This window comes from Melampsora larici-populina, assembly GCF_000204055.1.
Source record: "Melampsora larici-populina 98AG31 unplaced genomic scaffold MELLAscaffold_3, whole genome shotgun sequence".
Classification (NCBI taxonomy): Eukaryota; Fungi; Basidiomycota; class Pucciniomycetes; order Pucciniales; family Melampsoraceae; genus Melampsora; species Melampsora laricis-populina.
The window spans coordinates 377,587-449,006 of record NW_006768767.1 but is presented as its reverse complement, the minus strand read 5'-3'; the positions used below and the strand labels follow the sequence as shown (position 1 = coordinate 449,006).

The following is a 71,420-nucleotide window of genomic DNA, read 5'->3' as shown; positions in this document are numbered from 1 at the left end:
TTGTTCTTACAAGATCTTTGACTTACAACATTTTTTGGCTTATTTGGACGCTTAGGTACTTGGAAATGGCTGGAAACATTGTAAGAATTTCTTTAAAATCCTATCATCATTTGGTCTAATTTTATAATTACTTATTCTCGTGTTCAATACTTTTACACAAAAATAAATTGCAGCAATAGCCACAACAAACTCAGCAATCTCGGCACTTATAATTTCTCAAGCTAAACAAATCTTAACCAAAAATTCAAATTTAAATAAGTCAAGTAGACCATGGTATACAAAAACGTCAGATCAATCATTTAATTATCAGGTTCAATAGATGAGCCTAATCCAAAATGTGAAGTTTGTTCTTATATTTATGTAAGATTTAAAGTTTTATAAACATGTACTTTAATTATTTTTTTTGGAAGTAGTGCTTGAACGGATCGAAGATGGAATTCCAATTGAAAATCTGATGATTCAAGAATGTGATAGATTAATTTTACATCCAGATTTAATTCTTGGTGGTTACTGATTGAGATGAAGAATTTGCACCAATTTCATTTATTTCAGAAAGGTCAGATATAAGTTATTCAAATTTTACAAAAAACAACCAAGGTTGAACTGAAATTTGTTTATTTTGTGTTTTCTCGTAGTGTGAATGAGGAAGAAGCATAATAAATGAAAAAAGAATCCAGGGAAATCCACTTATATAATTTGGTTTCTTTGACCTTTTTTTGTATAAAAAGTTGATTTCTACCTTTCCTTCACTCTTTATTTCCTACTATATCAAAAGAAAAAATAGAAAAAATAGCAGTAAATATCAAATTACAAGTACCAAGTTGTGTTCTTTGTGAGAAAACCATTTAGCATTCCCCTCCTTCATTGGATAAATAACAAAATAATTGAATGATTTTTTCTAAAGTAATCAAATTTGCCATTCTGACCAACCAACCTTGAGTTTCAACAGAGACATGAAGATGTAGTACATCAGGACAAGATTGAAGTTGAACTGGATTTATAAACCACATGAAATATTCATTACCCAACCAACAATTCTCAATGAACTTGATAATCTCTATAGGTTTGAATGATGATCAATATTATCATTATAATCTGAATAGTTTGACTTGTTTAATACATTAATTCTATAAATTCTTTGCTTCATCCCTTCTGATAAATTTGAAAAACCTGATAAACCGTTATCAGGTGCAAGATGCTATTGTCACTCAATTCCCAATCTCCAAAATTATATAACCATGAAACATTGCAAGGTGATGATTTTGCAAGCTTTCATCAATATTATTTCATCGACATTGACATTGAAGAATCAATAGTGTGATCAAAAAGAATTTGTAGCAAAAGTTGAAACAACTGCCAATCTGATGATTTTACTTCCTACGTTTAACCACAATCTTCTCCTTGTTAATTGATGCTTGTTTCAAGTAAGCCCTAGAAGCAGGACAAACCTTTCCAAATCTACTGACAACATGACCATTCCCCTCCCAAGTTGTAAGTCATTTAAGAAGGCACAGAAGTCGGATTGGATCAAAGAATTATTCCAAATAAGTTGATTTATCAGACAGAATGTAAATTTAATTTTTATGAAGATTTCTTTTCAAATCCAACTCATCCATCTTGCTCAAAATTGGTTGTGCAATCACATATCACCTAATTTGTGTTTAGGCCCTCGTGACCTGTGTTGTGCCAAGTTTGTTCTGTTCTTGGATGCACGCTGTAATGATTGATTAAATGTCATTTTGCCAAGTGTTCAAGTCATGCTTTTGTCTGTTCTAAAAGGGATGTGTTCAGTTTTGTTTTAACAACAGCGGCGCCTGCCGCTAAGATGCTAGTATTGTTCTATATCTGACAAAAGTGGAACTGAGTGTATGCATCATTATATCTGTTACTTGAGTTAAATTATAAAATGTATGTTTGTTAAGAGTGACAGCTGAAGCACCTCTGATGATAGGAAATCCAGGTAGGAGATATAAATCATTGATCGAATGAAAACTGACAGCTCTGTTTGTAAATAAGATGATTGATAATGAGAAAAAGAACAGTTGAGATTAGAGGTTGCATTCAAGAATGAATGAGAGTTTGGAGTTTGGAGTTGAAAAGATGAACACCTGATAGAATGACCACCATTGAGGTGATAGGAATCAAAATCAACTTCTCCACTGGTTTTGATTTGGTGGTCTCAGTTGAAGGAAAGCCATGATGATATTGGAAACAATTTGCTTCAAGGTCTCCAATGATTAGATCTGAAGATTCAGAATGTTTAGTTCCAGTTGGTGATTTTGATGAAATTGGAATACCTAGCAACGTAGAAGTAGTAAGTGAGATCAATTGAGAGTTTAAACACTTTATTGGAGAACTTGGATTTGATCGATTGATCTGCTTTGAGGGTCCCTTGATTAATTTCCCCATCATTCAGGATTTTTGATCAAAGAAGCATCATAGAAAGATAAACAAACGTACCTCATGTTTAATTCCCAGATGTCCTTACCCAGCTTTCTCGCCAATCAGTACCAAGTTAACATCGTCATAAGGGGTTCAAACAACACGGTCTAATATTGGCAAACATTTGAGCGTTCAACACCTCATAAAAGAGAAAAAAAGGAAATCGTGTTAACGAATGTGAATGGGGTTACAGAGAGATAGATCAAGCTGTCTGAATCGAATCAGAAATACTCATAAACAAAGAAAGAACTCACCTAGGGTCAACAAGGAGAAGCGAAGAGGGTCCAAAATCGAAATCGAAATCATGATCATGATGATGGTTGCTAGGTGAAGAAAGCAATCAAGATGAATCAGTCAAAATGGCTAAAGATTTTCAAAGGCTGGGATCGATTTGTATAGTCCCATCGATGTAAAAGTTTGTTCATCGATTCTGAGTTGTAACTTGTTCACATTCATGATGTACAATCTTTAAATGCTTGAATGAGAAATATGGAGTTGATCGATGGCAAATTCTTCTGACTATTTGACCATTGCAGTTGGTAATGTGGAAAAGATCAAATATGCAAGATAGAGACCAAATCAAGCAATGAAACCCCATCAACATGACTTAGAGGAAAAGCGAATCTGTGCACTGGTTTCGAAAATGTGGTTTGTTTAATTGGGTTTTCCTATGTCCTATTGGCAATTGTAGGAAGCGATGCAGTACAAAGTAGAGATTGCATTGTTCCAACTCAGAATTCCCAAACCTGAACGAGCGCTGAATTCCGAAGCAACCGATCAGAGATAGGGTCTGAATTGGTCGGTGATAGAAATTCCGGGTTAGTCGTATCTGCCAAAATCGCCTTGGATGACGCAACCAAAGATTTTGATGCAGCTAGAAGATCAGAAGAGTCCGCGGGAGACAAAGAATCGTCTGTGGAGTATCCTTCCTCCTCAATTTCTTTCAAGTTGTCAATGACCCGTTCTATATAGGCTTACTTCTCCAAGTACGGTCTTCTCTTCTGGCTTGTCTTGCGGGAGCCTGTGAGGATGTATCAAGTTCAACAGGTGAACTTGGAACCTGTTGAAGAAAAATGAATTATACAAAAGTTAACCAAATGATCAACTTTGATGTATTGATGCTGAAGTAACCGTTACCTGTGTAGAACAAGTTTGAGGACTATAGATGACAACAATTCAAAATGGATAAGAAAGTGATCGGATTAGTTTGATTAAAGATAATCCAAGTTTGAAAGAAAAGACTTACGTTGGTTGAGGTTTAGGTTGAGATTGAGAATGAGGAGTGGATTGAGTTTGTTTTGAAAGAGAAGAAGATTGATGAAGTAAATACTATAAAAAATCTTCAATCAGGTGGTATTCGGAAAATGAGTTATGACTGGCAAGCCAAGTCAAAGCTGTCATTGGGACTATGTACCATCATAAAGAGTCAGAAACATTAAGTAATCAAAACTATCAAATTTTCATGCTGGTAAGGAGTTTTGTCCAGTTTTGTTCAAATTGATAGTCCTCCTTTAATGTTTATGGTCATACAACATATGTTTTTTACAAAAGGTGTGGTGATCAATTTATGGGATCAATCAAAGAAAAATAATCATAGGTTATTTACCTAGTTATTGGAAAAGTTCAGCATAAAGGAAAACTCAAAATTGATGGAACCTGATCAATAGAAGATCCTTTAGGCTTATACATTGCACATTGTATAATTATGAGGAAATTCATTTCAAACAACTTATTGAGATCAGTATGAATTATTGAACGAAAGATTCTAAAGAGAAAAGAAACAAAAAAACATGAGAGGATTTGAAAATATTGGTATACAGACTTGGAATTGTTTTTTAGGGTAGTAATATTAGGTTTATGGGTTTTGTGAGGTTATAACATGAAACAAAAGCATTATATTATACATCAACGACTTTAATATTGATGGGTGATAAGGAGTAGTAAAAGTTATTGAGAAAACTGGACTTTTTCAAAGTTGGTAAACATGGGTTTTACAGGTAGTTTACATATGTAATGGTGGTGTTGGTAATATTTAAGGTTGCCAAGAGGATTTTCCGGAAGTTTTAAGGCTATACATAATGATTTAACATTGCAGGATCAAGAGAGTAGGAGCAATAGCTGTGTAAAGTGGTGAAAATGGGTGAATTTTGTCAAAAATAGAGGTTTTCAGCTTATTACATATATCAAATGACATAAGGATTGGATCTTGGATAGCTGATTCATTGTGAAAGGGGGGATTACATAATGTACAACCTTTAAACCATTAGTAACAGACGTGTGTGAAAGAATTGATAAGGGAAATAAGAAACTGGTGTGGATTTTGAACGTTACACTTACATCCATACATGTAACAACATTTACATATAAAACCTTAACTTCATAGCTCAATAACTCATCCATTACTTATAAAAAGTACCTGATATGGCGCCAATTATTGATCAGTATCACCAGCTCTACAAGATGCACTTTAGTAATCCAAAATTGGACATCATTTGGAAAAACCCGTCACTTCACAAAGAAGTTTTCAGCCAGTTTACAAGGAAAAAATCACCTGTATTCATCATAAGAAGTGCTGTACATCATTCAACTACGTCATTGATCACTTTTGGCTGTGTAAAGTACATCATATATTATAACAAGATTGTTACATTGTGTCATTACATGGTTTGTAGGTTTTTTTGTTTGAAATGGATTGGTTTTTGGGGCTGTTGACCATTGTAGGAGTTTTTACACATTAATATATATAATGTCGGATGATTTTGGGATTGTTGTTCCCTTTTCTGCATCTTATACCTTTGTTTTAGTGTTATAAATCATCATTTTTTACTACATTTGTACCGAGTTCACTTAAATCAGCCCCTTCAAAGCAAGGAGAAATTTATTTACGTGTCTTTAAGACTATAAGTCTCTTCGGGAATAATACTTACAATGGTATTGCTAGTAATTGATATTTTTTTGTGACTTCTTTGCTCTTAAAACTGGAATAATACTTATCACAAGTATTGAGAACATCTCTCTAGTCCCTATTATCTTATTATCTGCTATCACAAAGTGGTTAGCAAGTGCCCTTGTGCTGGTTTCTTTGAAAAAGGCAGTCTTTAGGCAACTTCTACTATTCTCACATTAGTAGATTATCCCTTCTTAGGTGTTGTAAAGCTCTTGTTGAGATTTCAATACTACAACAGTCAAATTTAACATTTTACAGTGTTGTATAAAACCTTACTGAATTTTTAAAAAATCATATGAAAATTTTGAACTTGAAACCCACCAATTGGTATTTGTCAGGGTGGCTATAGCTAAGGAAGGTGAGCAGTCTAGATTACTCACTTTCAAGTCCTGACAAGTATCTTACTGGATCCGTAAGATAGTAGATTAATTTATGTTCCTGCAATGATAAACAGTAATCACTATGTTAATATTCAAAATGCCGTTAACAATGATATTATAACAAATAGCCACGGCCCACTGTAGGAATACAGAGTAGAGTAGGTCAATCTCTGAGCCGGGAGTTCTTTCAAAGGAATTATTCCAACAAATGCCTGTGTTACAAGACACAGGGATTCTGTCAACTTTGAGCTGCAGAACCAATGGTGCGTGTCCAAGGATGTCTACCCTATGGCTAGGAGTAGTAGAGGAACTTTCAAAGTTATACTAGAAGGAACTTCAAGAAGAGGATAGTTGATAGAAGAAGGGAAAGGTAAGGGTTTGCCTACTAGAGATCTCTTTGAGTAACTATTTTGAGGAGTGGTTTTTCAATGATGATAGTGACTAAAAATTGACTCTTCTTTAAATCTGTTCTAGATTTTTGTTGTAGTGAAAGAAGGTGAGTCCTTTCTTTCTCAGGGGGATAACTCTCTATTTATATGTTTCTCGTATTATGCTTAACTTGTGGTTGTGTTAGGTTACCTTTGGTTCTCAAATGGTCCGCTTGTGGTTCTGCTTCTGCGAGGTTTCCATTTAGTTGTCTGTGGCCTATTTGTGGTCTGGACGCATTTGGTCAAGTATTTTGATTGCTTCGTAGAGGGTTCTCGTTTCATAATGTTTATTGTTGCTGTGATTTATTAATCTTATTGAATGATTCCTTTTGGGAATCTGGGCTTGGGTTGATGTTTCAATTGAATTACTTGTGTAGTAATGTATTATTTTCTAATCTTTTACTTTCCAAAGATAAACAACTTTATGAGGTGGTTTTTGTCTTTGATACTTAGACGCAAGATTTATAAGTTTTTCCTTATTGTTTTAATGTTTTTTAGAAGTAAAAAATGTTTATTATTTTTGTCTTTGAAACTAGACGCAAGGTGTGTTTTGGTAATATGAAATTGTAATGCTATATATACATTATTTATAGTGCAGTTCTATTGGCTTTTGCTCTGCAAAAGCTCAAGGGCTGACAGTATTTTACAGTCCAACAAGTTGTCTGATGTTGCAAAGTATACCGTAAATTGAAAAAAATCAGGACACCTAAAAAGGTGTCCCCAATGCTGTTGAGCATATATTTACAGAAAAAAAAACACCGTAAAATTGAAAAAAATTGTCCGTTTTTTGAAAAGGTTCACAAGATATTTCTGACTTGAAACTCCCTACTGTGCTGTGAACCGTCAGCCCAAAGCTTGACAAATTGATCACATGAAGCCCAAGCTTTCCAGATCCAAAGGACTGGACTCGGGTACAAAGTTCTGTTTCCCAATTGAGCTCTTTTTACGTTCATAGAAGACATTTCATAAATCTGATAAAGGTCCTAGGAATGTGCCTATAGAGGTATGTGAAGAAGCCTGTTTTCCAGTTTTTCGGCTCTACACAACCCACCACTCTTTGTCTCAAGGTCCAGAGCACTTCAAAAGATGTGCATGGACTAGGGCGATAAAATGGGTCTAATTTGAGGCTCTAAACTTCTCTCACTTTGGTGGAAAATTGATTGGTGCAAAAAAAATTCGTGTCTCAAGGCCAGATTCCAACATTCAATTTTAAGGCTGTTTTTGACCGTTACATCCAATTGTCTCAGGAAGTATAGGTGCTGAAAGTTTGAAACCTAGCTTGAATGAAATTATTCAATCTCACGCACATTTTGCACTACTGTAGGTGCTGTAAATGTGTTGTTTAGTGCCCGAAAACCTCGCCAACAAAATGTCGGAATTTACATCTCATACCTTTATAGGCGCATTCCTGGGTCCTTCTGTAACCGCTGTGGAAACTATCACACGACTTGTTCAGGAAAAACAGGGCACGCATGATCGTATCTGCGCTCGTCAATTCGGAAAGTATGTTGGTCCTTCATGTACTACGGTGTACGTATAGACTCATACTGACATATAAACATGACATGGATAAAACATGTAATTTTTCCATGTCATGTTTGGTCGAAATTCACCCCCGAGCCAAATACCGTACGACACGACTCATACTGACACACATCGACATGGATTTTTATTTTCCAAATCCCATGTCGTAACATGAGTCATCTCGTACATCGTACCGTCCGGGAAGTGTCATACCGACACAACATGACACCAAATGTAAACTTCTCCAAAATATTGCATTCGGATCGGACTATCCGATTTTTGATGTATTTTTCTCTGCAAACAAGAGTTTTAAAAAAAATTAAACACTCAATCCTAGCTCTACAGTCAACTATCTTTATTCAATAATCCATCTACATTATTATTACTCTGTCTTGCTCTTCCACAAATAATGCCAAAACAAAACAGCATAGCTATCATCAACACAGTACTGGAAAATGGTTTCAATGACGGACTCACCATACGAGAAATACAAGATAACCTTGTGAAAGAAGGAATCACAATGACTGAGAGAACAATCTATTGACATTGTAAACGTTTGGATCACAACAACACCAAGCCACCTGTTTGCAAGGATCACCTTGAAAGACGTAATGCCATCAGCAAACACTTCCATGATGGCAAATCAATTGAAGAGATGCTCATATGTGTACTCTAACATATGGGTTGCATTTTGTTTTATGTGTAATGCTTTGTTGGATCACAACTGGGATGGCATTCTCTTTGAAGGAAAAGATCTCAATGTTTTTGGTACTTTACCATCAATATCTTACACATTTTTATTTGAAAACTCATATTTTGTATGCATCTCAACCACAAGTATACCTTGAAGTATATGAAAAAAACAATACTGATTCATAATTTGAAAAAAGGAGCCAAATTTTTATAAAGCTCAGAAAATACATGAATTAAGTCAAATGACAAAGATTTTAATCTTGCTTTGAATGCTTCCATCCCATCCTTCTGCTTCTCACTTTTTATCATATCACATTTCCTTTTGAACACATTTCTGTGATGGAGATCTATACTTCTTCTTACCACTAATACCAAACCAATTAAAAGAATATCAGTTAAAGATTCCTTTGGTCAGACAGCAACCCACTTTCAGCGTCCATCCCACACTTGGATAATGATGACTAGGCTTGCATAAGGTCTGCGTCAAACCCTACCCACAAGAATCTGGTGCGTGAAGCCAACCCAGCCTTGGGGAGGACAAGTACAGTTGAACCTCAGCAGTGACCATAGATCATCATGATCCAAAACCAATTTGATAGAGGAATAGCATTGGTGACATCAAGTAGTTCCGCATTCACATAGTGAAGAATGAACATGCAAGATACAATTCTATCCCCTATCAAATTGGCCTGTGAGACTTCTGTGTAGACTGCTATCTGACCATCATGGAAAAAAAAGTAAGTTTCATCTCACATCATTACCATGTTTTAAATAGACAAATCTAAAAATCAGCAAGTTGAATTACTTTCAAGAAGTTGAAATGGTTTGTTTTGAGTTGACTTAGATGAGATTGCTTGTTTTGATTACAAATGAAAGATTCAATGATGAACTGTTGATATGATTGATTTCAGGTGAATCAGATGAAGAAGATTGATCTTGATTGAATCAGATGGAGATGATCGATCTTGATTGAATCAGATGGAGATGATTGATCTTGATTGAATCAGATGGAGATGATCAATCTTGATGATTGAAACGATCGATTTTGATTGAATTGGAGGGGGAAAATGATTGATTATGATTCAATCAAATGAAAAGGATCGATTGAATATAAGATCAATTTTGTGCCTAATCACTAAAAAACATTAAACCAATGTCAAAGTAATCATTAGTAAAATGTTGAAGACTTGTTTCTTAGGAAATAACAAATGGATTGAAAGGGGGTGGGACTGAGAAGAGGAATGGAATCTAAACCTGAGCAAGAGAACAGTTCATTAATTGAACAGAAAAGAAAGGTACTTTTGATGGCAAATCAATAAGTTCCAAGTTGAATATTGTGAGTACTGCAAAGATAGAAGGAGTTGAAATACTTACCCAAAGAAACAAAAGTGAAAGATGGAATGTTGGAGTTGGTAGGTGGGAAGGGTTGATGATTTAAAAGGTACTTTAGACCAGAGCTCGGTTTAAGAACTTTCTTTCGGATTTCAAATTTCAAATATGAACTACAGTTTGGCTGAATGCTGTTTAGCACAATGTGATTTAACACTCCGGTGGTGAATCGGGCAAAGCTATTACAGTCAACTCCCTCTAATTACATACAGTTTGGCGGGTGGTTTTTTCATGCACTTAAAGGAATATGCACTTATAGACCTCATTTTGGCTTGAAAACCCCTTTTTGGCGGCAAAAAATCCTATGCACATAGAGAATTATGCACTTATAGGGATATCAACTTAGAGGGAGTTGACTGTAGATGTGATATGGTGTCATGTTGTTTGTCGGTATGACACTTGTCGACCGTCAGACCATCCGCCATGACTCACGTTACGACACGGGATTTGGAAAACAAAAATCCATGTCGATGTGTGTCAGTATGAGTCGTGTCGTACGGTATTTGGCTCGGGGATGAATTTTGACCAAACATGACATGGAAAAATTACATGTTTTATCCATGTCATGTTTATATGTCAGTATGAGTCTATACGTACACCGTAATGTACAGTCGTTTTCAAAAAGCTTGCCGAAATTTGCCCGCAAAACTCGAGCGATTTGGCGGTGAATTAGCGGCAAGCTTTTTGAAAACGACTGTAACTCCAGGGCTAGCATGTACCTATCATTCCCGATATTCCAATCAGCAAAGTGATCTACAACAGCCTACCATATTCCCACTTGAAAAAAGCTTGCCTAGCTTGCTCCAAATCTCTCTTGTTGTCGTGAGTCGATATGAATTCTATGGATATATAGAATCGGGCAGCTTTCTGGAAATTCAATCAACTCAACGAAAACGATGTGTTTGAGTTTGTGTAGGCTTGTGAAGTTGTGTGGCTCAATTTGGCGGCACGAAAATCAGACATCCCATCGCACTCCGAGTCTCCACAATGATTTCTTTGTATGCAAAGCACGCTATTTGAGCGCTGTGTACTCTTGTGTACATGACTATGCGGATCGATTTTTGATAAACACATTTTTAATAAACAGATGTCGATTTAGCAGCGTCGTTCGCACGGGGAGTCGAAACTACATAGAATCTACTATATAGTGTGACTCATCCTATGTCGTATCTGCCGTTGTTCCCTTCACTCAAGTCCGTCTAACATAAAAATCACACTAGGTCTACAGATATTTTCTCAACTTCCTGACTCGCCTTTTGAAAATGTCTACCCCGATTTTCGAAGTTTGTCCTAATCCTTCTCATAGGGTCTCGGCTTTGTTGGCAGAGGCTCGCAAGCTTTTGTCGGATATAAGCTCTACAAGTTGTAGCGATGGTGGCAATGGAGGAACTGGTCATGATCCCGAAACTGCGAAAAAGGCTTTGGATTCTATCTTGGCTGATGCTCAGGCGGTGGTGGACGGACAAGAAGACTTCGTGCAACGCAGGTAGGAATGTCTCACAACAAGATCCTTTTGACTACGTGGTTTTTTTTCTGAACCTCATAACTTCCTTCACTATCTTCCAGCTCGAATGTACCCGATCCCAAGGCTCAATGGACCAAAATCTTGGAAGAGATGTTAGCCTCTACTCAATCGACTGATTGGGGAGGTCTCTTTGCTTCTGGTCAAATCAGTTACAGATTACTCCCTGCCATGTCCTCAAACAATTACGAAGCGGGGATCATTACGTTTCTATCTGGGCTTCTCAAGCCTCGCCGCGTCCTAGAACTCGGAATGTTCACTGGAACAATCACTCTTACATTTGCGGCAGCCAAGTCTGTGGAACAAGTCGTTACGCTCGAGGTTGAGCCTTTCCTTGAAGGCTGGTGTCGTCCCTTCTGGAAGCGTGCGGGGGAAGGGTTAAATGAGAAGATTGACGTGCGAGTGGGGGATGCAAGAAAGACTATAGACGAGATGGCTCAAAATGGCGAAGCTCCGTTTGACATGGTGAGTGTTTATTGAGGTCGTGCATCCAAGGATCTGATCTAACTCCCGATCTCTCTTTCCCCGTGTAGATCCTCATCGACGCCGACAAACCCTCATATTTAGCATACTTCCGCAAAATCGTCGAGCACAAATTACTGTCCAAAAACGGCGTCATGATCATCGATAATGTCTTATTCGCAGGTACCGCTTACGCACCTTACCCCGTTCCACTCATCAATCCTCCCAACATCGATCAAGCTTCAGTTCAACGTAGTAATGGTTATGGAGTCCATTTGAAAGAATTAAATGCAGAGATTTGTAATCATCCTGAAGTCGAAGTCATGATGCTGGGAGTTGAAGATGGTTTGAGTTTAGTCAAATGGAAAGATCAATAAAGAAATCATGAGGTTCAGGCTCAGGATCTTCTTCCTCTTTCTTATGAATCAGTTGCATGTTTTCCTTGATAACCCAATCCGAAGCCGTCGATTTCAGTCTGGTCAGCTCATAGAGAATATCACAATTGTTTATATATGCCAGTCAAATCTGCCCGCGTGAATGTACTCTCTAGGTGAATTCTTATTGTCATGAGTTGATCTTGTATTTATGTCGTGCTTTTGCGCAAGAATGAATGATATGTCTTCTACGTTACATCAAAAGTTGACCCACTTATGTGCCTGTTTGGCTAGAGATGTTTGTATGGTTAGCATGTATCTATTCATTGTGATCAAGAAGCTTTGTGGAGTTGTGCCACTTGAACAATGAGACCGCCAATGATAAAGACATTGGATGTATACATGCCTCACCGGAACAATCACATTTAAACGGGTTTCAAAAGAGAATACACATTCAGGTTAAATTAAATATGATTATGACAAAAGACTGAAAGGAAGTCTAGTTAGTATAACTAGAGAAATTACTATGACCATAAGGAGCAGAGCAAACCTGATTGAAGTGACAGATAGGCAACATCGAGTTTGATATTATTGACACAAGAGCAAATGCAAGGGAAAACACAAACCTGAAGGGGATTCTAGTTAGTATAACTATGTAGAGTGATATAAATCACTATGACTGTAAGAAGCAGAGCAAATCTGCTTGAAGTGACAAGTAGGAAACAGCAAGGAAAAAGAGAAAAGTTACAAAAAGGCTAAGAGAGCTTTATCTTTTATACGCTATGGTGAATGTTGCTCTTTTACATTTGACAAGTCTCAGCAGGATTGATTTAATTGAGATCCTGATGTATGACTAATAGTACTATATGGGTTATATATATCTTACTCATACCATATCATTTCTAATATCATATGTTATCAATCTTTTAGGGCGCGCTCACTTAAGCAATTTCTGGTGAGAAATCACATTCTGCAAGATTCAAAGCGTCTATTTCGTGGCGCAGTTTCATTTTTGTATTAAAAAATTCACAGAATGTGATTTCTGGTCAGAAATTCTTTAAGTGAATGTGCCCTTACTGATGTCATCAAATGTTAGCAATCTTTTCTATAGATCTTCTTATGATCAGTTTGTAGTGTCATTACAAACTAATCATGACTGCTTAGTATAATCTACACATCTAACAAGAATGTTTGGAAGCCAGTCAGGTAATTTATGGTCAGAACATCTTGGGAATTGAGTCTCAAGTAAAAATGTCAAAAATCAACTTTCCACAAATAATAAATCCAAAAGATTAGCCCAAGCTCTAGCAAAACTTCGTCATTTTCAAGAAACTTCTTTCCAGCGTAAGACATTTTTAGCATGTGTTTAGAAATGTCTATCAAAAAGCTAAATTGAACTGCTCACATCAAACAGGCCTTGAAAACCTCACCGCCACCTCATTGAACAATGTTGTACTGGTATCAGATATTCTAGCCGGCGTTCTTGATTTCCAAAAAGACAATTTGAGTTGGTATTGGTGCGAGTCAAAGAATGGTGAATGGTGATTCGAGAAAAAGTGCATATTAATATGAGCTCAGTTGGTGAGAATTCAAGAAAATTTCTCACTCGTCCTCATTGGAATCAGGGGAAGCACTGACACCGCGGGAATTAACTCGTTTGAAACCCAAATGAGTGAAATTTCGGTGTCCGGGTTCGAAATTTCCCCGAATCAAGAAACTCGTTCACAACTCGTTTGCAATAGGTTTGCCAATTTCCCTTGGGCTGTACTCTGTACTCTGCTGGCCCCGTGTATGTACAGTCACATGATACAACAACAAACCCTTTCACCATTCCTCACCTTCACCTTCATTTGTCAAGCCTTGATCAACCATGAAAAAAGAAAGGAGTTGGGTGGGGACATGATGAGGGGTGAGATACTCTTTCTCTAAACTCGGCATCTCATCGCTTGGATGTTCCATACCGTTGTCAGAATCTGATTTCGAAGCAATAGTACTACCATCATCTGAACCATTGAGCGGAACAGGAACCGGAGTGATTGTTTCAGTTTCAGGCTTACCGACCAATAACCGATGGCGAATCAAGCGCCATAAGAAATCAAATCCAAGTCTGATCTTGCCTGCACGTTCTGAAGAGTTCTTCACACTAAAGAATGAAGGCTTCATCTCCCTAACAGGGACATGAGCTGGGAAGTGCTTTGCTCGCCAACCACGAGAGGCCTCTGCGGCGACTATATTCTTTGCCTGTGAAGGTTTCAAACAATGAATCAGATTTGAATCAACACAACAGATTAACACAATCAGATCCGCATAACTCACCTCTGCAAGTATGAATTCTTTCCAATACTGCTTTCCTAGAGTCTTTCTGCAAACCACCTTTTTGATAGAATTCAAAAGTATCAAAGTAGAAGGCCATCCACGTTTTGAACCCCAGTACCTGCGAGCGTACTGCAAAACGCTTTCATCATCATCTGCAACTAAGAAAGTTTGAAAGATATCCTTTGCTTTCCACTCGGAGGGATGTGATTTCAAGTTTTTGATTATGGAAACTGTGTAGGCGACCATTCCCGAGGGGGGTTCCGTTCCATCGGTTGGAATTGAAGGCATGTTGGGAAAATTTCGATGGAAAACAGAATTTATAATATTCTATAAGAGTGATAGCTTGATAATAATTTCTAGTACGCTATAAGTAAGAGTGAAAGTTTGATAATAATTTCTAGTACGCTATAAGTAAGAGTGAAAGTTTGATAATAATTTATATTAAGTTATGAGTAAGAGTGAAAGTATGATGAGAATTTAAAGTGAGCTTTAAGTAAGAGTGAAAATACGATAAACAGTTGAAGTAAGCTAGAAGCAAGAGTAAGAGTACAATAATAATTGAAAGTGAGCTACAAGTAAGAGTGAAAGCACGAAAAAAATTGTAGCAAGTAAGTAAGAGTGAAAGTACAATAAAAATTCAAAGTAAGCTAGTAAGAGTAAAACAGTGAAAGTTTGATAATGATTTTGATTAAGCTATAAGTGAGAGTGAGAGTAAAATTGAGATGGAAAGCAAGCTATAAGTAAGAGTGAAAGCACAAGAAGAATCTAAAGTAAGATGTAAGCTAAAGTGAAAGTACAATAAGGATTTAAAGTAAGCTGTAAGCTAGAGTAAAAGTGCAATAAAAATTTAAAGTGAGCTATAAGTAAAAGTGAAATCACGATGAAATTTTCTAGTAAGTAAGTCAGAGTGAAAGTATGAGCAAAATCTAAAGTAAGGTAGTAAGAGTACAAGCTTGATAATAATTGCTAGTAATCTATAATTAAGAGTGAAAGTGCAATAGAAATTCAAGGTGAGCTATCAGAGTGAAAGCACAATCAAAATCTCTATCAAGTGAGTAAGAGTGAAAGTTCAATTAAAATTCAAAGTAAGCTATAATTCAGAGTAAAAACTTGATGATGATTTCTAGTAAGCGTAAGAGTAAAATTTTGATTCAGAAGCTGATGGACCAGGTTGTGAGTCAAGAGACACTAGCATATGCTACATGTTATCAAGAAAACATGCTGTGAGGCCTTGTGCGTATCCGTTTAATATTGTCAGGAGGCGTATTTTCATAGCTTCATCATTGTCACATGTTGTGGCTCAAGTTAAAAGGGATCATCCAGGAATCCTCGCCAATTTGAGAAATTTGGTTGGGTGTTCGGTTTTAATTACCTACAAAAGTGTTCAAGGGTTTGTTTTTTGGTGTTCCTGATCCTCATATTACAATCTGGTAGCCTACAGTGTGTTAGGTATCTTTGATTAGTACTTAGATTTACCATGCTACAATTTGCTTGTTTATCCTTTTTTTCTAACAGTTTTTGGGGTTTAATTGTTTTCTTTACCAAAACTTTTGTAATCATAAAAGCATAGACATCCGTCTCTCTTAGACAACATTTGTGATACACGCTCTCAAGAAAAGGAACCAAGCTCTTAGAAGCCACTGTTATGGTATTTCTTGCAACTGATCGTTTCGCTTTTTTGTCTTGTGAACTCTTTATCTGGCTCTCGTCTTGGATTTCAGTGTTTTGGTGTTTTGGCACGTAACACAAATTTTTGGGGCATACAACAAGCAACGATGATAGGAGAAGATTGCTTTGAATAATTTCTTAAGTGTACAGAAGTACTAAAGGAAAAAAATCAAAAAGCAATGGTCGGAGATGATCACTTTGAAAAGTTTCCTAGGCGTACAGAAGTACTAAAGGAAAGAATTCAAAAAGCAATGGTAAGAGAAGATCACTTTGAATAATTTCCTAGGTGTACGGAAGTACTAAAGGAAAAAAATCAAAAAGTGTTGCAACTCTGAATAGTTTCCTAGGCGTACGGAAGTACTAAAGGAAAGAATTCAAAAAGCAATGGTAAGAGAAGATCACTTTGAATAATTTCCTAGGCGTACGGAAGTACTAAAGGAAAAAAATTGAAAAGTGTTACTACTTTGAATAGTTTCCTAGGCGTACGGAAGTACTAAAGGAAAGAATTCAAAATGGTAAGTTCTTGGGAAGCGGGTCAAACGCGAAGGTGGAGGAGATGAGATATTTATACGCCAGATACATATAAATAAGCTGTGTGATCTGCTATACGCCAGGCGCCACTTATCATCCTGAAGGGCTTGAATGGCCCCTTCAGGATTTTACATCCAACAGACTAGCCCCTGTGACGATAAGGATTGTGCCTTGATCGTTGCAAAGGGCTGGAATAGTCCGTTTACTGATAAGAAAGACGAGAATGAATAATAACAGAAACAGGTCAGTATTGTAAGATGGAATAGAATACGATGAGCTCAACCAAACACCGGGGACCCAAGCGGTAAGATGACTCAAGTGGATGATCGCACTGGTTTGGTTGAGCTCAAAAAAAAGTGAGTATGCTTACTTGGTGGAGGGAGTGTTGAAGTGGTTGTCTGACGCGATTGGGATGTGGCCAGCGGGAGCAAGAGTAGATCGATTGTAGTGGTTCTAAATTCTGAGACCTAAGTTGATGATAGAGATGTTTTAACCTGAAGTACTACATATGTTATCCGGCAGAGTCCCGGCTGGCCAGCCCTCTCAACAGCTCTCAATCCGATTGGAAGTCTTGAAATGAAGACCAATTAGCATGAAGTCAATCAAGAGAATCAAACAGAAGCCGAGTTTAGATTTGTTTGGTGAAAGGAACTTGAAAAGATTGATCTGTTTCGAAAATTAGTCCTTGCAACGATAAGGAGTGTCTTGATCGTCGCAAGGGCCTGGAATGGTCCATTTAGGATTTTCTACTCAACAATCTAGCCCCTGCGGCGATAAGGACTTGATCGCTTTGTCTGATATCGTTGCAAAACCTACGATAAGGATGCACATGGATCAGACGTACATCCCTCTCAGCTATGAAAAACATCAGTTGCTGCACTTGTTTCTTTTACTTGACCAAAATTAGCACCAGAATCTCAAGGAAGATGAAGTCTATGAGCTTGTAACCTAGTCATGATGGACTCAATCACCAAAGATATTGCTCGCTGGAATTGGTGGTTAACGTTTCCAGCTTGGGACTAGTTAAGTTTGGTACACCAGTCAAAGCAAAACCATAAGGCAAAAGTACTCAGAACTCGCAGCAGAGACCATAATAAGTTACATGCTACAGGTGTGATGAGACCGAAACATTTGGAGAAATTTGAGGCAAGAGGAAAAAACATTCCTCGGGAAAAAAGTGCAGTACATTATGCGCAAGAAGAAGGCGAACAATTCTTGTCTTTGGTCCAGACAAGAATCCTCGGTGTGGAAAGGTCTAGATGGATTGCAAGGAAGCTCCCTGCGAAAAGTCTTACCCTCAGCCAATAGAACATGCAAGTTCGATGGGACTTTGTTAAGTTTAAGGTTTTGAAAGTGCTGTGTATGTGTATGTACATAGTAGTGTACTCGAGGGAAATCGGCGAACGTAATGTTAACGAGTTGTGAATGAGTTTCTCGATTCGAGGAAATTTCAAACCCGGACACCGAAATTCCGCTCATTCGGGTTTCAAACGAGTTAATTCCCGTGGTGTGATGATCATCAATCATTTTACGTTTGAGATTCAGAAGACACAAAAATCATGAGAAGACTTTTTCTCAGATTGGGAGGAGAGGACTGGGATGCTGCCAGTGCCTACATATTGCAATTTGCCATGTCTTTTCGTGGTGGACCGGCCCTGATTATCGGATCGTATCACCGGGGCTATCCGTGGGGTCATACAGTCTCAGAGCCGTTGACGAAAGATTCGACTCGCCAGATTTGGAGAACGGTCAACAAAAAATGTCTCCCATTGATTTGGTCATTAATCAACTTCCAGCATCCCCGCCCTCCAAGCCTCATCCTCGGCTTAATCAAATCAATCCAGAAATTGTTTATGAATATCTACCCAGCCCTGATGATATCGATTCAAATCTCATAGTGATGTTCCATGGACTTGGTGAGTCCGATACAATCAAACGATATATGATTTCTCAAAATAGTTGCACCTCTTGAGATGAAACTCACGCACACTTGACTTGTATCATTTGGTAGGATATAGGTGATACTCCCAAACCTTTTTCAAACTTGGCGAAAACTTTAAAGCTACCTCAGACAGCTTTCCTTATCATACGTGCTTTCGAGCGTGTACCATTATTAGAAGAAGAAGCTTTTCAGTGGTGGGATTCTTTTGATCCATTGACAGGTGATCCAGTCACAAATCCAAATCCAAGCAAGAGTATTTCTAGACTAAATGCGGTGCTCGATCATCTTATTTCAAACGAGATCGGATGGCATGCTTCTACAATTCACCTTTTCGGTTTCGCGCAGGGTGGAAGTTGTGCAGCTGAACTGCTCGTGAACAGGACCCGCAACGCTGAAGCGCCCAATGCAAGCAAAGATGGGCCTCAAGCCGCACGACCTGCCCTCGGCTCACTGGTGACAGTGTCGGGCCCGCTCCTCTCTTTACCTACGATCTCACCCGAGACACGCTCACAAACACCGACGCTGCTCTGGGTGCGAAAACATGAAGATACCATTGGTCGATGGCGTGCGGGTTTTGCAAAGGGTTTTGCGTTCGTTGAGCACTTTACCGCTTCAGTTCCTGGTCAGGATGGTCAACCTTCTATGCCTAGAGGCCAGGAATGGGACCCTATTATGAAGTATGCTTTGTTTCCTGAAGAGTTATCAGTAGAACTCTCGAGAGAGCAATATTTATACCTTTCCTTCATTCCCATTTATCAGGTTCTGGTCCAAACACCTAAGGCAAAGGAACGCATGGGAGATCTCTGGCTCTACTGCGAGCTCTAGCAATCCATCGGAGAGGAGTACTGTTTATGAAGTCAATCAGTGATTCAGTCGTGGACGAATGTGGCAAATTTACGTGTACTGTTCCATTATAAACAGGATACCCAAGAGCACCTTGCAATGAATGTTGCAATTTAGCGGTCGCCGCTTTAACCCTTTTTGCGCACAAAGACCGTGTTCCTTTACTCTACATACATATGGACAGGCTAGAAGTGAGCATTTGACCGCGTCCAACTGATGAGTCAAGCATTGCATGTTGCCTACGAGCAATGCATGTTTGTTACAATCTACGGACATTAGTGGCTCACTGGTGACCAGGCGAGAATGGGGTCTTCTACACATTCTTAGTGAGCCCCTTATACGGCAATGTGAAGTACGTTACATAATGATGACTCGTGATGGTCATTGGTAGCAAAAATATGTATATGTACCCCGGATACCCAACAGATGTGACGTCGGAAAGAAGCACGGGAGGATGCGTGCGACTTCACATCCCTGATGAATCACGACCACGCCGGGAACCCTACTCAAGCTGCTGATCAACAACAACAGGACCCAAGAACCTTGATGTGTGCCTGTTTCGTTACATCCATGCATGTATAATTGAGTAGAATTGAGTCCATAAAGGGTTGTTAAAGATGGGCTTCCGTCCTCTTCCCATCATTCCTCTCGGCGACAATTTCGTGATTCGATATCAAAACCATCCACCTCATGTGGCCTTTTTCATCACCCAAGATCTATCTTCAGGACTCATCGGAGAGGCAACCACTTTTAAGGTCGAAATCACCAGTCAGTTGATTTCGAATGATCATGGTCATCAGATAGAGATTATGAACACCACTGACCATTAGACATCCAATCCTGCTTATCCTCACCGATATGATATCAAGACCTTTGACGAATCACAGACGAATGCTACTCAAGAGACTCTCCTCGATGATTTCATTACCCCTCTACCCAGGAAACAGCTCATCGTTCTATGTTTGATGCGGATGACAGGTCAGTGACGTCATCGGTACAAGTGAAGAGTGCCGCGACAATGCAAGGATGCCTTCTGAGTAGGTTTTTGATGCGAAACATTATTAGAACCGATCTCGCAAGGCTTGATCCAACCTTTTATCAAGTGCGTAGACATCCATATAGCCATGGTCACTTTTACAGCTTTTGAATGTTGACAAAATTCCATTTCATTTTGTACATGATTAGTCGAATGTTGGAAGACCTTCATGTCACACCCGATCGAACTGATATCGGCTTTTACGCTGGCCTTATCACTAGTCAGTTCCTTGCTTGATCCAGAATAAAATGCGATGGATTTGAGGATGACAAATTACCCATGCATATATCTTGTTAGGTTTATTCGCCCTTTGCCAACTTTGTACCAGTAAGCCAAAGACCCCGATGACGTGAAATATCTTGATAAGGATCGTTTGACCGACTTGCGATCGTCTGATGAGCGTTGCTTCCATCTGACTCTATAGCATTTTGGTGGGGAAGACTTTCAGATCGGATCGGAAGAAAGCCAATCCTGTTGACCGGACTGACAGGTTTGTCAATTAGCATAATCAGCTTTGGATTACAAACTACCTTTATCGGATTGGTTATTTCACGTTGTTTGGCTGGTGTGATGAACGGTAAGTGTTTCAATTACATGAATTGTTTTTGAGAATTTTACTGATTGCTGCTCTATCCTTACTTTCGTATCTCAAGGAAATGTGGCGGTGATCAGAGTAAGTTACTGATATCTCTTCGAGAGAATTTGCGATTGACGTCTTCCTTGTCTGACTAGAGCGTATTGGCCGAAATTACCGACGATACCAACAAAGCTCGGTTCGTTGCAAATCACTTGTCTCTAATCGTGTGAAGTCATGATTCGAAGGGCTCTTAATGGTACCGATGGTGTAGAAAAATTTGATCGATGCGCTGACTATCCTTCTTACCAACCCGAAATTACCTAGGGCATTCGGTGAGTTCAACTGAAAACCAGAGACTGGACGATTCTGATTTTTTTTTCTACGTTCTATAGCTCTTTTACCTATGACTGCGGTGAGTGAATTTGAGAACCTATCCCGGTACAGTGGGTATCATGGCATAATGCAAAGATACTCTCAAGGCCACATATTCATCAAATATATCCTATGATCCAGGCCCTTGGCACCATAGTGGGACCAGTAATGGGCGGATACCTCGCTCAGCCCGCAGAGCAGTACCCCAGTCTCTTTGGCGAGATCACCTTTTTGAAGAATTATCCATACTTTTTGCCATGCTTTGTTGCGGGCTCGACAAATGCTTTGGCAGTCCTATTGGGGTTCATTTACCTAGAAGAAGTAAGGCCCTTTGATTTCGTTTCGCGTCGTTGATTTGATTGTCATTCACTGAAATTCCAAACTACCACAGACACTCGAATCAAAGCAAACAAAGAAAGTAGAAATCAGTCCACTTGTATCCAATCAAGCAGAGGGGTCGTCTTCCACAAACGATCAGACCCCAATTGGTCCTCCATCTCTGAGAGACCTGTTTACTCCCACGGTCCTTACGGTCCTCTTGAGCTTTTTATTTCTAGCGCTTCAAAATTCAGCTTATGCAACCCTTGTTCCACTTTTTTCCTACACTAGTGAGTGGCAAAAGACAGCCTGGTCAAACACACCTCATTATTGATTTCATGAAGCTGATCAGTTGGCTATGCGATTATTCGGTCTTGACAGGACTTGAAGATGGTGGTCTCGGACTTTCCATGAATCAAATTGGTATTCTGTCAAATTTTATGTCTCATCCATTACTCCTGAGCTCAACATGCAACATCTGTTTCTTCCAATATGATATATAGGTACGGCACTGAGTACAAACGGTTTTGTAGCGGTGGCTTTCCAAATGGGTGTATTCCCCATGCTTCAGCGAAGATTAGGAACCTTACGCTTGTTTCGAAGTGTTTTACTTTTCGTACCATTGTCGTTCATACTATTACCGGTCGTACGATGGCTTACACTACGATCTATTGAAGTCAATGGACCTTCCAGTGGGAAATCAGTGGCTATTTGGGGTTTAATATGCGTACTTGCTATCAAAAGTTTGACCGGGATGGGAATGGGTGAGTTTGATTCTCTAAAACTACTTTTCTGATGATTATTATAACTTTTGTTTTATTAGTGTGTATCAGTCTCTTACTCAATGCAGCTGCCCCATCAAAATCGTCTTTTGGAGCTCTAAACGGTCTTGGTCAGGTAAGGATCTCGACCACAAAGATATCATCTTTTTCTCACACAAATTCTTCTTATCTTGGATTCGGTTGGAATATATATGTTTCCGCACACTGAAATTTGTTAAATATCTCGTTAGTCATGTTCCGCGCTAGCCCGGACTGTCGGCCCAGCTTCTGCAGGTGCACTTTTCGCTATCAGTATTAATAAACACTATCTTGGAGGGAACTTAATTTGGGTAGTAGCCATCTTCGTACGCGATAATTTTCAAGCTCTTTCCTAAATCACAAACAGGGTTTCTATCATTGACTCGTGTTGTAATTTGTTTGTTTAGGTATGTGGTTGTACTTGTTTGACATCATGGAGAATTCAATTAGAGGCTTCTCCAGTAAAGAAACCTTTCAAACGTCCATTGCGATCAACTACGTGAAGAGTAAGGTGTGCTTAGATGACAAAATCTTACCTTCTTATTCATTGAGCCCTCGTTCATCTCTCGTTATAGCCATCAAGCATTCAAAAAAAATCTTGCTGATAATAATATCTATTCTGAGCCAGCATTCTTGTACGATATTTTGACTTGGTGTACCTTTACCTCCAAGATTAATCTTAATTGGATTGTAGAAATTGGCAAGGGTATCACCAAACCCTGTTCGTTTTAGCTTGTTTTTTTTCAGCATCTAACCAAGATCTCAATGTATATACACAGATTTCTTGTTCTTATTCTTCATTATGTGTGTCGTTTACTTTTACTATAGTCCAATTGTAAAGAGACTACTTTGAGGATACACAAGATGAGGACGACAAAATTTTATTATAATCATCCTCCAAGTTTGATGTTGACTACCGTGTCGCGTCAGGAGGGCTCTATGTTATAAAGATGTATGTTTAGCGCTTTCAGTATCTCAACATCATCAGCCCTTTGCAAGTTCCTCAAATGATGAAGAACCGTCGAAAAGATGAGCGAAAGGTTTAAAACCTGCACTTTACAAAGGAGTCGGAAACGTTCAAGACTCAAACATTGTGAACTCTAGTCACCGTGACCTGTTTCTTCAAGCAACTCGGTAACGCCCAGTTTATTGGATATGAATAGCTGAGTAACTTCAAAGATTTGAGAAACATGATTGAATGAAAAGAAGAATTGTCTATAAATTTAGATAAATATGTTGTTACAAAATCCAAAGAGTTGTACCTCCAGAGATTTAAAACAAATGTGCATAGTTGAACATTCAACTTCAAGGAGTCAAAGAACCATTATGGGTTGAACAATTCTGAAGACCGCCACCGATGCTGATAGTCAAGTTTAGCTCTGTATCATAGAATTGACCTTGGACAATTGTAGAGTTATCACCCTGACATTGATCAATTGTCTTTTGGACTATTTCACCTAGGGTACTGCAATTTCCGATCACAGGACCGGGGTTCTACGGAATCGAAGACGATTAAGTATGAAATCTGTTTTGAAGGGTTTGTAAATGAGATGAAAGAAAGGACTTACTTGGTTACAGATCACTATAAATGATCCATCTTCACAGAGAAAATCACAACCCTTGAGTCCCGAACCAGCTTTGAATGTACAATTCCCATCATGACTACTGTCATAGTTATTGATGATTGATACAATATCTTCAACGCGTGCTGGATCAACAGGTGTATCACAGGTGATCTAAATCGATGAAGTTAGGTCAATGTTTGATATATATGCATGTATCAGGTATCTGTTTACCTGTTGATTACTCTGCGAGGTTGCATTACGAGGGTAGATTGCAGCTGAGAAGCAGGTTTGTGAGACCTACCAGACAGATATAACTCAGTTCGATTGATGAAAAATTGGGAATGAAGACTCGAAAAGCTAACTCACCAAAAAGATCACAAGCGCGATTGAAAAGATTGTTTGCATCGTATGTTAAAGCTGTTATTTATTAGAGCAGGATCGAATCGAGAAAGAATTGGATTGACGATGAGAATGAGATTGAGAGGATAAAGTGGATCAAAGCTTTAGAAAGTGTTTTTGGTCAACAGGTCCGGATGCCTTGATATAAATCCTTCGATGTCTTCCTAGATGGTTGAGCAATCAAGCTCCATTCGGTTTGCGGCTTTGCCACTCAATCTCTTCGAACAACACGAAAGACTTACTCATCCCACTACGTGATTTCGCATTAACCCTCACAGCTTTGAATTTGTTGCTGGCTTTAAGAAGAGTCAATCCAGAAAGCCGTCCAATGACTGTAATACAGCACGGGGCGATTGATAGTCAGGAGGTCTGGTTTCCTCAAAGACATAAGCCAAGAGACTGGATGCGAGGTTTTCATTACTAAGAGGAGTGCTGTGAGTTCTCGGAGTAATGAGATCAGATGGTCAGCTTCTGTTGACTGTTTGATGATGATGATGACGTTACTATCTTCAAGGCATGGCTCCGCTACCGCCTCGGTCGCGCTCCGCCAGCGCTCGCCTGATGTTCTCGCATGAGGACTCCGTCATGAGACTGAGAATTACATTTTGCTATGTGGAAGCAAAGTTTTCTCAAAAAGAAATCGTGTGAATTGGGCGTGTTTTGGTGTTGAGACAGCTGTTCCTATCTTTCCGTTCTCCTTTCCTCCTACTACCTATCCTTCGATTAATGAGCCGATATCAATCCATGTTGATTGCAAGGCAAGCTCCCTATGGCTGTCAAAACTCGCGTCGCGCTTCTTCCTTGAGGATGATATCTACATATGTCCTACCAGTCCATATTCCAAGGAAAAGGGTTTCGAGAAGCTCAGGGTGCTCAGTATCATATCTTATGCTCATGTTGCGCTGGAAGCTCCGCAGGGGATCAAAAGATTCCTTAAAGCTCCTTCTGTCAAAGTTAATATCAAGTTGACCCAAACAGAACCCGCATAATATCCGTAGTGAATTGAGATCAAAACCTTTATTGCAGCAATAACAGCCTCAAACAATGAAACAGGCGGAACTATTGGAGATCAAAAATTATAACTATTTCGGTGACAGTATCAGTATAGGATATTTGATACGTGCTCTTGAGTCTGACTTGATGAGATCCCTAACGCTTCTCCTAAGACTACATATGGTTTAACGAAATGGGGTTTGTTGTGGTGTTCTTATGTGAGTTGTGGAATGAGTTCAGAGTAAGATTCAAAGGTTTAAGTGGAAATAGATGAAAAATGTTTTGCAGAAGAAAATAATGAGAGCAATGAAATCTTTTCTTCAGGATAATTCTAGAGATGGAAGGATACATATATTGAGCTCATAACAAATGATATTTGATAAAAGTAAAAACAGACATCCATTAACATTGCAAATAACACAATTGAAAAAAAAGAAAATACGCAACCATTTTGACACAAGTCCAAACACAACATCAATCCATACCTAATATGGCAAATGTATCATCTCAGCATAGTTTACTTGCGAAAACAATATCACCTTCAAATTCCAGCTGGGTGGCTTCCTGTTTTAACAAGATGTCAATCATTTGGATCATCTCATTAATTATCCTAGCTGGGGTATCATCATCCCCTGTCGACTTCTTTCGCTCTGTCTGTGATCCTACCAGCCCATCACCGCCACATCATGTCCCCAGGTTTCCGAAGAACGCTTCCGACTATAACCTCACCATCCCAAATGACCTCAGAGTCACACTAAGGTACTTGGCTGTTGGTGTTGGGACTCAGAACTACACTTGCTCTCTTATCTCTGGAAAACCCACATGGAATTCCCTTGGCGCTAGTGAGTTGTGTTGTAGTTCGAGTCACGAGCAGCTTGAGGCTTCTTGAAAGGCTGAAAGGAAACTTTGCACATGTCGGATCTATCTTTCAACACACACAGTGGCACAGCTCAGGGACATTAGCAACACTCTGGAGGACCCCGCACTGGTTTCAAATGCGGCTATCAACCCTAAAGCCAAAATATCATTGACGCCATACAAACCGATTGCGATGCATTATTTTGTCCCACATGAACCACTTGCCGCCCCGGGGTTTTTCTTCGAACCCAGTAAGAAGCCATGCTCAGATGTCACAAAGGAAGAGTTTGTGATTGTTTCAAAGATTGGAGCGATGTCATCGCCAAATCACCCGGAACGCAATGTACCTTGGCTCGCACTCAAGCAAATCGAAGGTGATGCAGCTCAAATAGTTTTTAGGACTGACACTCATCTTGGGGTTGCACCCTCTCCACAGACTTGTCTCGCTGAAGGGAAAGGAGCTAACATGCGATACTCAGCTTTGGTAAGAATGTTTTGTTGTTTTTGACTTCACTTTTGGATCACATAGACTTACTTTTTTGCTATTTTGGATTCCCTCTGGGCAGTATTGGTTCTATGACTGAGTTTCTGAGCAGTGACTTACTCTGCCACATTGCTTGGATATAATAATCAAACACTGACAACCAAAACTGACCGGGTCTCTTTTAAGATTTGATTCTGATTGCGTTTTACCATCCGTCGTTGAGATGTGCCAAATTTCAGTAATACCGCATCATACCCTATCCTGACACGAAGTCTTCACCTTGAGGATAAGAACACAAAATGTTATATATGGATAGATACTGCAGATATCTTTAACTGTTTTGTTTGCATTCCTCACTCAATCATCTTGTATCTGTTTTTCCTTACTTTCTGGGTCATTTCAGAGGCTTCTCACTTCACATCTAGATGGAGATGTGCTTGAATCTCTGCTTGTGCTCTTTCCTAGGGTCACTTGAGTGTCAAAATTCATTGCCTCTGGTTGAGGCCAAAAGGGTTACAGCTGAGCTGGCATAAGCAAGACTCTAGGGATGCTCCTTAAATTCAAGCACAATCTTTACGCATCCTTGTCAATGTGAAGGATCGAGCTTCAGGGATGTTGAAATGTATGAATTTAATGGGGCTTGGGACTCGTTCTTTACAAGTGTAGTTATTTCTTACTATGTGTCAGAGATGAGTAGGTTTTGGGCAACTCTTGATAAAGATTCAAGGATGAAGGATGCATCCATGCATTCATTCAAACGAGAAAAAGAAGCCACAATTCGATGACTTTAAAGTTTTGAAGAGAAAATGCTTCAATCGAGGGCATTGACGAAGTTCTGGTAAAGCCATACAAGGTTCTCTACATGAGGGCACCCTTCATAGCACATACATATCAGATCAATTTGAACATCAGGCACGTCCTTCAAGGGAACATGAATGGAACTCATCAAGCAAATCATCAGTCGAACTCTTCAGCTTCACCTATTCTTGTCAAACAAGTGGCTAGAAATATTAATGGAATTCATACCGAAGTCTTAACTCAATCTTTTGCCGATCGAATCCTCATCCTTGTCACTCAACTCGGCAAAGTTGGCACACTGGTCTGTCCTATGCCTAGTCTTGTAGCGACTCCGATTAGATCTATGGTCGTCTTTCTGGTACCTCAGACTGATCATGCATTATCTGTTTATCTGAAAACCATTCATCATTTTGGTTCGGGTTCCCGGGCAACCCTTTTTGTTCGGTCTCGTAATCACAGACACAGATCACTATGTCAATGACTTCTATCGATCAACCTTATGACTTAGCACCAGAAGTTCCATCCCTGAATATACCATCTTTACCAATCCCAAATACTTCTTTACAACTCACACCACTCCTCAGTACACCTCCAAGTGAATCAAGGACGATTTACGACGTATTTTTAAATCAAATCGGAATGTTAGTTCTTACCGGTTTTGGCCCAAGACCTAATTTAGATCCTTCACAAATTTTCGGAATTGGTAGAAGACCATTGATTGTTGGTTTAGCACTTAAACCAGACAATTCTTTATCTTCAACTTCATCAGATGATTGTCAAGGTCTTGTAGATCTAGATAGGATAAGATTTGGAAGTGTGATGGAAATGATCATGGAATGTCGAGTATGGTGATGCAGTTCAATTGATAACATTGCTTCATTGTGAGATTAGATATTAGGCGGCCAGCCACCACACTATAATACATCACAGTGATGCATGTATTAATCATTGGCCCCATATCTTCATACTTCACTCATACCTTGGTGTGTCTTTGTTAGCAATTCCACCCATTATATCAATCAATAATCCAGATTTTTTTGCTGGTAACTTCTCCAGTTCCTTATTTTATCAATTTGACTCGTTAAACAGAAAACAATACAGCAAATTACTGGCCTCTTTCAAGCCACACTTTGATGGGTTATGCTGCACCTGCTGTTTATTTATTTTTGCATGTTCATTGATTACTGCTACATACATTTGCAATTATATCCTGTGTACCTCACTCGCATCACACAATGTAGCATTGCCCTTGAGATTGACTTTCAATTGAAAATCATGTATGCAGCATATCTCTCTTTGATCAGGATTGGTTGGAATGCCAACACACAAGCAACAAAGATCTAAGTTTGTACATACAACTCCTGAAAGGGTCAAGATATGTCAGGAGTAAATTGAGTCTAGGAATCTTGTTTTCAGAAAATCTTCTCACAGCTTCTCACCCATTTCATCTGTAAAGACTGGAGGCTTTATCAAACATTTGACTGGCCCAACCCTTAGATGGGAAGGTTAGGTGCCATTATAAGAGCATCCCCAGCTGTGCCCTAAATTTGTGCCGTACAGATCATTTGCACAAAGAGTTAGGGAAGTGTTTGAGGTATAAAATTTGGGCAATCCACAGCTGTAATTCCCCACAGTATGGCTTATAAGCATATTCTGACATCAATTCTATGGCTTTGTTGATTATCAAAGTGTTTTTTGGGGGTGGGTTTCATTGCATCAATCAGTATTATGGGGGAAGCAAGGCACATATGGACTTGGGGAGCAAGCCAAAATACGACAATTTTTTTTGATTTTGCCTTGCACAGATGGAAATCCCTTAGCTACATGAAAAGTTAGGGGATTGGCTGTTGATTCACATGGGGGGCGTGGGTTTTTGATTTGAGGCGGGCCAGGGCACTCCTTTTTGATTTGGGATAGGCGCGCCCTTAGTGGGGGCATGGAGGTGTGCCTTCAAGATAAAAAATTCTTTTTTTCCCAAAAAAGATGAATATAGAGGCACAAGCCTTTCAAGTTTCATGGGCATTTGTAGTGTTTTACTTTGTATGTCAGTAGTGAAACCCTACACTGCAAACATTATTCAACTTCCCCAAGTGGGCAGGAAAAAATGATTGGGATTGTGATTTGTCATAAAGTGATCTATCACTCCACACCTGAGCCGTAACACCCACACTACATATGTGTAGCAGGCTCAGTGAATAGGTGGATAACATGTACATACAGTTCTTTTCAGTCATCTGCTCATCAGGAGAAGTTATTCATAAGTGATCCATGCTGTAACTTTTTTCAGATTGACAAAAGCATTCAAAATATTGACTACTTACACTGACTCAACATTTTGGTGTAATCTCATCAATTCAACTGTGTATAACACCGTTTCTGTTACTAAGAAATAGCTTCAACAATATTGCCTGAGCAGCTACAGAATTATATGTAGTGAATTTTTGGGACAATTTTTTCAAAGTCAAAAAAGTTACACGTGGTATAACATGTGATTTATTTATTCTGATGGGAAAAACACTGAGCAGACCTGTATGTAAATGATAGAGGACTATTGAATTAGCTTGCTGCACATACGTAGTGTGGGTGTTATGGCTCAGGGGTGCAGTATTGGATCCTTTTATGACAAAATGTACTATGAATCATTTTCCTCTTCCACATTAGGGAAGTTGAATGATGTTCACAGTGCATGCTGTATGTAGATACAAGGTTAATCACAAAAGTTTTTATCCTTGTTCCAATCCTCATCTTCAGGGGAAGAATCAGATACATCAAACCTGTGTTGGCATTGTAGAATCTGGTCCAATGCTTTCCAAACGCAGAAGTTGGTAGAACCCAGTTGGAAGTATTCTTCTTGTTGACGTTAAGCATATCTTGATGATGTGTGGATGTAAATTTTGAAGGATTTGAGCTTCAGATGGAGTTGATTAGGCAATATTGAGGCAATTTTTAGGAAGCCACCTTGCTTTACCTGCCTCAGTTGCCTGGTTATATGACCAGGGCGCGCCACCCCCAAATCCAGCCTCAGTGGGCGCTCCCTGAGGGCGTGCTTTTAACGCCACACCCACCATGTGACTGTTGATGATTTTGCCCTAAATTTATGTACAACATGGTTTATGCCACACGGCTTTGGATGCACTTATAGCATGTTGAGAAATATTGTGTACTGATGGTCTGTTTGACTTCTTCTGATAGTGGACTCAAAAGCACATGTCCTTCCACCTTCCACTTTTTTCATGTCAGTCCTTGTGAAGGGAAGAAAATAGCTGCCCCAAATGCAAATGTTCTCAGCTTTAGGGTTACCCTAACCCTAACCCTAACCCAAGGCCATTCCACAGCAACCTGGAAATTTAACGTGAAAACCCTTCCACAGCCTTATGCCATGCTGAGATGTCCGAGTGGTTTAAGGAGCTGGATTCAAGTGTCACAACTTGCACTGAATGTGTTTCCCAGTAGGGCAACCTGCGGGGGTTTGAATCCCCCTTTCAGCAAGTTTTGTTTGCTTCATGCATCCCAGGGGTTGAGTAATTGCAACGAAGGTTTTTTTTTGTTTTTGAATCCCTGTGCTATGCTATTATTTGTAATCAAAATTCCAAGCCTTTGTTGTACTGAGAGATCCCTAGGATTGAATATCTCTGTTCCAGAGGAGTACTGCAATGGGTATGAATCAAAGTTCTTGGGGTCTATGCAACTTACACTACAAAAAATATATTGTTTTCTGGGTACAGAACACAAATATTGATATACAAAAATATTGCGCGGTCAGGAGGAGGGCAAAAAATACGAAAAATATGGATGTTGTTCCTGGTGTTGAGAGCTTCAAGCTGAGTATTTTTTACATAATTTTATGCTACAACACAAAAGTTTTATGAATCCCGTTCTTGTAAAAACATAACAGGTAAGTTTACAGCCCAAATTTAAAGACCTCACCTGGGCTGTTTCACTCTTGGAAAAAGGTGGACTTGAGAGTGGATGCAGTGACAACCTTCCCCTTTTTTCCTCATCTCATACTTTTGTGAGAGTGTTTTTAATCAATATCAAATTACTTTAGCAGTCCTAAGTTCACTAAACAGCCCCTTTTTCTCAGAGGAGAAATGTCTCTATGTGTGATAAGACTACAAGTATTCCTTGGAATAACACTATAGCAGTGTTGGGTTTTTCATTATTCAAAAATTCACGGGAATAATACTTGAATCAAACAAATCATTTCTCTGGTGCCTTATCCCAAAGAAGTCAACAAAAACCCATGTTGGTTCTTTCAAAGAGGCGGTCTCAGGCAACTCCTATTAGCTGGTTATATTAGTAGATTTTCACTGTTTAAGCTCTGTAAAGCTCTTGTTGTGCTTCAAGTTTTACAGTGGCATTGTCAGGATAGTTGAAATCAAAGAATTGTAGCCAAAATCAAGGGTTAAGAATTGTTGCTAAGACAATCACACCGGTGGATGCCGCCTCAGCCTGATACCCTCTGCGCTTCACGCGGATGATCTCAAGCATGCTCTTCAGTTTGAGGTCTTCACAACTAACCTCCAGCTTATCAAGGTCTTGGACATCACGTGAGTATTCAGCAAGGAGTATACACCCAGTGGGTGTATTGCCTTCCATTTGTTTGGTAGTGTAGAGAAAGACCTAAGAACAAATTCATGTAAGGAAACAAACATATAAAAAAGACAAGCCGGGGCCTGGGCCGGACAGGACCCAAATGTTAGGGGGTTCCAGCAATACCCAATATGTTTTTTGCGGGGTTTTTTTGGCAAAAGTTCTTTTTCTTCACTCTATCACTGCATACTTCACCCTTGTATTGTAAAAATCCAAGTCTATGCTGTTCTGTACCCTAGGAGTTGTGATGAGAGGTGCTCCACGGTCACCTACTTACTCAAGGTACATAAGTATCAGCTTAAGTGGCAACCTAAGTATTTAAGTACTTAAGCACTGTGTCATTAAGGCCAGTGAGTACGTCCAGCTCCATCCAACCTCAATCCAATCTCAAATCCATGTCAGTTCAATATCAATCCAATCTGAATGTTTGGCCTAGAGCAGCAGACAAACAACCTTCCAGAATGAACTGGAATAAAGTTTGGTTGCATGTCCATATATGAAGGTGTCAGAATGTCTGGAAGGTTTGAGAGATTATGCACCCCATGCATATCCCCCACTCAAACATAATTGGAGGTCAAACTGATATTGAACTGACATTGAATTGAGATTGGATTGAGGTGAATGGTACTCACTGGCCTGCCAGTGACTAAAATTACACTGTGAAGTAAGGTACTTAAATACTTAAGTAAGGTACTTAAATACTTAAGTTGAGTACTTAATGACTTATTATTAGGTCCCTTAGGTGCCTAGACCCAAATGTTGGAGGTTTGTAGAGAAAAATTCAAAAAAAAATGGCCAAGCAAGTTGACTCACCAAATCACACTACACAAAATGTCATCTTTACCGGGCGGTAAAGAAAACTACTGACATAGAAAAGTCCTGAGGCAACAGGAAGAGAGCTAAAAATCTGAAAAAATATGCACCTTGTTCCTAGATGTTGGGGCGTCATGACGAGTATTTTTTTGTATTTTACACACAGATATTGGTTAATGTACTAACAATAAAGGCTGAGAATCATCAAAAACCCACCTGTAACAATACCTGAAATTTGGCCCTTGACTTTGAAGACAGGATTTTGGAATCTTCAAACATCAATAACTTTTGCAGTTCTGAATCAAATCACTCGATTTGAAGTGCATTAAAAAGGTGAGCCTTTCCTCTACATTTTTCATTGAGACATCACATCTGTAGCTGGTCTAAAAAAGATCCTACAGAGCAATTCATGCAGAACTGTTTGAGCATATGTAGAGTGTTTAAATGACTAGATGGCACCTTACTAACATTATGAAGTGTGAAGGAGAATAGTTCAGCTTTTGAATGAACCAAAAATCGAGTTATTTGGAGCAGAATTGCAAAAGTTATTGAAGTTTTTAGACCACAAAATATTGTCTTCATACTCATGACCCAAATTTCAGGTATTGTTACATGTGAGTTTTTGATGATTTTCAGCGTTTATTGTTAGTACATAAACCAATATCTGCGTGTAAAATACAAAAAAATACTCATCATGACGCCCTAACATCTAGGAACAAGGTGCATATTTTTTCAGATTTTTAGCTCTCTTCCTGTTGCCTCAGGACTTTTCTATGTCAGTAGTTTTCTTTACCGCCGGGTAAAGATTACATTTGGTGTAGTGTCATTTCTGACACAAACACACCCCTTAGAGCCCAAAATGACTTTTTACACATGATTTGGAAGTAAGAGTTCAGTGTATCAATTTGTGTAATTAAATTTCAATTTTGCAGAGCAAGTCTGGTTGTGACTAGACTGGAGCAACTGTATGTATAATTTTTGAACATTAGGGGCTCTCAAACCTGACCCGGTTTTCAAAAACCCAGTTGACCCAGTTGACTTTTTGGCAGTAACTTTGTATATAAATTTGACATTTATTGACAGCTCCCAGCCAAAAAGTCAACTGGGTCAACTGGGTTTTTTGAAACCAGGTCAGGTTTGAGAGCCCCTATTGCATAGTAAGAGCAAAATAGAAAATAGAATAAGCAGAAAAAGAGTTATTGAGTATAATTAAGAATAGGGATGAGTAGTTTGTGTGTCATACATGTAATTGGTTATTGCATGCGTCATCCCTGACCCCTGTGTACACGGTCCAGTACCACAGACTAACAAGCACACATGTAAATACATGTAATGCATATGTAGATATATGTAACATGTCTAAACCCATAATGATTACACCTCATGGCTTAGTATTAAGAGTCACTTAAGCAATAATACTTAACCATAACTTAATAGTAAAGTTGGTCCCTAACCCAAAGAAAAGCAAACCTAAGCGCCAACCACAAGTTGAAGCCCACTTCTTGGAATATATACACCCCTTGTCTTTGCACTTTGGAACTAGAGGATCCAACTTCATATCAATAATCAACTCCAATTCACAACTTCCTGATTCTTCACCAAGAATATTGAGTAAAGTGATACTGTTGTACCTTTATTCTCATAGTTCTCTTTGTCCAGGTCATTGTAGAACCTCAAGTGGTGTTCTAATTAGCTTGTGGGTTTATGAAATGAAAGGAACAAGCTTGGATTTTACAATGGGGTTCCTCTATAACAGAGGAGGAATTACTGCAGGCTCCAGGGTTGTATCATCCAGAGCTCAGAGCCAAATCCTTAGAAGGACAATTCAGCCATCCCACTGGCATTAAATCCTCTTCTTAGAGGTCAACTAACTGTAGTCTTCACGTGTGTGTACCAAGTGAAGGTGTGATCATTATCTGCATTTCATCCTTTTTTAATGGAAGTTGCTGACCCCTCAGAGCATGTATTTATTTGTATGTAAGTTTCTTACATGTTTTATTGATTATATTTACTACATGTAATTGGTTGATTACATATAGGTTGTTCATATGTAATGAGTTTGTTGTAAGGAAGAAGATATGCCTGAAATGTGTTGAGAGAGAAAACACACACAGAGATGTATCAATTTATGAGCAAATACAGCTCAACTCTCACACCAAGACCCTGTTGTAGATGTGAACTCCAAACAGTATCTTAAAATTCCAAATGTACTTGCACTTTGTGTTGACACATTCATCCAGGATTTCCTGTAAGGCACACAAGCCAGTCAAGTCAGTAAAATTGTAAGTGGGTTAATTGCACACAACAAAGAGCTTGTATTGATCCAAAATAGGTATCAGATGAATGATACATGTCATGATTGAGTTTGGTATCTTGAACCTCTTCCTATGATAAACAAATCATATATTCATACCTCACCAATTTGTATACATACTGAACTTCTATACTTTGAGACTGTCTCAAGAAGGATAGATCTCAAACAAGTAAGGAGATTGATACCAATTGATCTATGTTAATTTATGTATATAAGAGATGATTTAGATTTGATTTACCTGAGATGATATCAGTCAGCCTTGACTGTTTCTCTTGAATCTCATGGCCTTTATGAGAGTTGAAGAGAGGATTAATTGTTTTCATATTATACAAGATGTAATAAATATAATTATATGAGCATGAGATGTGATCATAGGAATTGATTCCCACACCAGGGCCTTTAGCAAGAGTCTACTTAATCATAATCTGATCAGAATGTGCATTCTGTAAATTTTGTAATGCAAAAATGAACATTACTCCACCCAGTCAACATTTTAACTGTTGCAAAGTGCAGATTCCGACTACAATTTGCTTAAGTAAACAAGCCATGAACCACAAAACGTCTCTATACTACAAAACCCTGTGAGCATCCCTTGTGGTCAATCAATGTGTTTCTGGTGTTTTAAGTCTCAAATTTGTTCCTTACAAATCTCTACCTTCATCAATACACATGTACCAATCTGTAAACATTCCAACCTATGTACCCAACATGGAAATTAAATTGTACAATCTTGAGACTTGCAGAAGGACAAAAGTCCAGGAGCCAAAGTTGAACTAAGTGGAAAATTGTGCTGTGATATAGGAATAATTATCACTTTGGGACAAGAAGAAGTTGTGATCATTTGTGAAAGCTGTATCAATTGATTTATAATTCACTGCCTTATACAATCATAGAATATGAATGGGGTACATTTTCACAGTCTGTTAAGCAAAGGAAATAGAAATATACAGAATGGAGCAGGGATGCAGATGTGAGTAGACTCCAACTCATCAGTCGGGTTTCTGCACCGGATACTCCAAATATGTACTTGTTATGTAAGTTATACAGTGCGAGTACAATACTCCACCAATTTTTGATGTTGAGAAAGAAGTGAGCGCGGGGTCTCAAATTTACCCCAGTTGGAAGGCTCAGGCACTGTGAGTCTACTCACTAAGAGTAGACTCATGTGACAAAAACTAATGAGTACCAGTTACTCATGAGTAAACTCACCGTACTAAGGCCTTATCCGCGTTATCCGGAGGGATGCTGGACGCCAAAATACAAACATTTTGCCAGAAATAAGGACACTCATATTGGCATTTCATTACAACCTTTGAAATCCTGGGCTTGGAAACATACTTGATTTGAATAGGAGTGGGGATACACCATGTAATAAACAGTGGTTTCACAATACACATCTCAATATACATAATGTAAATGAAGAAGTTCTTATTTAATGGAACGAATAAAAGATTCTGTCATTCAACATGTGCAGCAGCGTTCTCTACAGGCACTGTAGCCTGGCAGTTGGCGAGCCAGTGTTGCACCAAGACCAGGTGGCATATGACCTCGGTCTCTAGAAGACCTTGGGAGGGCACGGCAATGTTGCCCAAAATTGAGAACACCCTTTCCACCGACGCGCCCAATGCCGCAATGGTCAAGTGTTGCAGCGCTATCTGGGCCAAGACAGGAAGGCCACCGGGTTTGGACATGCGCTGAAATGTTGAAGGACGTCAGTATACAATCTTGGCGGGTCAAAGGTTGAGGAAAACTAGGACTTACTGGCCAGTATTCACCAATGCTCTCATTGGGGAGAACGGGCTCCTCACCTCATCTGATTTGGGTTGGGTGTGGTTTAGAGGATAGATGGTAGACATTCCAAGAAGTGGGTAGATACCTTGCAGGTGTTTGTTGCCACATGGTTGCATGTTGGAATCAGGCGGCGGTGAGTCATGCCCACTCTCCGTTGGGCTTGGCTTCCAAAGATTGTACTCATCTTGCAAACACTGTTTGGCAACAACCTCAACATCAATGTGATTTTGAAAATCAGTGTCTTGACAGGCTGGGTCGAGTAGGGTGGCTACCAAGGTCTGGTGGTTGCCCTCCTTGCATGTTAGATACTTGACCAACTTATCTTTGGCACATTGTAGAACTTAAAGCGCGCAGCGCGAGGTCCACTTTGGCCACAGATGACAAGGATTCGGACATGGTGTATAAACCTTTCAAGGTGAGTCCTGCCCTCTTGAGGTTGGCCTTCTTTGGGGTGGTTATGTGAGTTTTGGTTGCCGCGTGTAAAAGGAGGCGGATTCGGTTGATGTCAACGGAAGGGAATTTAACGTTATGGAGCAGGTGCCACATACGCAGGCCGGTGAGGTACCTTTTGGTTGTATTGCTAATGACTTGGTGATTCCCTTCCTTGATGCTGCACCAGAAAATGAACTCGTAAATCATAGTGTTGGTGGCGGGGAAAAAGTATATAACGCTTTCTTCTGATACGAATTTGAAAAATTTTCGGACAGCCGCCGCGTACTGTTTGATAGTCGACGCTGCCCATGCGTAGGCGAGGATGTATTCGCTGCCCTCGTCTAGAACCTTAGTGACTGCCGGTGATGACTTATGGAGAGTCAAGCGAGAGGAATCGAGCATCATTTTGAAGACGTATTCGGCGCTGGAGTTTGGGTAATCAAATCGTGTAAATCTGGGGGAATAGTGATTTGGATCCTTCGTTTCGCAACCCCAGGTGCCAGGAACCTTCTAGTGATTTTGCAAAACCTTTTGCAGGGCCCAGAGAACTGGAAGGACATGCTGCTTAGTTGTGTTGTTGGATTGGAAGATCTGCGTTGAGGTTTTGAACATTTCTAGGATAGGCATCATATACTTGATGGCTGCCCAATCAGCGGTGGTAATGGCAAGTTTGGATCTTTTTGGGTCGGAAGTGTAAAGGTCCAGTGACTTCTTGAGATCTAGCGTCCGTTTGCCCTGGGTAAAGCGGAGCAAAGTAGATTGGGTTTCAGTATGGTGGCAATGAGGTGGAAATAAAAAATCAAGTCCTCACAACGTAGTAAAAGTAATTCCAACGTGTTGGAGGGCAGCTGAGAGGGAGGAGGAGTGGATTGTGAACACTATTGCGGATCTTGATGAACACCTCCAGTTCTTGAGGAATTTTGCAGATATGGGTGTCCAAGGCACGGATTTGGCTAACAACGGTTGAGTTTTCCTTGCAAGAGGAAATCACTGCAGGGGTGACTCTTGAGGTTGAGATTCAGTACTGTTGACAATGTCCTCATAGGCGGCTTGGCTAATGTCAAAATCATCTTGGGTGGGACCGTTCACCTGATCTAGAGAGTTGTTATAATCAGAGTCACGGTTGGCACTAGAGGGTGTATTTTGGGAGTCAAAGTTGGAAGAACGAAGTTCATCGGGTTTGAAAGAGAGTGTGTCTTCAGCAAGGCCAGAGGTTTCAAAGGCTTTGAGGTCCGCGTCGGTCACCTCTGTCAGCCTGAGATCCTAAGTATGTGGATTACTAGGTAGGTCAAGTCTGAATATTACTCACAAAATGTATTTTATCAAGTTTAACACAATGGCAATTGAGACTTGAGGGAAATTATTTTTCAGGTTCTTTGTGAGTAAGAAAGGAATTATATTTGTTAGCTATAATTCTCTTAGGTGCGGAATGAAACCTCTGCCAGGTTGGTAGTAAAAGTGCACTCACTTAAACTCCCTTCTAAGGTGAATACATGAGTAATGTAAGCTAGTCCTTAGGATAACGCTTCAGAGTTAGTTTGATAAGACAAGAACCTTATCAAAAACAAATATAGGAACTTTAGTTAAGATAGTTAATACTATTACAATCTGTAACGTCCTAGGTAGATGAAATGAGTAAAAGATAAAAGAGAAAAGGGGATCTGGTTGGAAACAGTAGTTTAATACAAAAAGAAAAAATAGAGAGGTCTAATTTCTAAAGTGTAACAGTTTGTTTCTAGCAGATGTAAAAAGGTAAATGAAGTGTTTGATCTTTAAACTTGTAAGTTTGTAAATTGATAAAAGTTTATTTGGTAAAAAGATAGTGATCCACCTTTGCTTCAAAAAGGTGCCTACTTCTTTATATGTCTTGTTTCTAGTGAAAGTGGATTATGAATTGCTCCTCAGGGTTTGAGTGTTTTTTGACTAGCTGGTTTAATTTGGATTGTAGCTTGGTTTTGTTAAGGGTAGATGTGGTTACCTCAACGGTTTGCCTAGGCAGGGTCTGTTGGTATCCAGACCCTTGGCTTAGTTTGTAATTGATCATGACTAATCAGAATCTCAAGATAATTCTAATTTGAGTATTCCTTACGTCTTGTTTATCATCTCTTAAGTATTTTAATTAGTACACTCTTGACACTGAGTGATAGCAATGTTATTTTAATAATGTTGTGTTTTGGGTTTTCTTTGTTAACGTGATAGAGGTTCTGCTCTGCAGAACCTCTTACCATTGAAAAACTCGCCCATGCCATCAAGAAAGTCTTTGGCGACCAAATTGATGACATGACACATGCAACCGTGAAAGCAAGATTCAAAGGGCCAGTGAATACCAATTGTAGCATAGCGGTCGGATAGCAACTTAACCATCACATGGTTGAAGGACATGTTGTCCCCAGTGACCAAAAAGTCATTTTGCACAGCGCCAACATGGTCCAGAGCCTTCCAATACACTTTGGCAAGGTTCTTGCCGGTTTGTTTGCCTTCCAGGGTCTGCAAATACAGTTCAATGTCAGCTTAGTACACATTAAGCATAATAAATGATAAACATAAATAACCAACGGACCTTGAAGGCTAGCAGCCAACGGCAAAATTTTCAGTCACCATTGAGGAAGAATCTGTTAATGGCCATGTACGTGTGAGAGAAATCCGCACTTGTCCAACAGTCGGTCGCGGTTGAGATGGAACCAGGAACTCAGGACACTTTGTCAATTAGCTTCTGTTCCAAATCAAGGAACAGAGCTTCTGAATCTGCCTTGACCCCCATTAGACCGGGCCAATGGAATGATGGGCAGACCCCACCGAAGATCAAAAAAGGGATATTCTTGCTGATAACAGCTCCTGCAAGGAGGCTTTGGAGGTCCTTCTTCCTGGTGGCTGCCGCGATCGGGTCCCCCTCTGCCGCGATACTGCCCGGGGAATGATTGAATCAAGCTAACACCAACCCAACACATTGACGGCGATGTTTGTGCAAGTTTGAGTTTGGACATCTAGTGACCGAAAGAACAACACTGAGGAATACTTTGTCAGCGTCGTTACTGGATAACATCCGTAGGTATATAGACATGTTTACCCGCAGTGAAGGCATTGATAACATTTTGTATCCTCGCCCTTGGTGAGGTCTGTGGATGGCTTTGGGTCCTGGAAGTTCAAACAAAAGTACACAAGAGGTACAAAACATCAGTTTCAAATGTGATACAAGAAATCACTCATAATCAGGCTAATTTTCAATTGGCCACACTCACATCAAAGTATAGGTAGACATCTGAACAATGTCAATTGGATCTTAACATTGAGTCTTCACCGTCTTGCAAAGTGGTATCAGGGACTAAATTTGACTAAGGTCTGTAGAGGGGAATCACGGGCAAAAACTAGGTTTGGTAATGATCTACTGAAACAAGTAAGAAATGTGACAAGAGAGGAAACACATAAGTTGATAGAGAACATAGGATCTTATATATGGAACATGTTTGACAAGGCGTTTCAACTATGACATATATGGAAAGAATGAAACCCGGTCAAGATCACAATATTCCTTCATCTTCCAAATGGTCTAAACCAATAATGGGTGAGCCTAGGCTAAATGCTTGGTCATCTCCAATGCCCAGCCAGGCCAAGCCGTAACAAGGTCAAGAAGGCACAGGGGAATCAGCTGGGGTTGGAGGTACACAACCCAAAGAGACAACTTGAGATGCGGAAACCACATGTGAAGTCGCATTGGTCGTATTGGAGGGTAATCAAATCATCAAAGATACGCAAGGAGTCAAACCACTTGAGGTTACACTACCACGCCGGGCGTAGGGAGATGTCAACATAGGAGGTGACTTCTGGATTTGGAGGTGACTAGGCATGATGTGGTCAAGCAACTTGGCAGGGCTTTTGAATTGACAAAAAAGAGTGGAAGAGGCCAGATAGAGTAATCAGTGAGAGTTTCAAGAATTAAAAATATTCAAAGGATACAATCTTCAAAATGTGAAGATGAGAGGCAAGGGGGGACAGTTGGAAAAGTACAAAAGAGATATAGGATGGAGACTCACCGGTTATCATATGTCCATTCCAGAGAACTTCCGAACTTCTCCATTTCTGAATCAACCCATGCCAAACCAGGGAGCCACAACTCAAGATGGCCACCTGGAAATTCTTTACACATTAAGAGTATGATTGAAGATTTAATAGATGTATATGTAGTTTGATTTGAGAGACAATAAGCCACACTGTCAGTCTGGAAGTGTGATGTTGATGTGGATCACGATGTCAAAATGGAAGGCCGGATTGGGCAAGGCAAGGGGCAAATCGGAAGGAAAGGCACTGCCAGCATTAAAGAGGTTCCCAGCACTGCCGACATACTTGCCTCGGGTTGAGAAATCCAAGGCATCATCGGATGCATATCCTCGGATGAATCCTGTCCGAGGTGTCAATCCGAGGCAATCTTATGCGTCATGAAATGGCTCGGATCAAATCTTCAGACAAGAGCTGTCCGAGGGCATAGACCCGAGAATACCTCGGATTGTGAGATCCAAGGTAAAAATGTTGGCAGTGCAGACGGGAATATGGGTTGTAGGGATCAGACCGCCATTGTGATATATGTAGTCACAAAGGCTGTCTGATTCCCACGACCCATATTCCCATCTGGGAACCTCTTTAATTCTGGCAGTGAGGTGGACAAGGTTGAGTTCGATTTGAGATATTTGAGATATTTGAGATATCATAAGCCACACTGCCAGTCTGGAAGTGTGGATAGGACGAGGACAATGGCCAAATGGAAGGCAGGATTGGGTAAGACGAGGGGCAAATTGGAAGGAAAGGTGGACAAGGTTGTTTGATAAGGGTTATCGAGGGTGGTGGTAGCTATTTTAAGCGGTTTAATGAATCAATTATCCATATCCTAGAGCGTAGAATCTGGATTCTATATCATATCATAGAATCTTGATTGTGTTGGGAATCCCGGGATGGAGTGTTGGGCTGATTTGGCTGAGTATTTGGATGAGTAACCTCATCCAAACAAGAAACAAGGGTGGAATCTGGTGGTGGGTATTTGGCACGGAGAGAGGGTGCGCTAGAGTCCTGCGTAATAATTTTACGCAGGCGAGTGGGTTTTCCAAAGTGGAGTACAGCTCATTCTGGCCACTTTGGGAGTAACTGTACTGTTGTGCGGGGCCAAACCCCGTGCCAAGTGAGTATGAGTAGAGTATACTCATACTCACTGCTGCATCCCTGATGCAAGTACCGTGAAATCACAAAGCAAAAATATTTTGGGTACCCCTGTATTTCATCTGCTCACAAAGGATCCTGTTGGAGTCTGGAACATGAGATCACTCAGAAAAATTAATCATCTTACTTGTTGTGGATAGCTTCTGCCAAACCTTTGATTCCTCTCAATCAGTGTTGTGTTGTGAATAATGTCACACAGTGCAGAGCCTTTTTTAGGCTAAGTGCCACAATCATTCCAAAGCAGACTGTTCACTTCACCATAGCACAGTTGAAACAAAGTCTCCTAGACCCTTGAGCATTGCAAACACTTTTGTTATGGAAATCAATCTTAGTAGGTTATCCACCATCCACCATTGACTGATAAAAGTGTTACTAGTGGAACTCCGGCACTGCAGCTTGCTTTCAAGCTCAATCATCCAGGTCTTATTGATATTGTCCTCTTACTTAACAATCATCACTTTTTCTCTTAATTTTTGCATAGTTGAAGAATCCCTTACGGCATAAACAGCTGTTGTAACCTCAACCAAGCCATTTGGTTGATTTCATAGTGCCTGTGAAAAGGGCCCTCCCTATACTGTTCACAACTGTTTTCCAGTTGTGTGGCTTTTGAGTGGCAAATGTCTACTCATAGACAAAGGGACAAGACTTGATGAGTTGTGTCAAGGCCTCAGGAGAACAAGCAGCCAAACAGCGGCTCAGTAATTCAAATACAACCCAACACATTAACCCAAACAACCCATCAATGTCAACACCAATATATTTACTCAAAAGTTATCTGCTCAATGACCCAATTCAGAGACTTCATAATTTTCAACTTGTTCATCATCTCTTGATCAATTTCCTTCCAGTTAACCACATTTGTTGTAGGCGCTGGGGAATTTTCAGAACAGGCTTAGCCAAAGCTAGAACAAACTTAAACCAGGGTACAGTGGGTCAAGCAAGAGCAAAAAGTGAAAAGAAAAAGTTGCATAGGAATTTACTGTGTCATATATCCATACTCTTTGAATTAATCTTGGAACAAATCACAATTACAATGTGTTAAGATTCTGATGAAGATACTGATTTCAATGGATTCATTTGCATTAAGATTCCACTAAACCATCAACAATGACATACTTTCTAAGAAAATGTTAGCAGCACAATCACTCATATTTGAATTCAAATTCAAAGTCCCTTGCAGAAATTTGCCAGAAAGAGGAGTTTGCAATATTGTCTATTACAGAAAATAAGGAGATATGCAAGAACAACCAGAAAAAGGTTGGTTTGAAAATAGTGACGGTCATGATTCTGAGGTGAAAATACTCAACACACAGCCGCTTATAGACTGATTAGTGATTGTAGTGGACTTCATTGTGCAGTGCAACATCTACAAAGCATTTCCCAGTGTAAATGTAAAGAGAAGCTCAATAGATCTGTAATACATACAATAATCTGTTAACAAAAAACCTGGATCTGAAGGTTGGTAAGTTTGTGATACAATTGGGGACCTCATGAATTCAAATAGATTTTTAAGACAACACAAATCTTTGTTATCATCTTGTTAGGAGCAAACTCGGGTGTATGATACAGATAATTGACTCCAAAGGATTTGAAAGCAAAACGTTAGACATTATAATGTAGTCACTAAACCAAGTTTATAATCACTGATGCAGTCTTTAAACATCTGTGTCGTCAATGCCAGGCCATGATGCCATAAGTGGGTGTAGCAATGAAGACAGTACAATCTATAACAAATTATCAGAGTTGGACGGACCCATTACCCAGAACTACAACAGATCTGATATCAGAAACATGGGGTACCACAGCTTCATTTGGTCCTCACAACCAAAGGGGGGCAGTGGAGGAACATATTACATATGATAATGATGATGTGGCGGCTGGGAGCCCAATATCTAGTCAGACACTACACCAAATGTAATCTTTTCCAAGCATAAAAGAAAATTTCAGGCATGTGTTCCTGCAGGAAAGTCCTCACAGCACCTAGGAAATGGCAAAAATACATAGAAAGGTCTATCAGTTTTTTAGTTGTGACTGTAATCTCCTGTATTTTTTTTGTATTTTTCATTTACATACCTTGTGGATGTACTATTGATACATATTCTTTAGCCTCCAAATTGTGGCCTGTAAACATCTTACCTTGGTTGGGTCAAAAACTTGTTGTTTTTGCACTCTGGAGCCTAAAAACCTTGTTTCATTAGTACATCTAAAGGGTATTACAATGAAAAATACGGAAACATATGAGCAGTATAAAGAAGCAAGCAGAAAAACTGTCCGACTTTTCTTTGTATCTCTCCCATTTTTTGTGTTGTGGGCAGTTTTCTACAGGAATATATTCCTGGACTTTTCTTTTCTGCTTGCAAAAGATCACATCTGGTGTAGTGCAGATTGTTTGACAAAATAATTGTCCTCTTGTCAAGAAAACTTTGAAAGGTTGTTTGAACTGTATTCAAAACCTGCCAAAAGAAAAGAACCTCTTATTGTCTGTCAAATCAAATCAGCTGTTTCTAAATCAGGTTCTTCTCAAAATGATAGATTGTTTTTGGTTTTGTATTCAAGTGTTGGCTTTGTAGAGGTTTACACTGGTTGAATGAAATCGCTATTCCAGATTCAGCAAGATCATAAAACTCAAGGAAAATTCATTCATTGAGCTTCATTCAAATTTTCATTTTGTTTTAAATTCATCAATACCTTGCATACTCAAAAAGTGATTCTGAGTTTACTGGTTTTCCAGTCATGGTCCAATGTTTCAAAACATCTGTGGCCTGTCCGGTTAAGCTCATCAATTCGTATCTTCATTCCAGAGACTTAAAGTGTGTTCACTTAGCCCGGTTTTCTAGAAAGCAGTTTCTAGGTGACCACTTTCGTACATGTGCAAAAGTCTTTTTTTTCATAAAATGTCTTATTTTCACTTTTTGAAAGCAAGACATCAAAAAGCATGTGAAATGTGTTTGCTTTGTTCACCTTTTAAGGTCAGCAGGGCACAGAACGTGATTGGTGATGGTACAAACAACCATCACCAATAATGTCAGATTCAGATTCCTTTGACTCAAACTCCACAAGGTCATCAACATTGTTCTGAAAAAGCAACCTGCTCAAGATTGCTATTCAAGGTGGAAAAGCTTTCCTAGAGCTCTTGAACCCTGCTTGCAAGATTCCATGTCAAACGTCCAAACTCCGTGGGAATCAATATACAAAAGAAATATTAGAAGGAAGTGACGTACGGTTTCGAGAGTTGTGTCAAATGGACAAACTTTCCTTCAAGGGCTTAATCAAAGCCCTTGAAGGCAAGCTCACTGTCCAACGCAAGAGGAGTGTGACTGTGGAAGAGCAAGTGATGATTTTTCTATTCATTGTTGGCAACTCGGGCTCTAATCAACTCGCTGGAGAACAATTCTAGCGTTCTGGTGCCACTATCAGCCGATATTCCAATGATGTTCTCAACGCCATCACCTCTCTTCAATTCATCTACATCGTCCAGCCTATCGCAAATGGCCTTTGTCCAAAAGAGATACGGACAAATCCAAGGATGACTCCTTATTTTGACAATTGTGTGGGTGCTATTGATGGCACCCACATCCCTTGTATTGTACCTGCGGATTGTAAACCAGCACATTGAAACCAAAAAGGTGATATCAGCCAAAATGTATTAGCAGGTTGTTCTTTCAACATGCTATTTACCTTTGTGTATGCAGGATTAGAAGGCTCTTATGCAGATGCTCGAGTCCTTCATCAAGCACTTGAATATGGGTGTTTTGTTGTTCCGGAAGGTATGTGACTTATAATATCAATTATTGTTCATATGTTTGACTTGTTTTTTCCTTCTCTCAGACCACTTTTATGTTGTGGATGCTGGATATGCAAATGTGCCAGGATTCCTGACTCCTTATTGATCTGTTGGATATCGCCTCAAGGAATGGAGGCACTCAGGTCTTACACCACAAACGGCGAAGGAATTATATAATCACCAACACTTGGTGCTTCAAATTGTTATCAAACAAATCTTTGGCATCATGAAGATGTGATTCCCAATCTTAGCCTGTATGCCCTCCTTTCCTTACAAAACCCAAGTAAGGTTTGTGATTGCTTGCTGTGTCTTACATAATATAATCCGACTTGAATCTGGCAAGGACAATTTTTATGAAGAGTACGCCTTAAAAGAAAGATTAGAAGCCAGGTTGGCCCGTGATGATGACAACCCCAACCATGGGTTGCATCCACTCCTGCACAGTGCACTCAAGCAAGTGATCAGCGTGATCATATTGCAGAGGAGATGTTTTATGATCACATACATGCTCCTGCTGCTTGCCAACATGTTTGTATGATTTATTGTAATTTTTTAATACTTGAATCTGGAAAGTTTTCCTGTTTCATTTTGAAGATATCATTTCATCAACTTTTCCTATTTAAGATGGTCTCTGTATTTCAGTTGTATTGTTTTATTATATCGCTTGTACAAATTTAAACTATTGTGTATTTAAGCTATAATATTATATATAACTTGTACAAATGATCTGCAATAACAAATAAGATTAAAAACATAAAATAGAAAGAAAATATAACAGGTTTACTTGTCCTGATAAAATTGAGATACCCTGGCTTCACTGCTGAACCAATCACTGAAACTCCTTGGACATGTGACAAAAGAAAGATGCTGTGTCATCATCCTTCAATTTGTTGCCTACCGTGATGATGTGTTCTGGCTTGAGTTCTTTCTTGCATCCACGATTGAATATGTCCATTGCCTCTTTTTGTTTTGGGTGTTGCTCAAGCTTCATCTTTGCTATTTTAATTCTATCATTTTTGCCTTGTTCATCCAACTCAACAGCTTGATTGATTGATTGTGCAACAAGCTTAGGTCCACTGGTGCAATATCTTTTGGCAGTTGATGTTGATGTGTCTCTGTCAGCCAGTCCCATCTTGCTACGTACAAATTTCATCACAGGAGTTTCCTCCTCATCGTTGTTAAATTGGTGCTGAGCAGCTTTTAGATGCCTTGCAAAAATGTTCTTCTGTATTGAAGATTGGCAAAACCAGTCAGTACCATTTTCTTCGATTGATTATAGTCTGATATTTTTAATGAGAACTTACTTCATTCTGTGTTTTAACAGCAGCTGCTTTACCCTTTGACTTCGCGGGAGCATCCGACTCACTACTAGTCCCATCAGCCTTATCATTAACGTACTCATCCTTGAATGGCTTTTGCTTGGCTTCCAAATCCTCGCTACTTTGATTGGTAGCCATCCTTTTGATGGACTCAGATTCAGATGGAATCAAGTCTGCGATAAAGCAGATAATTTTCAATGTTTTGATCCAACTGATGAAAAAGAAAGTAAACCAACCATTTTTTTCACTTTCTTTTTCATCATCGGATCCAGGTGGAATCACTTTTCTTTTCTTGCTTTGAGTACCAAATTCTCCACTACCATTTTCTTGTAGATGTTTCACAGGTATGATTGCTGAGACGGCTTGGTAAGCTGGAAAGCCATTATTCTTGATAGGTATGGTGTCCTTGTTTCCTGACTATAAGTAATGAAAGATGATAAACAAGCAAAAAGATCAATAAACAAAGAAAGACAAAAAAGGAAGAAATATTGAAGAAGAATTGAAAGAAGAAAGAAAGACTGACCCCCTTGATCCAAGCTTCCCACCATTCTTTATCAGCATGAACTAAACCCATTGTGGTATCAACCCCAGGAGCTTGTTATGATCTGTGACACTGGTCTGCGGGCATATCACAACCCGTGAAAGGGGGACGGACTGAGTCCCACTCTTGTAGTCTGAGCGTCTCCAACTTGCTCTTTTCCCTATGCTACAATAACTATATTACGTAGTACCCATCATCCTCTCTCTCTCTGTCCCACACGCAAGACCCCCAAGCCCGGTTGTAACATATTGTAGCATCTAACTCAAGACAGAATCCAGAGGAAGAGTTATACAAGAAGAAGAAAGCAAGAAAAGAAAGAAGAAAGAAAATTTTTAAGGAAAGAAAAAAGAAGACACAAAAAGACATTAGAAGAAGAAGAAATTAAAAGAAAAGAAAGACGAAAGAAGACAAAAGTATATATATAGATAGTCGCATTAGTTCATTGACGTAATCCCCAAATCCCAATCATCACCACCACGCCTTCATTCGAAGTACCATCAGACGACCTCACGTCGTTAGAAGACGATTCCTGGTACGATCCCCTACTAGACAAACCCGTACAACCATCAGCATCAATGGCAACTGCCGAAGACATGGAGCGAATCTCAAGGCAAATGGCGGACCTGAACGCCAGACTCACCGAGGAAACCGCTCTTTGTCAGGCTGCCGAAGCACGACTAAATCAGATCGAGGCAGCCCGAGCACCACCAACAAACCCCGGTCCTGCACCCACCACCACCGCCACCCCTATGGTTGCTGCTGTACCACCACCACCGGTGACCAGCAATACTTGCATTCAAGTCGCCCGTCCTGAACGATTTACCGGCACGCGAGGAGCGGCCGCAGAGGCCTTTGCGAGTCAAGTCGGACTCTACGTTGTGGTAAACGCCAGCCTCTTTACCTCGGACACCACAAAAGTCATGTTCGCGTTGTCATACCTAGGAGGCGATGCTATCCAGTGGGCGCAGCCTTTCCTTCGACGGGCGCTACACCCTGCTGAATCGGAGCCTGTCACGTTCGCCAAATTTACCGAGGCATTCCAGGCTGTGTTTTTTGATTCCGACGACGGCAACACGCTGAGAAGGCATTACGTGCGCTGAAGCAAACCAAGTCAGCCGCTGAGTACACAATTCAGTTCAATCAACTCGCGCCTACCACGGGATGGGAACTTTCGACTCTCATTAGTCATTATTGTCAAGGGTTGAAATTAGATGTTCGTGTAGCAATGGTGCGGGAGCAATTTGAGAAGCTGGAAGACATCACAAGATTAGCGTGTGCAATTGATGGAGAATTAAGGGGTGAAGTCAGCACTTACACACCGCCAACCCGCTCAGCACCCTCGGACGCGATGGATATATCATCAGCTAGGTTTTCTATTTCGTCAGAGGAGTATCAACGTAGAGTGGGGGAGCAACTATCTTTTCATTGTGGGAAGTCTGGGCATAGAGCGAGATGGTGTAAGGGGAAGGGTCGTGATAAGGGAAGAGTTGGAGGAAAGATTGCTGAACTGGAGGCTAAGATTGCGGCTTTAGAAGGAGAGAAGACGGAGAGAATCAGGTTGTCAGCTGCTGATGAGTCAAAAAATGGAGGCGCTCCGCAGTGACGGACGTGCCACCCCTGGGCCTAGGCAGGAATGAAGAGATGAGGGAGATAGATACTGTTAGCAACCATGAAATCAAGGGCTCCGACCCACGTGTGTTTACCTCCATCTCCCTCTCCAAGTCCCACCTTGCCACGTCCCATAAACCTTTGACCCCCCCAGCCCAAGCTTTGATCGACTGTGGTTCAACACATGAAGTGCTATGTACCACATTTGTCGAGCGCAGTGGTCTACCTGTATCCAAACTCAAGACCACAGGTGATGTCTATGGATTCAACGGTGCCCCACGCACTGTTGCCCACGACGCCGAACTCTACATTGATAATGATGAAGAGAAGACCCGATTTCTGGTAACGAAAATCAAGGACTTGTATGACGCCATTCTTGGCATGCCCTGGTTAAAGAAAAACGGCCACCGGATCGATTGGAAGAACGGCATATTACGCCCGAAGTCAGAATCAACTCAGATAGCAGCACTCAACCTTGCTACCGAAAACCACCAATCCAACACCGACTTACTTGAAAAACACGATCACCTTGCTACCCTTGAAGTGGTATCGTCTAGCCCGAAAAACACCCCGGATCGCCAATGTGCTCGGAAGGGGAAAGCCTGGGACAGTGACAAGGGGGTTGTTAGCATTGCTAGCGTTAAACCCCCGCAAGGTGAGTTCGATAATGGACCCAGACCCTTACTCCTTGCCACGGATGACAAGCCTTTACCTTTTCGAATTCAGACCCTACCAGCCATACCCGAGACATCAATGCCAAAGGAACCAACTGCACCCGCCACTGAGGAGCGGATAAAGCCCAAAGTGTCGCCTACTCCGACAAACACCCCGGATAATGTCAGCGTGCGGAAGGGGGAAGCTAGGAAAATTGGCGAGGGGGCTCTCTTACTTCAGGAGATCAAGCCCCCGCGAGGTGAGTCCGATACGCCCATTCCCAGTGTTGTTGAAGCAGATCACAAGCTTTTACACCCCGGGATTAGATTTGACGCATCAATAGCCGCGGCCAACGCATCCTGGAACGTGTCGGCTAAACTGGCGGCTGAAGCTTCAAAAGACAAGATTGAGATGTCAGCAGAAGAACTCGTCCCAACCCAGTATCACAGATATATCTCCATGTTTATAAAGACGAAGTCAATGACATTACCTCCCTGCCAAAGGTACGATTTCCGCGTAGAACTCGTGCCAGGAGCAACCCCGCAAGCCAGCAAAATGATCCCGTTGTCACCTGCCGAAGAGACTGCCCTCAACACCATGATTGATGAGGGACTGAGCAAAGGAACCCTACGTAGGACAACGTCGCCGTGGGCCGCACCTGTCTTGTTTACTGGAAAAAAAGATGGTAACCTCCGTCCTTGCTTCGACTACCGGAAATTAAATGCACTCACTGTGAAGAACCGCTACCCACTCCTGTTAACCAGGGAGCTAATTGACAGCCTGCAAGATGCCGAGAATTACACAAGCCTCGACATGCGCAATGGTTATAACAATCTGCGGGTGTGGGAAGGAGATGAGAAAAAGTTAGCTTTCATCTGCAAGAGAGGTCAATTCGAACCACTAGTAATGCCCTTTGGGCCGACGGGAGCCCCCGGCTACTTCCAATTTTTTATATCCGACATATTTCGAGACAGGATTGGAAAGGATCTAGCCGCTTACCTGGATGAACTACTGATATACACGCCAGCGGGAGTTGACCACGAGAGTGTTGTCGAAGAAGTGTTGAAAATACTTGAGTCGCACAGTATCTGGTTGAAGCCCAAGAAATGCAAGTTTTCAAGAAAAGAGATTGACTACCTCGGACTACTGATCTCAAAAAATAAAGTACGGATGGATCCATTGAAAGTATCAGCCGTCACCGACTGGCCTGCACCTGCAAATGTAACCCAAGTTCAGCAATTCTTATGGTTTGCTAAATTTTATAGAAGATTCATCAAGAATGTTTCAAAAGTGACACGACCCTTACACGACTTAACTTGTGAGGAAAAACTGTTCGTGTGGACCAAATCGCGAGAAGATGTGTTCCAAACACTAAAGACTTCCTTCACAACGGCACCGATACTGAGAATTGTGGATCCCTATAAGCCCTTTATTCTTGAGTGTGACTGTTCGGACTACGCCTTGGGCGTAGTACTTTCCCAAAACGACGATTGAGGGGTTCTCCACCCAGTAGCATTCCTGTCGAGATCTCTAGTCCAGGCTGAACAAAACTATGAAATTTTTGATAAGGAGTTGTTAGCTGTAGTAGCGTCCTTCAAAGAATGGAGGCACTACTTAGAGGGGAATCCAAACAGACTAGAAGTTACGGTATTTACTGACCATAAGAACCTCGAGACGTTCATGACAACCAAGCAACTCACAAGGAGGCAGGCTAGGTGGGCTGAGGTATTAGGATGCTTCGATTTTTATATTTGATTCCGACCAGGACGAGATTCGACCAAACCCAATGCCTTATCGAGGAGACCAGACTTGGAACCGACACAGGATGAGAAACTATCATTCGGGAGTCTTCTACGACCGGAGAACCTATCTGAGTCTTCGTTCAACGCCGACCTAGACAGCATTGAGGCCTGGTTTGAGGAGGTGGAGGACTGGTTTGAGCAAGACGTAATGGAATCAACGCCAGAAACAATTGAAATTGACGCTATTGAAAGAACGCAAGACTCACCTGTCTGGACTGATGAAGCCATACTCGACAGAATACGGGAACAATCGCCACTCGACTCACGTATTGAAAACTTAATGAAAGTAGTGAAGACAATGAAGGGAAAGGTGTTATAAGATGCAGTTAAGGGTTATGAGGTCCATGGAGGTATACTTTACAAAGATGGCCTGATAGAAGTCCCAAACGATAGTCGCTGTAAGTTTGAGATCCTGAGAAGTCGACACGACAGTGCCTTGGCGGGTCACCCAGGACGGATGAAGACCTTGAGCTTGGTACAGAGACAATACCACTGGCCATCCATGAAAATGTACGTTAACAAGTTCGTTGATGGGTGCAACTCTTGCCTAAGAGTAAAACCATCAAACCAAGTACCCTTCGGATCGCTGGAACCGCTACCTATACCAGCGGGGCCTTGGACAGACGTCAGCTATGACTTCATTACAGAACTTCCATTGTCAAACGGTAAGAACTGTATATTGACAGTTGTAGATTGCCTTACAAAAATGGGGCACTTCATACCATGCACGACAGAAATGAATTCAGAAGAGCTCGCTACACTGATGCTGAAGTATGTATGGAAATTGCACGGCTTACCTAGGACAATCGTATCTGACCGAGGGAGCGTGTTTGTGTCAAAAATCACCGAATCACTGAACAACCAACTGGGCATCAAGCTGCACCCGTCGACGGCGTATCACCCTCAGACAGACGGACAGACGGAGATTGTTAACAAAGCCGTAGAGCAGTATTTGAGACATTTCATATCTTACCGACAAAATGATTGGGAAGAGCACTTACCGCTTGCTGAGTTTACTTATAATAACAGTACACATTTGTCCACAGGTGTATTGCCCTTCAAAGCCAACGTGGGATATGACCTATCGTTTGGAAGGATCCCATCGACTGAGAGGTGCATCCCGGTTGTGGAAGAGCGACTGAAGACTATTGAAGAAGTACAGGACGAATTAAAAGAATCATTAATGCAAGCCCAAGAAATTATGAAAAAGAATCATGATACTCACACAAGGCCTACATCCAATTGGAAGATAGGTGATCATGAAGTGTGGTTGAATAGCCGTAATATATGAACTACAAGACCTAGTAGCAAACTCGACCATCGGTGGTTAGGTCCCTTCAGTATCGTCAAGAAAGTTTTGACCTCGGCGTATAAACTGGCGTTACCCATAAGCATGAGTAAAGTCCATCCAGTATTCCATGTATCAGTTTTGAGGAAGCACTCACCAGACGCCATCAAGGAAAGAGTAGAGACAGCGCCACCAGCAATCGAAATCGAGGGTGAAGAGGAGTGGGAAGTTGAGGAAATCCTAGACAAGCGTCGAAGAGGCGGAAAAATCGAGTATTTGATTTCATGGAAGGGGTTCAATCGAACTGAGGATTCATGGGAACCACTGATTAACCTACAGAATGCAAAGGAGATGATCGACATGTTTGATTTAAGGTTTCCGAAAGCTGAGGAAGATCACAGAGGAACCAGGAGGGTACGGAATTAGAGAGAGGGGCTGAAGCTTTTTCCCACCGGGTTTTTTAACGCCAAGCCCCGGGGAAAGACGTCCGGCAGCAAAGAGGGGCCGGGGCGTAAAAGGCGGGATAGTGTTATGATCTGTGACACTGGTCTGCGGGCATATCACAACCCGTGAAAGGGGGACGGACTGAGTCCCACTCTTGTAGTCTGAGCGTCTCCAACTTGCTCTTTTCCCTATGCTACAATAACTATATTACGTAGTACCCAGCATCCTCTCTCTCTCTGTCCCACACGCAAGACCCCCGAAGCCTGGTCGTAACAGAGCTCCAGAGGAGTCTTTGATCTTTTCAAAAGCCCGGTAAGTCTGCTTGAGCTGAAATTCAGTAAAAGCAGAGTCAATAATGAAATACTTCTGAAGTAAAGATTGATGAGTAAAAGAATGAAATGTATACCTTTTGGATGTGATTCTTCAAACAAAGCAGTGGCTCCTTGGTTTTCCATTGTTTGTTGTAGTCAATAAGAACTTGCTTCCAATCTTCTGCCTTCAGCCCTCCATCATTCCCCTTCCCAGGATCTGTTTGATGACTAAGCTCGTCGATTAACCATGCAGTGCACTTATGAAGCCATACGCCGCCACTAGTTACAATTTCATCATCGTCATTGTCATCATCTTCATTATCTTGCTGCTTTTCATGGTCTTTCTTCTTTTCATTATCTTCTTTCTTTTCATTTGTTTTCTTCTTTTCATTTGTTTTCTTCTTATCATTTGATTTAATTTCTTTTGTTTTGATTTGATCAGTTTGGGATCCTGATTTTGTTTTTTGTTTTATTTCTTTTTGATCAGAGCAGGCTGTGTTGACAATGGTTGATTGGTGGCTCCTTCACAATTACCACTGGTGTCCAATTCATTATCAGACATGGTGGAGTTGGTTGGATATGATGAGATGAAGACAACTGATGATTGAGTGCAAGAAGTGAAGAGTGGTGTTGATGGTATGGGTTCAGAGGGTATATGATGGTTTTGGATAGGTTTAACTTTATGACCTTCCGTACGGTGAACAGGGACTTGTCCCAATTTTTGAAGAAGTCAGAAAGGGCAAAAATCGAAAAAATTCGCTATTATCAAATTGTAGAAATCAAGGCAAAAAGCGATTTTTATAAGCATTCTGTACATTACAGAATGCTTGTAAATAGCAAATCAAACACTTTTTACAGAATGTGATTTCTGTGCTGTGTAAAATGAAATTTTGGGTCAGAATGCGCTTAAGTGAACGCGCTCTTAGTTTTCCTTTCTCATGCAGAGCTTTTTATTACTTCTCAGGGTGTGTCTCCTAGATGATCATGGCTCATGTCTTGGTTTCACAACTTATTCAACAAAAGATTTTCTGGTCGTATCCTTAGGTCTGGAAGTGTTACTACTTTGGCCCATTCAGCTTCTTTGCTGGAATTTATTCAAGCAGCTGGCTGTTGGTTGTTGGAAGCATTTTATATATGTGTTTAAGGACACGTGGCTAACCAGATTCTCAGAAATTTATTGGCCAGCCTTCCCATGTTGGTGTAAGGTTCAGACTAAAGGAACCTTCACTGGGGACTTGGCACTATCTCACGGTGGTTCAGAACCATGGAAAGCTATCTAGAACTCGGGATTGATTTCCTGTTCAATAGCTAGCTCCGGTCAGGGTTCGTGAGAGAAACCCAACAATCAGAAAACAATCACAAAAGAGAAAAGAAACAAATAGAGAAAGAAATGATGTAGACACGTACCTAGCTCCGGTCAGGGTTCGTGAGGAGAAAGAGGAACCCAACCAGGAGCTAGATGACTAATGTGATGACCTGTCTAAACCCATGTGTATGTATCCTTACATCCCTCCCCTTCTAAAAAAAAGAATTGCCTTAATCCAACCAAAAACCAAAAAAAAATAAAGAAACCAAAGAAAAGAAAAAAAAAATCCTCCATTGAATCCATAATAATTGAGAAAGAAAGAGAAGAAGAGAAAAAAAGGAAAAAATTGGCATAACTTGCCCCTAAAAATTTGTTATAGCAAGAAATTTGAAAAAGAAAAGCTAAAAAAGATAAAAAGTCATAAAAAAAAGAAACAGAACTAATGGTAACCTTGAGCGTGAGAGTCATGAGTTGAAGTGAATAATATAATGAATCTTGATGTCTTGATCTTGTCGTTGTCAACTTCGTGTTTGAGGTACTGCAATAAAACACAAAAAGTCCATGCAATGCTCACAAAGTGGCCAAGGTGTTGTTTGATTGAATTGATACGAGAGAGGAGGTGGGGCGTAGTTGCTTCGGTGGTGCATACTAAGTGGTGGGAACTTACTTTTGTACTCCTATTGCTCGCAAAACCCCTTCCCCCTCCTGATCGTCACATCTGTACTTCTTCAATTTTGAGATGTGGAAAACTGGATGAGAGTTGTCGTTGCCGTTCAGTTTGAGTTCAAAGTTCCGACCGTCGTTCACACATTTGATGACTTGGTAAGGTCCATCATACCTAGGTCGCAACTTGCTGGTCGGTCTGCCTTGCCCTCCAACAATTTGTTGGCGATCTTTACTATCTACGAGTACCCAATCACCTTCTTTTAATTGTTCACCCGGTCGTCTGCGATTATTGTAATACGTTGCTTGGTCTATTCGACTCGTCCACAACTTGTCTCGGAAGTCTGCCCATGCTGATTGGAGTTTAGCTATCCACTCCTGGACTTCCGGTACCGAGTTAGGGAGGATGGTGGTTGGAAAGAGTCGAGGCTTTTTTCCGTACACGTATTCAAAGGGCGAAACTCCTGTTGCGACATTAACCGCAGAGTTGATGGCGTATTCTACCGACGGTAGGCAGTCAAACCATTTACCGTGGTGTTGTTCCACCAGAGGTCGAAGAATCTGAACGATTGTTTTGTTTGATTTTTCGCTCCTTCCATCGCTTTGTGGGTGATAGGCAGTTGTCAGATTTACTTTGATGTGCAATAATCGATTGAGCTCTTGCCAGAAGTTTGATGTCCACAGTTTATCCCTGTCTCCAATCATACTTCTTGGTGCTCCAAAAATTGATAGCCACGATCCAAACACCCGTTGAGCAGTCTTTGCGGCAGTGTCTGTTTGGCACGTTGGGATCGCTCGTACAAATCCGGTTAATCGGCACGTTATCGATAAGATCATGTCGTATCCTCGGGCTTTTGGGAATGGTCCTATGAAGTCTAGAGAGATATCCTCCATAGGTGCCCTTGGACCATCGGTTGTCTGCATTCGTCCTGAAGCTAACGACGTCCTCCCCTTCGTACGTTGGCACTTGTCGCAGTGTTGAATAAAGTGCTTCACATCTTTGGCCAAGTCAGGCCAGAAGAACTCCGTACGTAGTTGAAGTAACGTCTTTAGAACGCCAAGGTGACCTAAAGCATCATGCGTCTGTTCAATGAGTCGTCGCCGCAGGTTGCCGGTGTTGGGTATAACCAGTCGATTGTCGATGAACATCAAGCCGTCCTTAGATTCGGTGCCTTCCCGTAGTGGTAATGTTGCAGCTAAGCGGTCACAGAAGGTGTCGAGATGGTATCCTTCTTTGATTTCGGATTTCATTTCGTCATCAAATGTACTACGTACTTCACACGAAGCGACTTCTTCAGCTCGTGAGAGGGCGTTGGCTACACTGTTATCCTCCCCTTTCAGATACTTGAAGTCTGAATCAAACTGGGATAGGGTCTCTAACCACCGGGCTTGTCTTCGACTGATGTTTCTTTGAGTTAGTAAGTGCGTTAAAGAATGGTGATCTGTCATTACATTAATCTTCAACCCTAAAAGCATCATCTTCCATTTCTGAAGGGCATTCACTACCGCCAACAATTCTTGTTCGTGTACGGGATAATTTTGTTCAGCTGGCGTCATTGTACGACTTTCATAAGCAACAGGAGACGACTTATCCCATTCTGATCCCTGGAATAGTGCTGCTCCCAACCCGTGTCCGCTGGCATCGGTGAACAACCAGATTGGTTCTTCCGAATCGTAGTCTAGTGTTTTCAATACCGGCAGTGTTGTGATAATGCGTTTAATATTCTCAAAAGCGTCATCTTCAGCTGCCCCCCATTTGAAAGTCTCATTCTTTTTCTTTGTGCTCGTCAAGGGGGATAGAGTACCTACATAGTGTGATAAACCATCAATAAAATTCTTTAAAAACTGCACCGTTCCCAGAAATCGCAACAGTTGCTTTTGTGACGACGGGGTTTTCCATTTTGCTAACTTCTCCACCTTAGCTTCGTCCGGGCATATACCTTCACCACTGATTTCATAACCTAAAAAGTTAATCTTGCGCCGAAAGAGTTTACTTTTTGATGGTGAACAATACAGTCTTGCAAGTCTCAATTTTTCCAATACTTGTCTTACATGATCTTCGTGTTCTTCAATTGAATTCGAAAAAACAACAATGTCATCTATATAGACAACACAGATCCTACCAATTAAGTCTCCTAGAGCCTCCTCCACTCGCGCCTGGTGAGTTGCTGGCCCATTTGTTAGTCCCATCGGCATTACTGCCCATTCGTACAAACCAAAAGGAGTCTTGACTGCCGTAAGCGGAACGTCTTCCTCCCTCAATTTCGTCTGAAAAAAGGAGTTGATCTGATCGATTATATAGAACACTTTGCCTGTTCCTACCAGCCGCACTGCCTCATCCACGTTTGGCAAAGGTGATCGATTGACGGTGTACTTGTTTAAAGTTCTGTAATCACAGACCCAACGTGGTAATGCAGTGGGATCTTTCTTTGGTATGATCATCGATGGTGATGCATACTGGCTTGTAGAACGTCGAATCCGCCCCGCCGCAAGGTGTTGGTCAATCAGCTTCTTCCAAGACCCTAAATATTTTGTGGGATAGGCGTATTGCTTTTCATTAAAAACTACATTTGGGTCAGTTAGTATGATCTTATGACGAATTTTGGATGATTCATTTTGCCCTTTAGGCGCAATGAAATCGTCCTCATCATCATCTTCTACCGCAGGTAGCTCGTCTGGGAAGAGGTCGGAGAAATCATGAAGCATCTTTTCTTCTCTGGCTGACAGGTCCCGGGACTCTTTCACTTGTTTTAAATTCTCAATGACGCAAGCAATCATTGACTGTTTTACTTCATCTCTGAGCTTATTCATTGCATTTTCTTCCTTCAATATGGTCTTTGTCGGTACATGTTTGACAGCGCGATCGTGAAGGGAAACATCAAGGTGGTATTTTTCAAGGAAAGGGGTCCCCAAGATAACATCAAACTTATCCCCCAATGGCGCCAACTTGAAAAAGGTTGAACCAAAACGAAGTGCAGGTTCATGAGCTGCCACGTTTGCGAAACAAAATTCTTTGAAGAAGAATGATTTACCATCACCTCCATCAATTGCTAGCTTTGCCTCGATTGGTGCAACCAGTGGCCGCCGTGGAATTTGTGCCAGTTTGTTCAGCCGATCCGACATTAAGTTGGTTTCTGCGGCTGAGTCGATTAAAGCCCGAATCAAAAGACCATTAATTTTCATTTTGAGGATGAGAGACTTTGTCCGAGACGAAGGAAAGTTGGCGCACCTTTCCTCTTCCTTGTCTTCAGCCAAATGAGCAACTAGGACGCGATCCGCCTCTTCATATCGAGTGATGTCTTGAGAAAAGAGATCTGAGTGATTATCGTCACGTTCTCCATGTTGCACGCTCGCAATGATTGAGGCTGGTGGGGGTGGTCTTCCTGCTGGTTTGGCAGTCGGCGCTCCAGGAGCCCTCGTAGATGCATTAGATGTCGGTCGGATCCATGGATTGATCCCAGTTTCGTGACGAGCTCGTGGACGAGGTCCTGGATTGAAAGTGTCCGGTACAGTCACAAACGGTCCCTTCGCTGGGCCGCGACATTGAGCATTCCCACACTTTGTGCGACAGTATCCACACAGTCCTACTTGTCTCATATACAAATGATAACGCCAAGCTGAATCGGCCCGTTGTTCTACCGTTCGTGTCTCGGTTGTTGAGGTGTTCATTGGGTAAGCAGGACGATTGACAGTTTGATGGTTGTCTTCAATAGCGTTCTGACGTGGTCGCCCTCTTGGTACCAGGTTGCTTGATTGAAGCAAATCCCAGACGTTGCTTGCGAGCGATATGAACGGCAGGATTTTGAACGGTGTTGCTTGAAGCAGGCCTCGATCTTTGATCCATCGCTGAAACACTTCTGGCGCCCCCCATACGATATATTCAGCCAGGTTACGAGCCGAAAGAGACGTTTGTACTTGTACGATGTTGTACAAGTCGCGCGCGCGTCCTACGTAAGTCTTGAAATCTTCGTTCATCCCCATCTTGAGCTGACGAATCTTCCATTCCGTGTCCTCTAGCCATCCGGTAGGTAAAGTCTCGACAGCCAGTTCATTCATCGCTTCATCCCAAGTCAACTCGTGTAAATCTGATGCTGAATTAACAAACCAGGCACCGGCTCGTGGTTTGACAAGTAAGGATCCTAAGATGATCAATTGTTGCTTATTGTCAACAAGATTCTTCAGGGTAAAGTACTGTTCCACGAGTCGTCGCCAGTTAAACAATGCCGCTGGGTTCTCTGAGGGCCCCGTGAATTTTGGGACCTCTGAGATTTTGATCTCGCTCGCGAGCGTCAATCTTGCTGTCTGAAGGGCAGTCGGAGCTGTCAAAGGCGGCTCTTGATCGATGGTGTTCGATCGGTCCACTCGTGGTAAGGGTTCCTCCGTCATATAGACAGGTATGGTGCGTCCAGAAGGTAAGTGCTCTTCAGTTCAAGTGAGTTCCAAGGTGGGGGGTCTGGTTTGAGTTGGCGGTACTTCCTGAGTTTGGAATTGACCTGCTCGAGGCCCAGAGGGAGTCGGAGTTGCTAAGTTGTTCCCACCACCTGGGTTGATCCCAAACGGGTTCTGAGATCCGCCACTGTTGCCTAAGGTGGGTGAAAAATTTGATAACATCTGAGACAGCGTTGTTTCGAGAGTGTCCAATCGTCGTCGGTCAGCAGCAGCCGTTTCTGCCTTCTGTTCCAACGTGGCGTTTTCCTGCTCCAACTGTTTCATTCTCGCATGCAGGGCTTCAATGATATCGTCCTTCGATTGGACTCCATCCTCTTTGCTCTTCCCCTTGACCGTCGCGGTATCGGACGATTCAGAGGCTGGCATTGTTGAGAAAACAAATCCGCCAGGTGCAATAGGGGTATTTTGAAAGGCAGTCTCAAAGTGATTGCGTACTATCTTGACATCAGGAGTGGTTATGGAGTCGTTTGTATTGGTTAGCGAATGAGATGATGACGGAAAGATAGTACGAAGAGTTTTATCCGGTGTCACAGGATCGTCTTTGGTAGGCTTCCAGTTGTATCGAGGAGGAGGAGGAGCCGCCGGTGATTCAATGAGGTCAGCAGATCGAGTTCGATGGAGCAAGGTTTCGGGGTTAATACAGAAGTTCGATGGGAGATTGAATGGCATAGAGTTGTCGATTGGCAAGTTTGGCAAGTATTGAGTTGTCAAGTGGTCGAAAGATTTTCAAGAAGAGAAAAAAGGAAACAAGTAATAGATAAAAAAAGTGTAAGGTTCAGACTAAAGGAACCTTCACTGGGGACTTGGCACTATCTCACAGTGGTTCAGAACCACGGAAAGCTATCTAGAACTCGGGATTGATTTCCTGTTCAATAGCTAGCTCCGGTCAGGGTTCGTGAGAGAAACCCAACAATCAGAAAACAATCACAAAAGAGAAAAGAAACAAATAGAGAAAGAAATGATGTAGACACGTACCTAGCTCCGGTCAGGGTTCGTGAGGAGAAAGAGGAACCCAACCAGGAGCTAGATGACTAATGTGATGACCTGTCTAAACCCATGTGTATGTATCCTTACAGTTGGCACTTCTGAGTTTTTTTCTTTAGTGTGAGTGGTTAAAAAATTCCTTTTTTGAGATTTTCTATTGTTGGTATCTGTTTTTCTGAATATCTACCGTCTATTCTCACACAAGACTTGTGGCAGGTTTCTTAGGAGGCTATTAGGCAATTTCTGTTTCTTTTCCTTTCTTAATTTAAAGGAAAGAAAGAATTGGTTTGGTTCTGGTTATCATTTCATGGGATATTATTGGGTTTTCAGTTACTGAGACTCTTTCTGGGATTCTTTTCTATAAAAAATTGTTTTCTATTCCTCCCTGCTTCGCCATTTATCAGACTACGCTCTTTTTCACAGGCGGCATTTCCGTAAGTGCCATGATGAGACTTCATCAACATAATATAAATGAGGCCCATCCACAGATTTCCAAGGATTTCAGAAGACCCTGCAGATCAGCGGGAAACTGATGCGAGTCAGCTTGACCCAAGCCCCCCCGGGATGATCTTCCCCGTCGGTCTCGGACAAGAGACTTGATGGAGTTAGTTGATGCAATGGACACCAAGCTGCATCACGAGATGATTGAGCTTATTGAGCTTGTGAAGTGGAACAATAAACTTCCGCGAAGAGGTTAAAAGCCTATATGCGAGGAATGTGGAAACTATAGAAATTATGACGTCAAGGTATGGAACTTCTTTGATCCCCACTACAGTTTTCACCCTTATCCATATCATGAGCTCTAAAAGGTTTATTGATTACAGTGGAAAATGTGATGTGACTTTGAAAGCATATTGGGGCTCGTATATGGGTATCAAAATTCTATACCACTTTTTCTAATGTGCCCGCACAATTTTAATTCGACAGAATATGTCTCGCGTTAGCTCGCGTTCAAGGAAGCGTCGAAGGCTATAGCAATCATCATGTCACCACCGCATAGTGATCCGTCTCTCGGCTGGATCTAAAGAGAATCGACTTTCAGAGTTGTGTGTGAATTTCCTGCCCACAACACAAAGATAGCGTTTGAAACTCTCAACTAACAAAGTCACTCTGAACGCGGGCGTTGGGTTTTCGAGTCCAGAGATGAAGCCTCACTCAATCATCTCTCACGAAAACTTTGCACCGGTGGTCCAGAACACTGCGTTCTTTGAGAAGCTACATACAGTCAAACCCACGCGGTTGACTTGATTTCGCGCCAAAATGCTCAAGTTTGACTGGAAATCTGGGCCAAGACAGCAAATTGAAATGTACTAAAAGTTGGATTGGTAAACAAACTTTGAAGCGGGTGATGAAGCCCTCGGTAAAGCGAGACTGAAACCTTTCAACCTACCGTGCTTGACCGGATCGCTTCAATCTGATTCTCTATGATTCTCTTTGAAATTCTACCTCGGAAAGAAAGTCAGGTTGACCTAGGCTAAAGGATGAGATATCTTTATGCAACTGTGTATAAGAAGATGAGGAATCATGGTAAGCGTCTTAATTCCCCTCTCTCGCCAATCTCATCTCCCCTTATCTACACAATGCATAACATCCCTCTCTCAATTATCACTCGATGATTGGGGAGAGGTACACGATGACGACTCTCCATGAATCAACCTGTTTGGCAAAGCGAGTAAGATTCATTCGATACCCTATAATTGTACACTGTACACCTTACTGACCAATTGCCTGCACTTTCAACAATTGAAGTTTGTCATTAATAGCCTACTCATCCCAAGAGTTTCCCGCTTGCGTTTTGGGTCTTAAAGAGAAGCATAACACATATGTTTTTTCCACCTTTCCTACTTGATGAATGAGAGGTATCTATCGGATACATGTAAATGCAAAAGATGTGCTGGACTGATCCAGGGAGAGCCTGATAATCAGAAGAGGATGTGGAGCTATTTGAGTGGTTCAGATCTCTGAATACACTTCCTTCTCCTACCCCTTGGCTTCCAAGACTTCTGCAAAGTGCTGTCGAATGCATGGTACATACAACCCAGTGAGATTATCCAGTTTTGGATCAATTTCTATCTTTAAACCTCCGTTTCTGTCGGTGATGAGGTTTGGTTGATGAATCTCTTGGATTAAGCATGATTAGATGTCATATGGAATATTGTTCACTGCCAATCGACTGCGACCATCACCCAACTGCACCTCTCGTGTAGCGCCGTTTCCTTTTTACCCAACTTTACCGTACTTCGGGTATACGCAGATGCCTGTTAGTTCATCGGACCCGACGTACAGTCATTTCACATCCAAAACGTGCTTTTTCTTTTCTCTCTCTAAATCGTTTTCTGGCCCGGGTCCTTCGTTGCGAGACACCAAGACTGGTGTGGATGACGATCTACAGACTTTCAACTCCACCCGATTCGTCAAAGATTCAATTTTCAGCATCCTCACTTTATCTTACAGACTTCTACATAGCCGTTAATCCTTTTTTTCAATTTATTTCTCCTTGTCTATTACCCTCTAAAACATCTCTTAAAATGATTTTGACAGCTCTGGAGCTAGAAATATAAACCAAGCCCACTTCAATTGAAAAGCTTGCCCCTCTGTCGGATTTAAAAACTTATCCTCTAGATTTTGATTTTCGGCCCCTACATGAATTAGTCTTACTGCTAATTTTCTTGCTGTGTGGGTAACTTTTTTTTCCTTTTTAGCCCCCAATCGTTTTCCCTGCCCCAAACTCTTTCATAAAGTCGTCATACTTTCAAGAGCAGAGCAGGTTTCCTCTAACTCCCGAAAATCTTGGCTGTGATTTTTCTCAACTCTCACCCACGTATAAATTCTCACTCCTGATTTGCGACCAGAATCTTTTTAGTAAAGCCAGTTTATATTCGATTACACGATAAGAGGAAACATCGTCCTATAAACTTTCCAATCTTCATTCATCTCTGATCCGTAGTCATAGGCATCATATGAAAACATCACCATCATCTCAACAACTTTGATTGACCTTGATTAACCGAAATTTTAACCTGCTTGGCTACGCCGGGCAATTTCCACAAACTGCACTAAAAAACGCCGTTCGACAACCGATTATAGTCTCTACGTCTTTCGGGTCTTAGCTCGCAGCTTGTTCTTCTGCCCCTCCAAAGGAAAGGAGATAAGCTACCAGTAGGTCTCTAGTTTGATAACCTGACAAGCGAACAATTGAGTTAGGGGCTGTCTGCTAAACTGAGACCCCCTTTGGCCTTTCTCCTCTCACTCGCCCCCTCTCTCTATCAAAATCTTCATCTTTTTGCTCATGTGTTAAGTAGTAAGACCTTTAACGTGTTAAACCTGGCTATCAATCCACTTCACGCGACGATCGAGACGTGAGCAATGGCAGACATCATGGAACATCAAATTACACTCTCGATCAATGATCAAAGCGCTCCAATACCTCCTTCCTCACCAAAAGTTTTAGCACCACCTCCATCGTCATCCTCATCATCATCACCGCCGACACTACCAACACTACCACCGCCAGACCTCTCTACACCTACGAATTGGAATCGACCGTTACAGGACTTAGCATCGATTGTACCTGCTCTCTTAACTCATCCTTCTTCTATACATTCTTCTCCAATCATCAATCAACCAGAGTTGAGCCCCGAATTACTTCGCCTGCCCCAGTCTGGACCCAAGAAGATGTCTCGAGCTGAGAAATTCTTTTGGTGGGGATTCGTTTTACCCTTACTTTGGATTCCAGGAACTTTTCATCTTCATCGAAGATTTTGTCCTAAACTAAAAAAATCTACGCGAGAAGAAACCAAACGTAAAAGTAAAAAACTTACAGGTAGATTAAGGGCAAGAATTGGTAGAAACGAAGTAGGAATCGGCCAAACTTCTTTGGTGATTATTCCTAAGAATTCGAAACTTGATCATGGAGAAGAAGAAAAGAGGAGGGGGGAAGAAGATTGGAATGTACTTTCGGAAAGTCCGGCCGAAAGGTTTTTGGGAGAAAGCGAAATGAGGTTAGATTGGTTGGTGTGCGATTATCAAACAACTTTTTTGGAAGCCCAGAAATTACGAGAGGTTAGTTTTGATCTCAATTTCCATACGTTTAGTGTTTTTCGGTCGTCTTCTACCCTCGTTCTAAGTTTGACTTGTGTTTGAAATTTTAGGAGCGCAAATGGGCATGTAGATGCTTGATGGCGATCATGATAGCATCAGGAGTAATGGTAATAGCAGTCGTTATCAATCATCATCTTCAAAAAGGTACTGGAGTACAATGGAAAGGAAATATTCCAGATGCTGGAAATTTCGGAGGAGCTAGTTCCAGTAAAACAAATAGACCACTTTGAGAATTTCATGTCTTAGTTTCTTTCTTGTTAATCTATTTAGGGGGTTTGAAGCTGGTTTTTTAATGACTCATTCTGTACTGCGCCAAATGTAGGTTTTTCTTGCTATGATTGGGTTATGGTGTATGGGTTATATAGGGGATGATTGTCTTTATTTTTTTTGAAGCTTATAATGATTTGAGATCTTTTTAATCTAATCTTTGTATCACTATCTAAAACAGTATTCATTATTGGTTATATACTATCTTCTCTTGCGTCTCTATGTAGTTGAAGACAATGTTGATTTAATCGCGATCTAAAAATTCCTTGCATTAATTGATTGGTTCTTTTTCCGTGGCTTACTGTCATATCGAGTATCAAATAACTATAAAACACAGAGCATGAAGTTGTGTGCTGGGTCCCAGTAAAAATTGGCGTGCCCGTTGTTGAGACTTACTTGGTGACCATGATGTGGTACATTGAGAGGATTGAAGAAACGAGTTTACATGTTCATAGCACATATAAATCGGTATAAGCAAGGTCAAAAAACACACCCTGAGGCTGTGATAAGCAGATCTTGATGTGACCTTGTCATCTTTGATGCCTTTTTACATTTTTCAACTTCAAGGATGCCTTGGGTAGCTCTGAAGAATACTAAACATGAACAAACCTCCATATCCTGGTATCTAAACTTACCATTTCCTCACCGTACACATCACTACCTAAGCCTATAAATATTCACTTGTCCAATTTGTTGTGTTTTTCTCACTCTTTCTGGTGCTGATGAGTAAAAAAATCTCAACTGAGACTGAATGTAGCTATTGACATGATATAATATGTTTAGGCCTTGGGGTGTCCATATTGAGCGGCACTTCAAGCAGGTCTCAAACCAAAAGATCTCCAATCAATCAGTGGGTTGTACAACACAGCCACAGCTCATGGGCACATTCAATTTTACATCATAGGCAGTCTTGATGATATCAAAATGCAACTGAGATATTGATGCCTCTAAATTTGTTGGATAACGGGAAAAAAGGATACAGTAAGCTGCAAGACACAAAAGAGAAAAACAAATGATCTCAGTTTTGAAAACATCTTGACTCTTGAATTATTAGCAAAAGTATAATGGTGTTTGAGACTCATGTTATGCATGTCTCATTGCAGAAGTCCACTCACCTCAAAGTAATTAGTGCTAACTACTGTGTGCAAGCATACATTTGTTCCTAATATACCCAGTCATGAAGGAGTGTGTGGAGAGTTGAGACTGTTGTTCTGAAACATGGCCTTGCAAATTGGATTGAGTTTTACCGGCTATGATTCAACAAGACGTCATAAACTCGGGTGTGTGGTTAGGTCAGCATGTGCTTTATCAGATCAGGTCAGTTCCACTCAGATAAGTACGATGTACATTGTGGTGATCAATTTATGGGATTGATCAAAAAAATTATTCATAGTAGTTTACCAAATTAATTAGACAAGTTCAGCAGTGAAGCAAACTCAAAATTGAAGGAATCTGATCAATAGAAGCTCTATTAGGCTTATGTATTGTTCATTACGTCATGATTAGGTCACTTTATTTCAAACACCTTATTAGGGTCAGTAAAAACTATTCACAAATGAATTATAAAAAGGAAGGACAGAAAAACATAAGGAAAATTTGAAAATATAGGTATACAAACTTGGAAATGGTTTTTAGGGTAGTAATATTAGGTTTATGTGTTTTGTGAGGTTAGAATATGAAAGAACAGAATTATATCAGTCAGTAACAATTGAAATCTTGATGGTTGATAAGGGGAAATGGAAGTTATTAAGGAAATGGTACTTTTTTGAAGCTGGTAAACAAGGGTTTTACGGGTAGTTTACACATGTAATGGTGGTATTAGTAATATTTAAGGTTGCCAAGAGGATTTTCCAGGATTTTTAAGGTTATATATGATGATGTAATTTTACAGGAGCAAGAGAGTAGGAGCAAAAGCTGTGTACAGGGGTACAAAGGTGTGAATTTTGTCACAAATGGAGGTTTTCAGCTTATTACATATGTCTAATGATGTCAGAATGGGATAGTAGATAGCTCATTCAACACAGCAGAGGTGATTAAATAAGTTACAAACTTTAAACCATTAGTAAAAGAGGTGTGTAAAGAAATTTATAAGAGAAATAAGAAAATGGTGTGGATTTCAAATTTTACACTTGCGTACATACATGTAACAACATTTACATACAAAAACCTTAACTTCACAACTCAATAACTCATTCATTACTCATTGGAAGTAGATGATATGGCCCCAATTGTTAATCAGCATCACAATATCTAGAAGATGCACATTAGTAATCACAAATTGGACATCATTTGGAAAAACCCATAACTTCAAAAATAGGTTGTCAGCCAGTTTACAAGGAAAAAAACACCTGTATTCATCATAAGAAGTGCTGTACATCATTCAAATAAGTCATTGATCACTTTTGGCTATGAAAATTACATCATAAATTGGTAACAAGACCATTACATTGCGTCAACATATGGTTTTTAGGGTTTTTTTGTCGAAATTGATTGGTTTTTGAGGCTGTTGACCATTGTAAGAGTTGTAACACATTATTATATATAAACTCTAGGATGATTTTGGGATTTTTGTTGCCCTTTTTTCTTTATCATCTACACAGTTATCAGTGTTTTTATCATCATAAACTTATTTTGGCAGTACCTGGTCACTTAAATGTGCCCTTTATTATAGCTATAAGGAGAAATTTACTTTAGTGTTTTAGTACAAAAAAACCTATTGGGAATGATATCAAAAAGACATTGCTGATTTTCTTAGTTATCATATTGGAATAAAACTATAGCAGTGTTGAGAGAAATAAAATTGTGCTTTTTGAGTTAAAATCTGTGTGCTTTTGGTCCTTTAAAGGTGCTTTCCTGTGGTGCCTTATCAGTACTCAATTCAACAGAAGTTCTCTTTTCTGATTGTCTTGTTTTATGAGGGCGGTCCTTAGACCCTTTCTGTATAGTTATTACTTGCAGATTGTACCCTTTACCCTCTGTATAACCCTTGTTGGGTTATAAGTTCTACAACGGCCTACTGCAGGGTTCTGCAGAAGAAACGATGGTTGGGGTTTTTAGACCTGATAGCCCTAGAATAAAATCTAGAGTGCCTTAGTTGGAATGCAGGGATCTTGTCAGCTATGAGTGAAATGGCACCCGGACGAGGCACGAGGTAGGTTGCCCGGGTCCATGGACTAGCGGGTCCAACTGACAACGCGTCAGAGGGGATTACCTCTGACTTAGCAGCCTGGTTGATGGTTGGAAAGATCAACCGTCAGGCACGTACCTGCCAAGAGGTTATTCCCTCAGCTTTGGGAAAGATCTGACATGATCAGACAGAAACGAAGTCGAGAGGTAATGTTCATATAGCACATTCACTCAAATTCATCTTTCAGAGTTTCCTGCACTGGATCCTGTCTTCTATTCTTTCTCTTCATCTCATCCTTTCCATTATCCGGCTTTTCCTCCCAGCATGGCTTTCGTGTCAAGTCTCTAAGACTTTCCCCCTTTTTTGTGTCCATCCCTGCCTCCCCACAAAATTCTGTCTGGTCTCCTAAAAAGTAGACCAGAGGACGGGGCTAAGCGCTAACCCCCCTTCTGTGCTTAAGTCCCCGTCGTCTGCGACACACTCTGATGTCGGTACCTTTGATTTTTCGTCTCCCCTTTTAGGAAAGCTCTAGATCCTACTTTCGATTACCGGATCTTACGGCGGTGCTCAGACATGTTGATAACTACCTCTCCCTAGAGGTTTCTCGATCCCTGGCTACCTCCTTCCCGAGTCTTTTGTCCTAGAGACGCCAATTCTTAGGCACCTCCCCCCATACACGTGACCTACTGGTTACGCGTACATCTTTGTGCGAATAGTCTTTTTATATTGTATCAAAGATAACACTAAGTGTTTCTTAAATATTTAGTAATACATGCAATAAAATCATACTATTTGCTCTCCTTCTTAAAGCTTCTGATGAAGCGCACACGACCAAAGCCCAGCGCAACCCAAGACCCAATAAGGGAATGGACTGCAAAACCAGTGGATTTGACCAAGTAAACCACCCACCTTACGGTAAGCAGAGGGGTTGTTTCGAACTCAGGGAGTTTTTAGATAACGTAGCTGACACTATCTTGACACAGCCAGAAATTAAAGGATTTTACAATGAGAGTGTGGTTCAAAATGCCTAACAATTGGTTATGCTATTAATTTTCAAAGCTTTTAAGAGATGACACTTCTTCAAGACTTGAGTCAATAGAGAATGGAACTAGGCATTAATATAGCTAGCTTTTCAAGAGAAGTGGATTTTTTAGTCAAATAATTAAAAGGTGACAGGGGAAGAAGGTGAGGTTTCTTCTTGTCTGATGAGAAATCCTTGTGTTATACTCTTACTTGTTAAGATAGGCTAAGTTACTATCTTGTTATGTAGTCAAAGATCACTATCCATTTATGGTAATTGGATGTTTATAGAAATAGAAGTTGTGAGCGTTGGACTAGATCAAGATCTGTCATGCAGTGACTAGTGTGAAAATTAGTGAAGAGTACAAAGGGGTTATTTGGGAAATTGAATCAAGGGGTAAAATGGTGGATTCTTTTGGGTTTATCTTTTATCTTTTTGTAATTCTCTTTTCCTCTCTTTTTCTGCTTCTTTTCGTGTCAAAAAGAATCAGTAAGTTTCTCCTAAATTCATTCTCCTGATTTCTCATTTACCAACGAGTCTAATAGTTTTATCTTCAGCTTAGATTTCATAATTTTATTTTGTTCATTCAAATCCTCACGCGTGCTCCACACTTTTGCTTCAAGCTTGCAGGTAGTGATATCTTATCTACATTATCTCCAGTTATTGTTTTCTTTTCTGATATCTTTTACTTTCACTTTTGTTCTCTTACTGTGCTGTTAGGTTAGTGTTTTGGTTCTTGCTGTTGACTAGCAGAAGCTATAGTCTAATACGGAACCTGTTGCCCTCAGGTTTGTGTCGAAAAGAATCAATTTCATAATTTTATTTTGTTCATTCAAATCCTTACGCGTGCTCCACACTTTTGATCCAAGCTTGCAGGTTAGTGTTTTGGTTCTCGCCGTCGACTAGCAGAAGCTATAGTCTAATACAGAACCTGTTGCCCTC

General features: G+C 40.7%; 10 protein-coding genes across 10 annotated transcripts in view; 7 read left to right on the top strand and 3 right to left on the bottom strand.

Moving 5' to 3' along the window:
• The window catches only part of MELLADRAFT_102204 (uncharacterized protein), a gene marked incomplete at both ends in the record, with an annotated part of 2,055 nt that extends 2,000 nt beyond the window's left edge, over nucleotides 1-55 (top strand). The window contains one exon of the mRNA XM_007405352.1: nucleotides 1-55. This exon is cut by the window's left edge and continues 180 nt beyond it. Coding sequence (XP_007405414.1) covers nucleotides 1-55 — 55 coding nt within the window.
• Nucleotides 56-10,936: 10,881 nt separating this feature from the next.
• MELLADRAFT_70749 (uncharacterized protein) lies at nucleotides 10,937-12,421 on the top strand (the record flags this gene model as incomplete). Its single annotated transcript, XM_007405353.1, has 3 exons — nucleotides 10,937-11,289; nucleotides 11,370-11,790; nucleotides 11,859-12,421. The coding sequence occupies 3 exons, from the start codon at nucleotides 11,066-11,068 to the stop codon at nucleotides 12,162-12,164; spliced, it is 951 nt and encodes a 316-aa protein (XP_007405415.1).
• Nucleotides 12,422-18,435: 6,014 nt separating this feature from the next.
• MELLADRAFT_59448 (Phospholipase/Carboxylesterase) lies at nucleotides 18,436-19,443 on the top strand (the record flags this gene model as incomplete). The annotated part of the gene is made up of 2 exons (XM_007405354.1): nucleotides 18,436-18,592; nucleotides 18,695-19,443. 2 exons carry the CDS (start codon nucleotides 18,436-18,438, stop codon nucleotides 19,441-19,443), a joined length of 906 nt encoding a protein of 301 aa, XP_007405416.1.
• A 976-nt stretch (nucleotides 19,444-20,419) lies between these two features.
• MELLADRAFT_90794 (uncharacterized protein) lies at nucleotides 20,420-23,067 on the top strand (the record flags this gene model as incomplete). Its single annotated transcript, XM_007405355.1, has 14 exons — nucleotides 20,420-20,498; nucleotides 20,542-20,563; nucleotides 20,647-20,717; nucleotides 20,922-21,074; nucleotides 21,151-21,170; nucleotides 21,230-21,270; nucleotides 21,399-21,406; nucleotides 21,502-21,767; nucleotides 21,838-22,054; nucleotides 22,146-22,187; nucleotides 22,268-22,528; nucleotides 22,588-22,661; nucleotides 22,777-22,890; nucleotides 22,972-23,067. 14 exons carry the CDS (start codon nucleotides 20,420-20,422, stop codon nucleotides 23,065-23,067), a joined length of 1,464 nt encoding a protein of 487 aa, XP_007405417.1.
• Nucleotides 23,068-23,869: 802 nt separating this feature from the next.
• On the bottom strand, nucleotides 23,870-24,534 carry MELLADRAFT_102200 (uncharacterized protein; the record flags this gene model as incomplete). Its single annotated transcript, XM_007404896.1, has 4 exons — nucleotides 23,870-24,058; nucleotides 24,133-24,300; nucleotides 24,361-24,426; nucleotides 24,496-24,534. 4 exons carry the CDS (start codon nucleotides 24,532-24,534, stop codon nucleotides 23,870-23,872), a joined length of 462 nt encoding a protein of 153 aa, XP_007404958.1.
• A 1,564-nt stretch (nucleotides 24,535-26,098) lies between these two features.
• Nucleotides 26,099-26,963, top strand: MELLADRAFT_124322 (uncharacterized protein; the record flags this gene model as incomplete). The annotated part of the gene is made up of 3 exons (XM_007405356.1): nucleotides 26,099-26,363; nucleotides 26,463-26,863; nucleotides 26,946-26,963. 3 exons carry the CDS (start codon nucleotides 26,099-26,101, stop codon nucleotides 26,961-26,963), a joined length of 684 nt encoding a protein of 227 aa, XP_007405418.1.
• Nucleotides 26,964-27,794: 831 nt separating this feature from the next.
• MELLADRAFT_115190 (uncharacterized protein) lies at nucleotides 27,795-28,513 on the top strand (the record flags this gene model as incomplete). Its single annotated transcript, XM_007405357.1, has 2 exons — nucleotides 27,795-27,962; nucleotides 28,121-28,513. 2 exons carry the CDS (start codon nucleotides 27,795-27,797, stop codon nucleotides 28,511-28,513), a joined length of 561 nt encoding a protein of 186 aa, XP_007405419.1.
• Nucleotides 28,514-47,882: 19,369 nt separating this feature from the next.
• Nucleotides 47,883-49,048, bottom strand: MELLADRAFT_102197 (uncharacterized protein; the record flags this gene model as incomplete). Its single annotated transcript, XM_007404895.1, has 2 exons — nucleotides 47,883-48,085; nucleotides 48,901-49,048. 2 exons carry the CDS (start codon nucleotides 49,046-49,048, stop codon nucleotides 47,883-47,885), a joined length of 351 nt encoding a protein of 116 aa, XP_007404957.1.
• An 11,909-nt stretch (nucleotides 49,049-60,957) lies between these two features.
• On the bottom strand, nucleotides 60,958-61,647 carry MELLADRAFT_90792 (uncharacterized protein; the record flags this gene model as incomplete). The annotated part of the gene is made up of 1 exon (XM_007404894.1): nucleotides 60,958-61,647. One exon carries the CDS (start codon nucleotides 61,645-61,647, stop codon nucleotides 60,958-60,960), a length of 690 nt encoding a protein of 229 aa, XP_007404956.1.
• Nucleotides 61,648-65,328: 3,681 nt separating this feature from the next.
• Nucleotides 65,329-66,293, top strand: MELLADRAFT_90791 (uncharacterized protein; the record flags this gene model as incomplete). Its single annotated transcript, XM_007405358.1, has 2 exons — nucleotides 65,329-66,024; nucleotides 66,114-66,293. 2 exons carry the CDS (start codon nucleotides 65,329-65,331, stop codon nucleotides 66,291-66,293), a joined length of 876 nt encoding a protein of 291 aa, XP_007405420.1.
• Nucleotides 66,294-71,420: the final 5,127 nt, after the last annotated feature.